Below are 72,089 nucleotides of genomic sequence, written 5' to 3'. Positions count from 1 at the left end.
AGAGATCGGGACTAATTGGTAAATCTACGATGTTAAGGCCTAACAATTTGCAAGTTTAACTGAAATAATAGCTATAGCTACGAGTTTTTTGTTTATTTTACAATTATTAATTAAAATCAACCTTTATCGAAGGAAATAATGGTCAGCATTTGACAGAGAGACTATTTGAAATCGCGAGGCGGTGACATGGTTGCCAGGGAATAAAATTACAAATTTTCATCTTGAGCGCGGACCGGAATACCACAAATTCACTATTTGGCGCGTAATGTGCTATCCTTATTGGTTAGAAATATCACGTGATCACTAGCTCTTTTAAAAGGGTGTCAAGCATGGTGGAATGTAAAATTTTAAGGCAGTGATAGACTTTCTCCCCCTATTTACTTTTGATATTATTGACAATAACACAATGCTAATATTATTTACAATAACACAATGCTAATAATATTAAAATCACACAATGCTAATATCACTGGCAATAGTGCAAATTCTAATATTATTGACATCCTAATATAACTGACAATAACTTAATGCTAATATTACTGACAATAATGTAATGCTAATATCAATAACAATAGCGCAATGATAATTCCAGGGTTATTTTGTCGCCAATTGTGGAAAGTTAACTTTGTTAAGGTAATTTAAACTCCAATATTCTATTAATAATTAAATCAGATTAATAAAAATATCGAAAACCCGTTTAAAAGTCGAAAATCATCACGAATCTGCAATAACGAAATGAGATAAGTTCTTCTACCTTAGCTATAGGTGGAAGTGAAATAAACGTAAGCCCCTCTACAGTATAAGTAAAAGAAAGGCAGACTTTGGTGGCCGGGCTAAAACCCCTGGAGATTTCACGGGCCACCGAAACTTCTTAAACAATCGCAGGTACGTCCGAGTCAGTTTGGCAGGAATCGGATAGAATTATCGCCAGCTCACGAAGACACGGCTTGAATACGACAAGAAAACTCGATCCTCACCATCCCCTCAAATCCTTGGGGAACCGATTACTTCCAGGGTTGCTGGAAAATCGAAAATGGCAGTTTCAATACTATAGCCTAGTCCTGTTCGCACCAAACCACATTTTAACCCAACTTACTTGGTAAAATTATAAGTTTATAATTATGGTAAAACACATCACGTTTTTATTTCATACGCTTCTGACGCTACTATTTTTTCCTCATCACAATTCGTAAATTTGAAATTATAAAAAATGATACGTTCTTATGACTGTTTAATATGTCTGTAGCCTAGGAGCAACAAACACAAGGAGAACGCAGCTAGCCTTTAAACAGGCTAACGATGGGTTGTGTACGAATTTCATTGAACGAGCGTCACGAGCCTTCACGCTGAACGTTTTACGGAAAGGGGGAAGACAATTTCCAAATTTTCTCGTTCCGAGGGCAGCAGGCGCTAAAGTGTCTAACCAATGAAAACTGTACACAAGAAAATTCAGGACTTTTGACGGGTTGCGCTCTCCTTGTGTTTGTTGCTCCTAGCTGTATCATAGGCTCTACCTCGGAGAAGCTAGCGATTCCCTTTGGCGTTCAATTTTAACGCATTTATTTCTAATAGATGGCGCCAATTTATTAGTTTTAGCGGGAAAGCAATAAATAATGATTTATTTCCACAAAAAAAATCTAAAACCATTTTAATAGATTTTTTATGTTAAATCATGAATGTATTTATTTCTATGGTCTTGAAAATGACCAGGTTGGAATAGAGTAGTATCGTTCAGTACCATTAAGCTGTGGTCGCCATTTTGAGGGCATTTTTTTATCTATAGAAAGAAGAGTGGGTGACGTCGACAAACGTCACGCCGATATTACTTTATAGTCCGCGGTCATCATTGTTGAATTTTCCCCCAGCACGAGGGGGGTAAGCATCACTGCCGTGTACTTCAATCGCGTCGATAGTAGGGGTGTGCAAACTATTTGGTATTCGAAATACTATTTGGTATTTGATCAGTTAACTGGCTTAAAATTTTGCTCTAAAAATATTCGACCAAATTATTTGACGTTATAAATATTCGATTTGGTATTTGACGTGCCTTGAAAAAATATTTGATATTCGATTTGATCCCCAAAAAATGGTATTTGCACACCTCTAGTCGACAGACGTCAGTTTAAGGGAACCATTGTATATCGAGCTGATTTTATTTGTTTTAGTGGAAAGGAGCTTACTGTTACATTTTTTGGTAAAACTCAAAATAAACAGAAATTAAAATTTCAAAGGGAATTTAGTCGTGGGATGCCAAATCGAGAACAGTGACGCATCTGAAATCTTCTCGCAATCGGTCTGACGCCTTACAATGAATTCAGATTATTTTCGGGTGTAAAATATCTGGTTTGCATACTATACCGTCTATACAAACGTAAATGCGTTAAGCCATGAATGTATTCATTTCAACCGTGAATATCGAACTGCATTAGGTAGTCTAACATCGGTCGCTAGGATGAGAGGGGCTTAGTTATTATGACGCTGGTCTCGCGCTGCCGCTCCAAAATTGCATTGAAACACAAATTGATTAGTTTTCGTTGCAAAGGCTTAGCGCGAAATTTAATTTCTAAAATTTTAATACAAATTTTTTGATTGAAAATATGTAAGAATTTTAATAATAAATTCCTTTATTTATGATTATCACGTAAGTTTGTTGAAGTACAGGTATTTTTCTCAGGTTAAATCGGGCAATCCCGGAAACGTTTTGTGGATCGGGTCAATGACAAAAAACAGGTCTCCTAAAATAAAAATATAATATTTCCGTTTACGGAGATGAAATCTGAAAAATGTACAAAAAATACCTTGTTTTAAGTCCTCTTGAAATATTGTAAACAAACGATAACGTAATCAACGAGCCCCAACGACTTTACCGAATTTTTTGCGATTATAAACTAAGCTTACTCTTCCAAACATCCTGTTGGATCCTACTAAAAACTGGAATGAAGAACTGCGGAAAACGCTGTTATAACGAACTAGAAGATTCCCTTCTAAATTTTGGTCTCTTCTCCACGCGAACCGGCTCGACTTCCCAACCAAATACGACGTAGAATATGAGTGAGCTAGCGGGGAAGAAAACATTTCACAAATAATTTAAAGTAAATTTTCATAAATAAATACTAATTTAAAGTGATATAACATATATATTTTCGGATTCACGGCATTAAACTCTATCTAATGAAGATCATTAAGTCAAGAAATTTAACTGTGCTCCAAGCTGTCACTATCTCTTTAAGTGATTGCGTAAATGCAGAAAGGAACCCGCCGTCTTAGCCCCAGATGGTACAAAGGGTCATAGTTTGAAATTAATGGTTGAAATGAATGCATTCTAGGCTAAACTGAATCTGGGGGACGAATTATAGCGGTGCAGTTCAGGTCGGTTATTTGGAAGACTAAATCAGATCCAATTTGAGATCAGATTGCTATGTGGTGGGGAATATAAAAGATAAGCCTGATCTAACTGTTTATTTTCAGATATAAAATAATTACGATTTGAAAAACCGTTGGCGCACTAGGATATGTATAATTGGTATACATTCCATCTCCATTCGTCACAAAATTAATAATTGAAGTCTTCTACACTAGTTTTTTAATAACAAATTAGATCTTTCCGGATTATTTTTAATTACGTGCGGAGTCCAGAACCCATGGGCACTCGTTCAAACTTCACAAACCTACATGTAAATCTTCTGTTCGTGTTAATTTCTTTTCGATAAGTTTAATCTAATCAACCAGTAAATACTATCTATTATCTTTTGTCTTTTTTTTTCTATTTTGTTTTTAAATCTCAAAAAATAGTAAAAGGGTCAAATGGGGGTATTTTATAAATTTTGTTAAATATATTATTATTATTGATAAGTTACTATTGCGCCGCTGCATGACGACAAGTACTGCTAAAGGTAGCATTAGGTTAATTTCTAGTGTTGAATGAATTTCCCGTTGAATGAACTTCAATAATAATAATAATAATCAACTAGGCTAATACCCAAGGCACCACCTGAATTAATGGCTTTAAAAGTCGCTTGATGACTTAGGCCTAAGGTGGTGCCTTGGGTATTAGCCTAGCTGATTATTATTATTACATCGTAAGTGATTATAATAATTTACTTTTAATCTTTAGAGAAAGTATACTTAAGACAAAATAATTCACAGTTTAATAAGAGGAGGGGGGATAAACAGTCAATTTTTTATAATATTAAATCCCAAACTACAAAATTCAAAGCAATTTACCTTAGTAATTCTTTGGACATGAATTGGAGCCTCCCCAATTGAAGAACCTTATCTAAATTTAGGACCAATTTTCACAATTTTATACTTCAATCAGTGTAATTAATGATTGTAATTCGCTCCCAATGATATTGTAACCGAAACAAATTATCTCAAAATAGTCCCTCTTTTACTAATAATAATAATAATAATAATGATAAGCTAGGCTAATACGCAAGGCCCCACCTTAAGGCCCATTTTCATGTTCGCTGGTAGCGGATAAAAATCGTGAAAATTCGCATCCGCCACTCACAAGCGTGAAAATTAATCTAAAATATCTGTTTGAAACAGATCGACGCGGAAAGTGAAAAAGTGTGTAGCGGAAGCGGATTTTGTCGATTTTTACCCGCTACCAGTGAGCATTAAAATGGGGATTTAGACCTAAGTGATCCAGCGACTTTTAAAGCCTTTAATTCAGATGGTCGGGTTACGATGCGTAGGAGGGTGGGGGCAAGCCCTTAACGCCACGCGAGCCAACAGCTCCCTACACTCACTATTACCGTTAACCTCAACAAGTTTTTATGGAAGGGGAAACCGAAGAGCTCGGGGAAAACCCCTTTAACCAGTGGGGAGAGAACTTGAAAACTCAAAACGGAAGGATTTGTTCCAAGTTTTCACCGAGTGCCACAAGCTGCGAGGCGAAAGTGCTAAAATATGTTTTTTATTGCATTTTTTTATCTATATTATTTTGCTACATTCATTATTTGTCTTTCGGCAAATAAGCCAGCCTTTGACTTCGCAGATGTTGTTTTTTGAATAAATAAATCTAATGGTATAAGTAACCGCTTTGATTCTTCGGAGAAATGTTAAAGCATCCTTGTAACATGCTTAAAAATGTAAAAAAAATGGAGCAAGATTAGCCCGTATCCAGGGTCCGGTTCGGTCTATCGCTCCGGAAAACGTCAGCAACGTTAAAGAGTGAAAACCGTTCGTCGATCGACAAGCGTAATAACCCGCAGATGGGCTTCGATCGGCCGTTCGCGCACTCATCAGTCTTTGTACGGGTCAAACTTTTCGGGCTTCTCTTCCACCGCGCTCCTGACAGCCCGTCAAACGCTTTTCTATTTCGGGCACATAAAAGAAGTGAAGGTGGAGCTGATCCTTTTCCGACGTTGCTTTAGAGGCCACTTTTGGTCGCCGTTTTCTTCTTCGCAAAAGTAGAAGAATGAATAGAGGCCTTTTAACGTTTCAGATTCGTACTAAAAGTTAGAGTTTGATGATTTTTGGCTGGCTGGAAGTATTTTTCTAATCCCTTAATTTTCTATTTTGTAAATGTAACAACACGATTGATATTAACCATAGCCACGTTCGCACGTACCCTCGGAAACGTTTTGCCTCGTTTCGATCTCGCTGCGGTTCTTAGCGTTTGGAAATCTTGTTGTTCAAACGTTTGATTTCCAGTGAGTTTTGAAGAAAATTGGGCATGCGTAGTAAAAAAATATAATTAGAAATTCGTCTGCTCACGCATTTGAGTGACGTTTCAAAACATTCTAATTAAAAATGAATGCACCCAAAAGAAATTTGGTCTATTTATTAAACAAATAGACATTTTCTTCTAAAAAAGGAATACAAATTTCATTAGGTGCAAAAAATTCACGATTGCCGATTTTTGTAAAAAAAAAGGTTCATGGTTCACAAAAACCAAATCGATGACGTCACGAATCTCTGCCAAAATGGTCAACGAAGCGGTTCAGCCGAAGCGATCTGAAACGCTGGGACGCGCAACGGTCACTGTTCACACGACGGGATACAAACGTTGCGGAAGCACTCGCAACGTTTCAGAGGGTATGTGTGAACGCGGCTCATATCATGAATATATAAACGGTTCAATAAGCCTTGTTTTAATAATCAGCTAGGCTAATACCCAAGGCACCACCTTAGGCCTAAGTCATCGAGCGACTTTTAAAGCCTTTTAATTTACGTGGCCGGGTTACAATCATATTTTTAATAATAATAATAAAATAAAATGGTTGGCATTTCGTGAACTATCGTATTCGCTAGTTTCAAATGTTTAGCTTTATGTCTAGCCAGCATTGACGAAAACCCATTGAAAATGGTTTTCAAGCAGTTGGGTTCCTAAGAAAGTTGAATCAAAGAATCTAGCGCTATCTACAGCTTGCCAGTTAATCATTTTTTGAATTACATAATTTTATAAAAGCATATTTCAAAAATTACTTCTCCGGCATTCACGGATTTGAACATGGCACATTCCCTACTAAAAATACGCTAGTTTAGCAAACTACAGATGGCACTACTTGTGGAATTCCAAAATTTGCAAATTATGGCAGTAGGAGAAAATGATGCAGTTAAACGTTCTTAAATACCTTTATACGGTTTTGGTTAGATATCATTATTTGTAAACAAATGTAATAAAATAAAAGTAATTATTTATTCTCAGGGAAAGTGACTATGTTGAAACGATTTTTAGTGTTGTTCTCAATCACTTTCATGCTCGAAAATAGACGCTAGCCTAAACTCTATGTCTTATTCAACTTGTTAAAAAGTTGCACGCGCGTCTTGATATTTTAGCGTAATTGGCTCGAGCGATTTCGCGGGTGCTCCCTGAAATACAAAAAATGCGCGAGCCTTTTACGCTAAAATATTAAAGAGCGCGTGGAACATTTTAACAAGTTGAACAAGACATGAAGAATTTATGCTAGCGCCTATTGAAGAGCACCCGGATGCAGTTTTTCCTATAAAATTCCACCACGATGCCAGTGTCAACATAGCCATGATTCTCCCTAAGTAGAATTAAATGCCTTCTTGGAAATAAACTGTTGCAAGCAAATGTATTTTGACTGGCCCGACTTGTTGCATTTCTAAGAGCTATTTACCCGACGCCCTTAAAATATCTTTTTAAGCTTTTCTTCCGATTTTCCTATCGCAAAACTTTCCGTTTCAACCAAATGGGCTCTACTCTTTCTAAGGATATAGATAAAATAATATCTTTATTGGATCAGAACGACGTTTCATATTGCGATAAATCTGCTCTGAAAAGCGCTCTTTTCTACAAAGAGCTCATTCAATTCGGAGGGACTAGGCACTCAAAATAAACGGAGAGCTACTATGGGAGTCCAACGTACCGAATACGAGATCAATATTACTTGGATCAGTGATTTAAAAAAAAATATATAGTAACGTCTTATTAAGTAAAGTGATTTTAAAGATTTTTCGATAGAGAAAAGGCCATTGAAAGCATCAGAAATCGTCCAAACTTTTAAAACATTCAGTTGCCATTCTTTTGTTAATATATTTTTTATATCTAGCTTTAACATTGTGTACGATGTTTTATAGGAAAAGCGTTACCAGTGGCATCTTAATCAATGATGAGAACTACTGAACAGTGTTATCGATAATTCACCGAGTAACCGCAGTTCTAGTTTTTTAAATTTACGTTTCAAAAATAAATAATCCAGTTGCTTTACGCGGGAGCTCCCTATAAATAATTCTTCCGGAGCATTCTTTTAAAGTGAGGGTCCTTCGGCGGTGGTACGACTGACTTTTAGATTTGAGATTAGAGAGTAGAAACTGGGTTTATGCAGACCCTAACGCCATATAGTCGGAATCTCTGACGTGGAAACTTCAATATTGGGTCGATAATCCAAAAGGTGTAAACAAAGAATAATTACACTTTAAGATAAATAAACTATTTAAGTTAAAAGCTTTTCTTTTAAAGATAAATAATCTTTTAAATAGAGTTTAAGGCATGAAGGAAAGCCGATGACTGTTGACGCAGCATACTGGTGATAGCCGGAGAATGGAGGCTGAGATTTAGATTGTTTCACGTGACTCGCTTCTGGTCATCACGCGCGAAAAAAGGACCGGTGTGAACCCTATTCATGGTCTATTAAATTCCTGAAAATCTCTAGCAATTATGCAATATCTATTTTGATTTAAGATCGACAATAAAATTCAGTTTTGCCCTAAGAAACCTGATCAAGTTCTGCCCCTTCTGAAATCCCGTGAAATGACGCCCCTGTTCTAAAGCATAGCCCTTATTTGTTCTCCATACTTATTTGCGATTTTAAAGCAACTGTTGGCTTTATCATTGCCACCTGTATTATGAAAAGGCCCCCGTTATTAGAGATGACCATGAATCTATCCGAATCTTCGAAAAAAATGACTTTCGTGGAGCCATCTATTTATGGGAACGGAAGCTAAAATTCAAAATAGCGAAACAATAACGTCGTCAGAGAGCCATTATAGATTATTATATTTAGACCACTTTTACTCTACTTAGTGAACTTTAACCTAAATTATATATCCCATATAAAATATATTGTAAACAATTACTATAATTGAAGTTATTGCCAAATTTACAAACGAGCCAATCAACGCGAAACGTACTTTTATGTCCCGCCTTTTGGGTCAAAATGTAGCTTCAGCATCTTGTTTTGATTTCGACGCTAGCGACATCTGATGAAAAAAGAGCTACTTCACCTAGAGCCGACACTTGCTTTAAAGTGTAGAATTTAGGGCCAATATTGTGCTAAAATTAAAAAAGGCATACTAAAGTTTCGTAATATGGCCCTGAATTTTTTATTTTTCGTTTGTTCTCCCAATATTTAAAATTTTCACTAACAAGATAAAATATCGTAAAAATACCGTTTCATATTTAAAAATCGACGTGGCTCCCTTTAACTTTTCTTTACGCTATTGCCAGCTGAGGTTTCTTCTACTTTTAGGAGGAAGAGATTATTCAGTGGCGGCGCTAGGGGGTAGGCCAGGTAGGCCACTGCCTACCTTAAAATTTTGAGGGGCCCCAAAATCACCGTATAAGGGGCCCCAAATTGATCTAGAAAAGGTGTCAAAATTGTCCCAAGAGATAAAAGTATTTATAAATAACAATGAAACAAATGTCGATAATGTATTTAGAAATACATAGAGGTATATCCTAGTAAATAAAAATAGTTCTGTTATATTTGGACTCGTTTTACTGTTGTTAGAACTTTTTTGTTCGTCATGTACATCACCAGGCCCGTACACAGCCGCCAAAACTCGGGGGCACTCAAATTCTTTTTGGGGGTGCCAATACCTTGAGTAATTTTTATCTCCCCACCTATGAAATTAGTAAATATACTAATCCGGTTGTAGCCCTAAAATATCCGTCAAAACATTTTTGATAAGCTGGTTCAATATTTCTACAATTGAAAAGTTTTTCTGGTTCAGTGAGACGCGCGAAAGCAATTTTCAAAAACTTTAGTAAAATGGTTTCAAATATTTACTGATACTAGCTCTCTAGTAAAAGTAATTTTCCTTTTTGATTAATATACAAATATTTTAGATCATATCTTTCGGTAATTGAGCAATCGATTTTTTTTGGGTTAGTCGGATTGGGGATGCTCAAGTACTCATTTGGGGGTGCTGAGCATCCCCTGGCGCCCCCCCGTGTACGGGCCTGTACATCACTACTTTATTTTATTGAAGCATTTCGTTGAGAAAAGGGGGATCCCGGGTCGGTGGCCCATTTATATGGTTTGCCTACCCTCGCTAAAATTCCTGGCGCCGCCACTGAGATTATTCCCCCCTACCCGGGTGAAAGAGTGGGATTTTATGATGTTTTGCCCTCTATTGCAGATAAATAAAACTGTAGTAAGAATCAGAAAAGCATCATGGTAGGGGTCGGTTATTTGTGAAAATAAATTTTTAAATGAATTTTTTTTTTCAAGAATTGATCTATTTATATGTAGAGAGAAAGTTTAGAGATACAAATCCTATATATTCAGATTTTTTCTGGGATTTAACCACTTGGTATTGCGATGACGTAACTATTTGAATTTTTAGCCAATTTAAATATACTGTTCTCGTATACATCGTATTTACTTATGCAAAAATTTGGACAAATGGTTATAACTTGAGTGGTAAAGGTGATAAAGTTATGATTTTTTTTGGATATTACTTACGAGGAGACGACCCGAGGTGGTTCTCACCGATTTGGTTCAAAGTTGGAGGATTGTTAGACCTAGATGTAACATGAAACTCGTTAAAGGGAAAAGTTACGCTGGGCTTCCGTTTTGCCATGGCAACCAAAAATGTTTTTGACAAAATAAAATGAGAAAAAGTCTATGTAAAATAACATGCGAAAATTACAAATTCTAAGGGCCCTTTGCAAAACTCCAATAATTCAAAAAAAAAAATATTTTTAAAAAAATTGTAAATTTTACATTTTTGGATTACTTTGGACAAATAGGGGGGAATAAAAACCATTTAGGGTGAGCTCGAGCTAATTTGAATAAATAGGTCGAAATTTTAGATATAATACAAAATAATTGTAAAACTTATGTCGTGATAACTGCCATATATTTTCGCCGATAAATCTTAAAATTTCTAAATTACATTATCTGAACGATGTAAACAGATTTTTAGATTTCGATAGAAAAACGACGCCATTTTATAAAATGGCGGATACAAATATAAATCATGGTGCAATAAGTTAGGTAATTTATATCCGATTAACTTAAGATTTTACGTTACATTATCTGCCCGAATGAATTTGTACTATAGATTTTTATAGTAATCCGACACCATTTTGGAAAATGGCGGATATCAATAAAACTCATCGTGCGATAAATTCCGTAAATATTCGTCGATTAATCAGAAATTTTCTACGTTTCATTATCTGCCCGAGTTAATTAGACCTTTGGGTTTTCCAATAATAATCCGACGCCATTTTGAAAAATGGTGGATATAAATATACCTTATGATGCGATAACTGCCGAAATTATTTGTCGATTTACGTGAAATTTTCTACATGTTTTGAAAAATATTTTTTTTTGAATTATTGGAGTTTAGAATTTGTAATTTTCGCATGTTATTTTACATAGACTTTTTCTCATTTTATGTTGTCAAAAACATTTTTGGTTGCCATGGCAAAACGGAAGCCCAGCGTAACTTTTCCCTTTAACGGGTTTCATGTTACATCTAGGTCTAACAATCCTCCAACTTTGAACCAAATCGGTGAGAACCACCTCGGGTCGTCTCCTCGTTAGTATTGTAATACATAAAAGTAAATATAGAGCCACTTTCAATTTGATACTCAATTTTTTAAATAAATTATTAAAGTAAATAGATATGTTTACTGTTTATTCTTACCCTCGACTCCTGCCTTCTACAAGCCCCTCGCTTGACTGTTTATTCTTACCCTAGAGTCCGACCTTCTACAAGCCCCTCGCTTGACTGTTTATTCTTACCCTCCACGCCTGCCTTCAACAAGCCCCTCGCTTGACTGTTTATTCTTACCCTCGACTCCGGCCTTCTACAAGCCCCTCGCTTGACTGTTTATTCTTACCCTCGACTCCGGCCTTCTACAAGCCCCTCGCTTGACTGTTTATTCTTACCCTCGACTCCGGCCTTCAACAAGCCCCTCGCTTGACTGTTTATACTTACCCTCCACGCCTGCCTTCTACAAGCCCCTCGCTTGACTGTTTATTCTTACCCTCGACTCCGGCCTTCTACAAGCCCCTCGCTTGACTGTTTATTCTTACCCTCGACTCCTGCCTTCCATAAGCCCCTCGATTGACTGTTTATTCTTACCCTCGACTCCTGCCTTCCAGAAGCCCCTCGCTTGACTGTTTATTCTTACCCTCGACTCCTGCCTTCCAGAAGCCCCTCAATTGAATGTTTATTCTTACCCTCGACTCCGGCCTTCTACAAGCCCCTCGCTTGACTGTTTATTCTTACCCTCGACTTCGGCCTTCAACAAGCCCCTCGCTTGACTGTTTATACTTACCCTCCACGCCTGCCTTCTACAAGCCCCTCGCTTGACTGTTTATTCTTACCCTCGACTCCTGCCTTCCAGAAGCCCCTCGATTGACTGTTTATTCTTACCCTCGACTCTGGCCTTCTACAAGCCCCTCGCTTGACTGTTTATTCTTACCCTCGACTCCTGCCTTCCAGAAGCCCCTCGATTGACTGTTTATTCTTACCCTCGACTCCGGCCTTCTACAAGCCCCTCGCTTGACTGTTTATTCTTACCCTCGACTCCTGCATTCCAGAAGCCCCTCGATTGACTGTTTATTCTTACCCTAGAGTCCGACCTTCTACAAGCCCCTCGCTTGACTGTTTATTCTTACCCTCCACGCCTGCCTTCTACAAGCCCCTCGCTTGACTGTTTATTCTTACCGTCGACTCCGGCCTTCTACAAGCCCTTCGCTTGACTGTTTATTCTTACCCTCGACTCCTGCCTTCCAGAAGCCCCTCGATTGACTGTTTATTCTTACCCTAGAGTCCGACCTTCTACATACTATTTCTCATAAATCCAAGAAGAACTTATACGGAATAAAAGTATTTCTCATAAATCCGAGAACAACTTATACGGAATAATACTATTTCTCATAAATCCAAGAACAACTTATACGGAATAATACTATTTCTCATAAATCCAAGAACAACTTATACGGAATAATACTATTTCTCATAAATCCAAAAACAACTTATACGGAATAATACTATTTCTCATAAATCTAAAAACAACTTATACGGAATAATACTATTTATCATAAATCTAAAAACAACTTATACGGAATAATACTAAATCTCATAAATCCAAAAACAACTTATACGGAATAATACTATTTCTCATAAATCTAAAAACAACTTATACGGAATAATACTATTTCTCATAAATCCAAGAACAACTTATACGGAATAATACTATTTCTCATAAATCCAAGAACAACTTATACGGAATAATACTAAATCTCATATATCCTATTCCGTCTGCTCGTCACCAACTATGGCTCGCGTTTTAAATACTTCTAATCAAAAGGGTGTAAAACTTAAAAAAATCGATTCACTGGGACCATAAATATTTTAGGTGCATTTCTGAAGCCTACCAAGTAAATTCGAATCTCCCACAAGCAGCTACCCATCGTTTACACTTTGACCAATTTTTCTTGGGTCTTGGTAATATAATGAAAAAATGCCTTCTTCATTATTTTCACCACTATTCTGGCATAATGAATATGCGCAACGTTTTCTTTTACTCATCGTTTAAAACTTAAGCCTAATTAATATTTTTTTTTACTTTTTAATAAAGTCTACTTTAATTAACACTTAATTAGCCTCCTTTCCAAAATAGTAGCACGTCATGTTCAATACGGGGTAATTCCACGACAGATTTTATCATTTTAGCACCTTGGGTATCCTATATTGTTAGATAACCCTGAAATCTTGTCTCTGGGGTTAGTTTGCTAGTTACGCTAAGGTCATTTTTGGTGTAATTACCTTGACCCCCAAATATTGAGGGGGCGATTTCTTAGGCAAATTGTATTTTCAGAACCGTCCTTGGGTAGGGCGGGAAGAAAAGGGGCCCAGGGCACCAAAATCGATGATTTTCATTTAAATTAGATATTGAAAATTTAAAAATTTCTACTTAAAGACCGAGAGTAGAGTGGATTTCCACCCCTCTTACAATGATCTAATTTTTTTGACGAGTGACAACTTGCTTGACAGGTCTGACAACTTACTTGACAGATCTGACAGATTGAATGATACTCATTATTGATATTCTATTCAAAAAATGTCTGAGCCTTCGGTCAAGCTGTCCACGCTGTCACTCCTCAAGAAATACACAAGTTCAGTTTTGTGGGGGTTAAAATTCGCGCACGAGAAAATAGAATCTCTCCTCTCGGCCTTTAAGGTTCTGGGGGCGCCATTTTGGTTTTTGGCCCAGGGCGTCATTTGGACTGTGTATTTTAAAAAAAACGTAAGGGATATCATTTTAAAAGTAAACAAGTTGTCAAGCCAAAATATACCTCTCCTCGGAATAGAACGCTCACATGTCGTGCAGGAGGATTCGGGTTCGAATCCCGTCCGCTACTAAATTGAAAAAAAATTATATAACACCCATTGACAAAAAGAGAGGGCTCTTTTGGAAAAAGCTTTTCCCTAATTCCAAGAAACTGCGAACGTAGTGATTACACTTTGCCCCGAAAATGTGTACGCGTTCGCAGCCCAGACAGACAGACCCACAGTCAGACAGACACGGAAGTGATGGCGATCCCGTGGGGGCTCTGGGAAAAAATAATGGGGGCAGAGCCCCCACAGGAATTAAATTGAGGAAAAATTGTGATCAGGGAAAAATTTATAATCTCCCTGCCTTTATTTGGGTCCGAATTCAATCTTTTTACAGAAGTTATTTTGGGAATGCAGATGTGAGTAGCATTAAGAAGATATAACCGTAATATTGATTTCAATAGATTCGTCCAAACAAAATCGCCCCGTCGTGTACCCTTTTTTACCTAAATGAGGGCAAGAAAGGCTTAATTATCTAGCCATGTACACAGATATTTTTCTAAAGATATCGACTTAACTTTTACTATCGACGTATTCATTGACGGTGAGATATTGGAAATAAAACTTTTAAAAAACTATAAAATTTTGAGCTGCACATTTTCTTGCTTAAGTTTTAAGTATAGGAATTTTTGAATAAAAAATATTGCCCCGTGCCCCCACAGAAATGTTTGACGATCGCCGCCGCTGAGACACGGTGATTGTAAACACCCTCCTAGGGGACCACCTTAAGGCCGTATAAATGTCGAAAAATGATTTAATTTCTAACCAGCGCATACATATTTATCTTGCTAAATACTTAATTGCTTACATTGATTTCGTGTGAAATAAAGTGACGCCCAACGACTAGAATAATATTTTATTGATAAGGTGCGGAAAGTGGACATTAATTGGTCCGTTATAATGTGATATGGTAAATACACTCTAGAAGATTTAAAGGAAAATAGGCGCTACACTGAAGAATGATTTCAAAATCTAATGTTACGTAAATTTCATTATATTATATATTCAAAGGCAGATTTGTTTTTGTTTGTTTCATTTAAGAACTCTTTTATTCTTCTTAGAAGTAAACTTTGAGCAGTCTTCGTCTTTTGCGCAGCTACACATGCAACTACGCTGATAAAAACCCATAACACAAGTTCCATTTTGTTTATCTGCACATTTCAAGTCCTTGCAAATTTCTGCTTGGCCCTTACATTCTGAAATATGCCATCTGTTTATTCTTTTAAAACTTATATAATTCACCTACGCCGTAAGAGATATAATGCTCTGTGTTTTCCATTTGACTGCTCAAAATTCGCCCCGAATCGACCTCTGACGTCATTGATCTCGCGCTGAAAAGGAAGGTGGGTTGTGGGCCATCTCGGAGCGCCCGAGAAGTGATCGGAGCAGGTTTGAGGACATGATATGTTGATCAGGATAATAATAATCAGCTAGGCTAATACCCAAGGCACCACCTTAGGCCTAAGTCATCATGCGACTTTTGAGCCCTTAATTCAGGTGGCCGGGTTACAATGCGTAGGAGGGTGGTGGAAAGCCCTGCATGCCACGCGATCGAGCCAACAGCTCCCTATACTAACTATTACCGTTAACCTAGACAAGTTTTTATGGAAGGGGAAACCGAAGAACTTGGGGGAAAACCCCTTAAACCAGTGGGGAGAGAACTTGCAAACTCAACGCAGAAGGAGTTGTTCCGAGTTTTCACCCAGTGCCACAAGCTGGGATCGAACCCGGCTCCTCTTGTTGCGAGGCGAAATAATCTTGGAGTGATTGAGAAGAGTCAATTGCAAAACTTTAATAGTCGTTTGAATACTAATAACACTACCCACTATTCAAGAGTGAAGTTTATTTGACGAGGTGGCCCTAGGCACCCGTAAGTCAAATCGCTAAGGAAAATTAAAGTTGGAAAATGGTAGAGCCACGTGAGTTATATTACTATTAATCAAATATTAATAAAAGAAATTCCGCGGTCCGAAAGCTCCTATATTTGTAAATTGAGTATAAAGTATCAGTCTATAATAAAACTTTGAAAAATTTCAAAATAACCATGGAACAAAATTTTTATATTTATAATTATATTACTATTATTTATAAGTTTCGATGCGTCTTTTAACAACAGACAGCTAACTACTCAAATTATCACTTTACAACCCCTTCAAACCCGGCGCAGTGGACAAATGCCCGTGTCACTCGCGCGCAGTAACTGCCCCGCCTTAACGACAGTTCTCAAAAGGCGAATTAATCATAGTTCCAGAAATTACGATAAATAGTTCCAGAGGATGGCACCAAATGGGGCCCAGCCATATCTGTTTTTACAAAGGATATTTTTCTTATGAAAATTAAAGAAATCCCGGTAAAAACGTGTTCTTTGTCATTCTTACTTGCAAACATTTCGACTGCGCCAATTTCGAGGACAGCGCAGAGCGTCCAAGCCAAGAAAACACCCCAAACTTTCGAGTTCATGTTAATTTTACCTTTTTAAAAAAATTAATCCAAGATTAATGTCAATTGGTATTTTTAAGTGACTTCATTTGACTTAAGTAAATATAATTTCATTAAGCAATAAATTGCTTTCTTATAAACATTTAAATTCTTTAGCCAGGAAATTTAATTATTAGCCAACTTTCGGGAGTTGAAGTATGAGATCAATTTTGATAAAAAGATCTTCGAGAATTAAATAAAAAAGTGGCTCCTCTGATATCTGATTATAATGACCGCGGATCAGAAAATGTAACTGTTATGATAGAATCAGCTGCAAGCGCTAGGTGGTTTTCAATTAGACGGATGACCCCCGAAAACGTGCTACTTGCTCAGCCCTAAATATTCCCCGCCATTGGTCACAAACGTGCGAATAAATGAAAGATTTAATACGAATAAAAAGCCCAATAACATTCCACCTAATGGTAAAATACAACATTTAATTTAAGGGAAAGGCTGTAAAGGTTATTGATCTCGGTATCTGGTATTCCATTCCGTGGATTGTTTAAAATTTCAAAGAGATCTCTTTAATCAAGGAACACCACGGTGCGTGTAACGAAAGAGTCGGAGGAAAATCAGAATGGTTACATCAAGTGCTATTCTTTGATTAAGGAAATCTAGTATTGTATTGAATAACTTAATTAATCTTAGTTATTAATTAATATTATTTAAAATATTTCCAAGGAATTCAATTATTTATAAATAAATCTATAACGGAACCCTTAAAGATTGTTTGGTTATCTTTTCCAAAACGTTAAATAAAATAATTAGTCATATTCTTACGAGAACGAAACAAATATAATTTTTCCAAGAAGCAAACTCCGGCAATTTCCAAACAAGTAATGCTCTCTTCCGTGTCCTACGCGCCTTTTTATGGCGAAGCCGCGAATCGTGTAGTTGACATGCAGAGATTCATTTACCTCGCAGAGATGCTTCACGTTCGAGTTTTGTTATCTTTACTGAGGTTCACTTCACGTAGAATGAAATTGAGACCGGGCGTTCGCGTCGATGTTCGCGCGAACCGCTTAATTCAGTCAAACGTCTGGACTACTATTACTCCGAAAGTTCCTCATTTCACTATAACCTGACAACCTTCACACAGGTGCGGTTCATACTGGATACAGACGCAATAACTTCCAAGTAACGTACTATTTGATACCGATGGCTAACGCGCCTACATATAGTGAGTTGCAGGCTAAGAAAGACAAAATATGTAGTACTATCGGCGCAAGGATCCCTCGGATCGTTTCCGGTCATTCCAATGCGCGAAATTTGAATTTGACCACTTTACGGTCAATTTCAAATTTCGTGATTTTCATCGTATTTTCGCGCCATCTAGGAACCGAAATTGGAATCTATTTTTCAATTTCTAGTTGTCACGAGTTCAATTACTGAAGACAGCCGAATTATTTTGCTAAAGAAGGTTCGATAATGGAAGCTCCAAATATTTTAAATAGCCCAAGAGGTTACTATAAAAAGCACGATAAAGGTTTATTGTTAGCAAGTAAAGAGAAAAACCTAATTTTAAACGTCTATAGCTCATTAAGACAACGTTACCCCCAAGAAAGCGAGGTAGCTATTTTAAAAGAAACTGCCAATTTAACTGGTAAGACGTAGAAATAAATTTACAAAATTTAATTATTATACATACTATTTTAAATTTAAGAATGATAGGAATCCTTGGATAGGAATGCCTTATCATTTAAATTTGCTCGCCACCACAATTATGAAATTAAAAAATAGAGATTCCAATTTTGGTCTCTAGATGGCGCTGAAAGACGAGGAAAAGAGCAAAATTCGAATTTGACCGTAAAATGGCCAAATTCAAATTTCGCGCGGTGGAATGACCGGAAACGATCTGAGGGATCCTTGCGCCGATTGTACTATATATTTTGTCTTTCTTAGCCTGCAACTCACTATAGTTAAATTTTCGCCCGCTTAATGACTGTAATCCAATTAAAAGAACATGCGCTGTCATTAATCAAAATACAAAACGTATTTCTTACATGAATTAAATATTCGTAGACATTTTCGGTCTAAAAATCATAGTTAAAAACATCCAAAATTTAACGACAGATAATCAATCCTTGAAATATATTGTAAAATTCGTTGTAATTAAAATATAAATATAATATATACACTATGTATAATAGTAATATTAAATACAGTGTTGTCATTTGAATTTCCATCGTAATCCTTTAATCATAACTCTGGAAAGTAAGAAATCTGTAGAAAAAACATTGAAAGGCAGGCTAACTTTGCGAAAATCTACCCTTACAAAGACTAGTAAGAGGTAATTGTGAATGTGTTATAGTTTTTTGTGGTAAGCAATAACTCTAAAGTACGGAAAAATTGAAAAGATTAAATTTAAATTCAATTATTGGGTTGGGAATTAATAAGAACTAACAAGTGATCAGCCCCTGTAGTGTGCCTGTGCGTTAAAACGGAGTGTAAGAATTATTAAGGGGTTAATGGTGGCCTTTGGTAGTTCGTGGTCCGGAGGCATAGATGATTCTTCACCCTCATCACTTTCAGGGACGTCCCTGTGAGGAGGGTTAAGGGAAGCCTCCCCCAATCATTTTGGGCAGTTGGATAAATTCAATTTTGTTGACCGGATTTTTAAGAACCATTTAAAAAAAAAACGCGCTGACATATTTCGCCAATTGACTCATAAAAATTGAAAGAAAAGTTGGCAAGGCTTCGCCTATGAGCTTTTACCTCGTTAATACGTCCCTGGTCATCTAATGTGAGGTAATGATTGGGTATTTCTAGAAAACTGTTAAGATGTAATTCATTTAGGAGAGTCCGTCTTCACCGGAGAGAGAGAGAGAGGCGTCCATCTTGGACCCTTTGACGAGGATGATAACTGGCCAGACCCTCGAATGCCGTTGCCACGCTCATGACCTTCCTTCGCTCGCTGAATTATTCCGAAAACACGGCTACTCTTCTCCTGAAAGTGACCGGAAATCCCCTCACTCCAGGTGCTAAGTCTAGCCAAGACCGTGAAGAGGTAACCGCCAAACCATCGTTCATCGATGGTTCTAATCTACCCAATAGAAATTGTATGGGACTCGGAATCCGAGAAAACTGGCTCCCGTCGTCGAAACTAAAGAAAAACACCGAGATAAGTTGTTATTACTCCGTTTCCGTTTGACCCCATTACATCCTCCCTTAAACATGGTGCGCTTTAGTTCCGCGGCGCTGGAACGGAATTGGAGCTAATTTATAAGAAAGTAGAGGATCGGAATGGAATCTGAGCAAAATTCCGAATAAATCGTTGTAACGGAACGGGATCGGAGCAAATTTCCGAAAAATCGTTGTAAGGGAACGGGATCGGACTAAAATTTTTCAAAACCTTTGTAATGGAACGGGATCGGAGCAAATTTCCGAAAAAAACGTCGTATATTGAAGCATGGACACTGTTTTCATTTCTCCCTTGGCTGCTGATTGGGTCTCCCACTTTTCCAGACAGTGAGATTATAATCCCCCTTTTGTCCATCCCCCTTCTTCACCGGCTCGTGGGAAACAAAACTGCAACTGAAGCCTTTTTCTCTACGACTACGTTGCGTACATCAATGCGCAGTATCGCCAAAGGTACAAAGGCCGTTTAGCGAAAAGTGGGAATATATTGGCGGGGTGACCCGGCTTGCGGTAAAGTTTTAGTTTTACATTCAATTCAATAGACCGATTCCACCGCCTTATTTGCAACACTGCTCTCTACTCTAGGGCTAAGCCCCATAGCCCCCGAGTCCCGGTTCCGTTACCGCGTAGCCTACAGGTTGCTATATTTTATACTAGATGGCGCTATAAGCTAATATTTCGGAGAATGGAAATTATGGGATAGACTGGGTAGGTATGCTTGGCAACGTTAAACCATTGAACTTAATACAATATAGACATCTAGCAGAAATAGTTTGAACATAAGAAAATATTTTCGTCTGCTAGTTGTTTTCACAACACGTGTTTTTATAGTTTTTATAATGAAAAAAGGAAAAGCGTTCAATTCGGTTTTTGGCGTTTTTGAAGGCAGCAGCTACCTGGCACTCCCCTCATCCTTGACCATGTAAAAAGTTTTAGTAACATACATGTATAACTTTTGCAAGTTGAACCATTTCCATAAATAAAAATGGGAAATGTTTTACTTTTATTGCATATTTATTTCTTTTATGGCCATCGCGTATCCTACTTCATTTACGACAATTAAGCGGGCCAAATATAAAGTTAAAAAACGTTAATTTCACAAAATTAATACCTGCACGTATTTTAATTTCTACAAAATATTTTTGACACAGAAAATAATGTTCAGTATCATCTAAAGTATCCAAAAATAAATAAAAATCGGACGTGCGTTGGTATTTTACACGAGCCGATAATTCCTCGACGACACCGGACTCGTTTCGTCCTATGGGAAAGCGCGTTTCAAACGGAGGCGTGTTTTTATATTCTCTTTCATCCTATGTTTCAGCATGCGCAAGCCTACGCTCTCGTTACGTCTAAGTATACAAGTCATGCTGATATTGGTAGCTTAGCTTCGTATGTGTTGAAAATTAGGGTGGAATAGATGCAGTACGTGTTTTGGCGGGGAAACATTGCGGTTTGAATTAAGAAAAATATTAAAATGGTAATCTCTTCGCTTTATCGCGGTGTTATATGCGCCATATATTAAAAGTTCTAAATTTCGATAAAAATATAATCCTGGTCTTTCGAATTATATAATTTTGATAGTATATTTATTTTAATTATTTGATTGTATATTTATTTTAATTATTTGATTGTATATTTATTTAATTATTTGATAGTATATTTATTTTAATGGTTTGATAGTATACTTATTTTAATTATTTGATAGTATATTAATTTTAATTATTTGATAGTATATTAATTTTAATTATTTGATAGTATATTTATTTTAATTATTGGATAGTACATGCAAATAAATATACTATCAAATAATTAAAATAGATGTACTATCAAATAATTAAAATGGATGTACTATCAAATAATTAAAATAAATATACTATCAAATAATTAAAATAAATCTACTATCAAATAATTAAAATAAATATACTATCAAATAATGCAAATAAATATACTATCAAATAATTAAAATAGATGTACTATCAAATAATTAAAATAAATTTACTATCAAATAATTAAAATAAATCTACTATCAAATAATTAAAAAAAAATACTATCAAATAATGCAAATAAATATACTATCAAATAATTAAAATAGATGTACTATCAAATAATTAAAATAAATTTACTTTCAATTAATTAAAATAGATATACTTTCAAATAATTAAAATAAATATACTTTCAAATATTTAAAATAAATATACTATCAAATAATTAAAATAAATCTAGTATCAAATAATTCAAATAAATATACCATCAAATAATTCAAATAAATATACTATCAAATAATTAAAATAAATATACAATCAAATAGTTAAAATAAATATACTATCAAATATTCAAATAAATATACTATAAAATAATTAAAATAAATATACTATCAAATAATTAAAATAAATATACTATCAAATAATTAAAATAAATATACTATCAAATAATTAAAATAAATATACTATAACATAATTAAATTAAATATACTATCAAGTAATTAAAATAAATATACTATAAAATAATTAAAATAAATATACTATAACATAATTAAATTAAATATACTATCAAATAATTAAAATAAATATACTATTACATAATTAAAATAAATGTACTATCAAATAATTAAAATTAATGTTCTATCAAATAATTAAAATAAATATACTATCAAATAATTAAAATAAATATACAATCAAATAATTAATATAAATATACTATCAAATTTATATAATTCGAAAGACCAGGACTATATATTTTTATCAAAATTTAGAACTTTTAATACGTGGCGCATATAACACCGCGAAAAAGCGAAGAGATGTACTATTTTAATATTTTCTTAATTCAAACAGCAATGTTTCCCCGCCAAAACACGTACAGCATCTATTCCACCCTGGTTTTCAACACATACGAAGCTAAGCTTCCAATATCAGTATGATTTGTATACTTAGACGTAAGGAGAGCGTAGGCTTCACCATGCTGAAACAATGGGTGAAGGATAATATAAAAACACGCCTCCCTTTGAAACGCGCTTTCCCATAGGACGAAAAGAGTCCGGTGTCGTCGAGGAATTATCGGTTCGTTATTTTACCACCTCCAATTCCCCGAGATTATTTTCAACGAAAACGATTTATGGGGTAATGTAGGACTCAGAAAGACGACAAAAAGGCTAGACTACACTAAAATACAAAAAATGACGAAGGTCAAGAAGGGCGGTATAAATAGTAGAAGACAGTGTGCCTTGTATAGCACAATACGTTGTAACAGGACAAAGATCTTTTCAAATATGCTACTCTCTCTGTGAAAGCCATACTGAATCTAATGCAGCAGTTTAATCTCTAATACGTTCTTTCAAAAGGATTTCAAAACCACTGCGATTGACCTATTATAGTGAGAGCGCATGGTTACAAAATATACCCGAATTGTTCGAAATTGGTATACAGCTCTGAATTTTGATATACACGTGCCTTGTACTATACTCTCGACTACCTAAATTTTATTTTCCAAAAAAACCGACTGGAAAAACATTTATAAGCAAAAAACGCCCTTATTGCCGAGGACGCGCGAATGTTAGTTTAAATGTGTTTTTAAAATATTTTGTTCTAAGTTGCACCGCAGCTCCGCAACTTTGGGAATAAAAAATGGTAAATCGCGTGTAGCTCACGTGGTAAAGGTGGTAAAGTTATGAATTTTGTTATGGTAATACGTGTCACAGTGCTACTTAAAACCTGATATGGAACCACATCGAGGTATTTTTTTTACTTGACGTTTTTTACCATTTTTCATTTTTCTCCATAGGGAAAAATGGTAAATCGCGTGTATCTCGGGTAGTAAAGGTGGAAAAGTTATGAAAATTTTTATGGTGATACGTGTCATAGTACTACTTAAAACCTGATATGCCATTTTTCCCCATGGAGAAAAACGAAATATCGTTAAAAACGTCAAGTAAAAAAAATATATCGATGTGGTTCCATATCAGGTTTTAAGTAGTACTGTGACACGTATCACCAAAAATCGTAGCGGTCAAGCGGTTAGTCGTACTTACACATATGGATACATCATTTTAAGCGTAATTCAATCCTTTATCTGACAATAAACAGTACACTCTTGTGGGGTGTACGGTTTAGGAGATATAACGATAAATGCAGGAAAAATGTGATTTTTGCGGCCATTTTCCAAGATGGCGGCGAACGCTCACTTCGGACACTAGGGCACACCACCGTAAGTTCATCGGGAATGTCAAATCTACATACCCTGCAATTTTCAAATCTTCCCTATTTTTTTCCGAGGATTTTCCTATAATGACTGGACTATAGTGCACGTTGCCTCCTTTGTCAGAGAGCTCGAGAGTCGAGCGATTCGACAGAGTTCGATGACGATTTAATCGACGGCAATGAAAATTCGGGAGTGCTTTCTCCTACTAAAAGAAGATAAGCTTTTTACTGAGCAATGGAATTTAGAAAAGCCCTCAAAGACGCTCCTTCGCTCCAAGCACCCTGGCCTCCAACAGCCGAGCATTTAACTAACGAAGCTGCTCAGAGTATGGTGCCTGAAGAGGTGTTCAATTTTTTGGCTTTGGTTACTGGATGTACTGACGAACCTTGTTCTTCGAGGTACACTCAAGTATCCGAATAGAAATGGACCAAGATACTATCCATTTCCCCTAAACATCTGACACTATCTTTAGCAGGTTAATTAATTTTTAGAATCACACTAAAAATCTCACTGCCTTTGTTAATAGTTTATTTATGATTTTAATAGTTCGCCAATTTAACAGGGTCTGCACATTTGTTGAAGCTCCTAAATAAGTTTGGTCACTGTATAGGACATACTCAGTGTTTAGAATACGATACGAGCTTGGCTCATCTGCGACTCCAACATGATATGACCATACCCTTTGGATTCCAAACAGGAAAGTTCGCTACACTTGTTTGGGACAATAAAGATTTCAACGAAGAAACGCTAACTGGAAAAGGTACTACCCATAATACAAATGGAATTCTTATTCAAACAATATTTTATTCCGAAGGTAAATAATTTTTTAATTATATCATATGTAACATAATTACTCATAAGTATGCCTCTGTATAACATTTCCATTGAAAAAAATTCAATGAGACCTTGTTTCACGCGGAACATACATTAAGCGGACCCAAAAATGCAAAAATGTTTATAATCCTTGCGCTATTGAAAAGGTTACCATGGAAATTAAATCATGTGATCGCGAGGCACGAGCTAAACTTGACATGGGCAAAGCCAGAAAAGCGCGAGGAATTCTCACTAACTTTCGTTTCCAATCAGTAAAGTTGATGACGCGTATTTCGTCACGGAATTGTAAGTGACGTAATTTGCGTCATATTCCGTGAACAAGGTTTCATTAACGAAAATACTTTTATGGCATACTTATGAGTTATTATGTTACATATGATTATATTTATCAATCACTTATATTGTAAGTGCAAATACAAATTTCAATAGAGTCTCCAAGCGAAGATCACGAGTCTCTACCAAGGCAGCGACATAGAACGGTAATGGTTTCTCAAGAAGAATTAGAAACTTCCGGTACTCCACCGAAAATTGGTCCCAAGCCATTGGCCGTTCCCGTAGAAATCGACTGGCCCTTCAACTTGACATGGCGTACATTTTATTCAAGATTGGAGTTAATGATATATCGTGTAATTGGACAGCTTTCCACACAAAGATTTTCCTCGAATCAATTCCTCCACTAAGTCGTATTGGTTACTTACCAATAATAGACTCGTCGCCAACTCAGTGGCCAACGATCTCAACTGTAGTTAATAAAAGTCTCGTCGTGGCCGATACCCTAAACCTAAAGCACATTGTTGTCGTATTTGATCAGGCTATATACTGCAAAGTTCAACAATTGCAATGGAATAACCAGAACCTAGAAACCATTCGGCAATCTTTTCCTTTGGGAACACTTGATCTTGTTCAGGACGTTTTCTCATCCACTTCGAAACGTTCTAAACGAGTTTCAAAAGTTTGTTAAAACAAGAAAACAGGAGAGTAAGCTGTTCGCTTTCTGGTTTTCTTATTTGGATATGGTGGAAACCATGTTACAATTCATAAGGACGACGAGACTAGGTGACTGGAACCTACATTTATCATCGCTAAGGTTGATGATGCCTTGGTATTTCGCGTACGATCGACCCAACTATTCTCGTTACTCATCCATTTACTGGGTAGAAATGAGCACTTTAGAATTAACCCCCCTTGAGGTGCGTGAAAAAATTTTGGACGGAGGATTTGTTGTGCAAAGGTCAAAAAATTCATTATCGCAAGTCGCGTGCGATCAAACCATTGAACAAACGTTTAACCGAGATACGAAGACTAAAGCTGGACTAACTGGCATTACCGAAAATAAAAATGCAATTCAACGTTGGATTTTATCGCAGCACCTAAGAGCGGATGTATCTAGAGCCTGCGACGAAATGGCCAATAGTCAAAAAACTAAGAGAAAGAAAAAAGATATGGATTGTTCCAGGTCGTTGAAAGATTTTGCAATTGTAGAAGCGGTTAAAGGCACAGTTTTAGGAATGAAAAATCCATTTATTGGCTCTCAAGTCGACTTGTTTCACATAGCGAGTGGGAGGGTGGCTTCGAAAGAAACCACTTCGGATCTCTTAGAAGCTAGGCAAAGGGGTGAAACTCAACTTCAAAATTTTCTTAAGTCTTCTATATATTCCAACGACAAGGACTTCTACTCTAGTATCGGAAAATTGAATCTAGCAACTTTCACTACAAAAAAGGGAAAACTAACTCTAAGCACACAGTTGAGAAACAAAGCGCTAATATGCTCTCGAGACTTCTGGTGCTTGGAAACGACCGAAACCTCACTTTGAAAGAAACAATGAAATACAACCTATGCGATATTCCTCCGTCTCTCGTGAATCCAGATGGATCTCTTTATCATAGTGCGAAGTCAGCTTTGCTTAACTATTTAATTGAGAGTCGTGACGTTCAAACTACACACCCCGTTCCAAAAAATTGTGCTTGGATTTTTGACGGTTTAGCCGTTTTACAACAGCTTGAAACAGTGCCCCCGCCAGCAGTAGGCACAAGTAGGCACGTGCCTATGTTCAAAAAATTTAGGCCTATTTTAGGGGCCTCTAAAAGTTTAAAACAAATTGCCTCTGGGGCGTCCAAATGTTATTTTTAAATTTTATTTATTTTTAAAAATTGGTCATCAAGCCCCCTAAAAAAAGAACTCCCATTCAATTCCAATTTCCAAGAGTCCTAAATGGCCCTAACAAAACGTTCTCTTTTGAACCACCTATACTCGAAATCAATATTACTTGAGTACCCAACCAAAGGCAGCGAACTCTGTGGTTTCTGCTTTTGGTAGTGTACTTTGTTAACATTGATATAGAGTATATGACAAAAGACTGGCCCGGGATGGGGAAGTCCGTCGTGCAAGGAAAGCAGCAAAAAAAACACCTGTTCGCCTCAGTGATAACTTAGCTCCAACCAACACAATAAGCATAAGCTTAGTTTCTAGGAATTCTACAATGGGGGCATAAAGTGAGAAACTGGATTTCTTTAATACGACTTAAACCGTTGCAACCCTTAAGCCCCATTTTCATGCTCGCTGGTAGCGGATAAAAATCGTCAAAATTCGCTTCCGCCACTCGTAAGCGTGAAAATAAAGCTAAAATATCTGTTTGAAACAGATCGAAGCGGAAAGTGAAAAAGCGTTTAGCTGAAGCGGATTTTGACGATTTTTACCCGCTACCAGCGAGCATGAAAATGGGGCTTTAAACGAAGGGAAATCCCCGCGGAGCTGAAGTCGAAGCGTAAAGCATCGTACCAGTCACTAATTTGAATAGAGAGCGTCCTGGGGATTAGGGTTTTTTCTTTTTTACACTTTGTCCCTTTTGCGAAATCACGCGATATCAGTGACCACTGATCGTAGATAAAGGACCTTTACCCTTCAGTGGTCGGACTTGTCCCAGATAACGCGCGTTTCTTCATTTCGTTCTCTTCCGAGACTAACTTTGCCAAACAGCCTTTTTAAAGGCTATTTAGCTGTTTTAAGCTAATTTTTAAAAAGCCTTTTTCAAGGCTAATTAGCTATTCTAGCTAAATTATTCAAAAAGCCTTTTTCAAGGCTAATTAGCTATTCTAGCTAAATTATTCAAACAGCTTTTTTCAGGGCTTTGATATAGCTGGTATTATTAAAAGTCTGTTTGAAGACTACATAGCTTTAACTAAGTTTTATTTTCTTAAACCTTTTTAAGGTTATTTCGCTATTAGTATATAGCAGTAGCATTTTGAAATATGAGTACCAGAAAATTTTTATCTGGGTCCCAAAAACGAGAAAAACGGAAAAGAGAAGATAGTTTCGTTAGTAGTCAGAAAGGTGCAATGGCATATTTTTTGAAATCGTCGGCGCAAAGCCATAACTATACTTTCTGAGAAAAACCTAGTCAAAGAATTGGGAAAGGGCTTAGAATCCTTGGGGACTGATAACAGTCACTGTTAGTTTGCCAGGTTAACGACCACCATAGACTACACACGTGGAAGTGATTATTTTATGTGCCCAACAAGATTTCGCACTTCAGGGGAACACTTACACATCCGCCGACAATATTGGGAATAGGGGAAACTTTATTGCAATATTAGATCTTTTAAAAAGAAAATGTCCTGATTTAAAAGCCAAGTGCGATAATATGCCGAATAATGCCAAATATTTGCACAGCACCATACAAAACGAAATAATTGGCATTTGTGCAAGTTTAGTGAGAAAAATTATTGTTCAAGAGGTCAACGAATCCGGTGGATTCTACCCTGTAATAGCTGACGAAACACGAGACAACGCGGGAGTAGAGCAGTTAAGTCTTTGTATTCGATATACTAAAGCAGAAATAGGTGTCGTAGAACGATTTATAGGGTTCACAGATTTACACAAGTTTGATTCTGAGAGTATCAGCTTGGCAATTATAAATCTTTTAAAAGAGGGTGGTTTCAAACTGGAGAATTGTGTTGCACAGACTTATGATGGAGCTAGTGTAATGAGTGGACACGTAAAAGGAGCAAGGGTTAAAGTAGAAGAAGCAGTAGGTGGCCATTGTCCGTACTTTCATTGTTACGCCCACCGCTTAAATTTAGTTTTAGTTGACTGTTGGTCCAAAATATCGACAGTGAAGGGAATTACTTGGTTTGGTTCAAGCCATTTACAACTTTCAAAGCAATTCGGTTATTAGAAGTGAATATTTTGAAAACTCTCAAAAAGATCTAGGGTACGACATACTGAAAATTCCACAAATAAAAAAGGGATTCACTATTTTAGAAATAGACTCGATTCCGTAGTTTTAACTTTAGAATCTGATTGAAAACGGTAAACCCGACGAGGCTGCTGAGTGTCGTGGGTATATATCCCAATTATAAAACTTTAATAACTTAGTATTAGTCGTTGTATTAGACGAAGTATTAGGCGTAACAAATTCCCTGTCGGAATATATACAAAGTTCCAAAGTTATTTTTACGGAAGCCAAGCTACTGTCAAGACCTTAGAAGATTGTAGAAACTCTGAACGCTTTGATTCTATTTGGGAAGAAGCTACTAAAATCGCGGAATCGGCTTTTATTGCAGTACCTGACCGTCACAGCGAACCATTAGCTTTACGTAAACGTAAAATTATCCCTAACAGGAGATTAAAACATAGTGTGGTAACAATTACAACGGGGACCAGGGAAACTGAAGCAAAAACCCTAATAGACCAGATGAGGTCCACCTATTTCGAATTAATAGACAAATTTATTTCTGAAATGAAAATCCGGATATTAGAAAACTCTGGTCTATATAATGGTATCATGGCGTCTGACCCTAACTCTGAGAACTTCCTAAACGAAATCGATAACCTAACACATTGTAACACATACGATAGGTTTCATTTCGAACTTGATTCCTTAAAAAGTCAAATTAAAATTGCGAGAAATATAATTATCCCCAAAAAATTTAACAGCGTAAGCGACTGCTTCCACTATTTAATGCCCATGGAAGATGGCTTCTCTTACCTTGTTAAGTACTACAAAGTTGTTTAATGCATTCCTGTCGCAAACACCATCTCAGAAAGAAGTTTCAGTTCCCTGAAAAGAATAGAAACTCGTCTTCGAACAACTATGGGATAATTTAGACTTTCAAATCTGGCTACGTTGTCCATTAATCGCGAGTTGTCGAATTGTATAAAAGAAAACCCTAATTTAGTGGTTGACGAATTTGGTAAAATCTCTAATCGAAGAGTATCATTCTTTGATTATATTGCGAGGGCAGAAAATTTTATCTTTCCTAAGCAAACGTTTAAATTAACAAATTAGTGTCATAATTTTAAAATTTTAATTATAGTCAAGAAAATTCTTTAAAATCAGACATTTCAAAATTAAAATATATAGATATGGGGGGGTCTTTAAATCAGACCGGTCCTGTGTGTTAAAAATTCCTGGCGGGGGTACTGGCTTGAAAATCTTCCCAATACATTCTCGGAGCTGACAACGCAAATATTGAACTTTATCCTGGTAAGAGCGAGACAATCAGGGGGCCTATTCTGTAAATTTTCGAAATCCAATTTTCGATCGAAAACTACATTTCGAACTTCGAGATCTCGACGAATGGTATTCGGTAAAGATTTCTAATAAGCATAAATCAATGCAAATTGTCGAAGTAACCTTTGACGTTTTAAGTATTAAAACAGAAGTATACAAACGTCGAATCTTTAGCATTTGGCGATCTCGACCTTCAAACGTTATATCTCGAAAATATAAGCCTCTTTCACACTAGATACTTTGGAAACGGTTTTAAACGGTTTCGAAAAGTCAAATTTTGAAGTCAATTGTATTTATCGTTTTCCTATTAATCCAGTTGATACGGAAATTTTATAAATTGACTCTTCAAAACCATTTCAAAACGTTTCCTAACTTCCTAAGGGTCTAGTGTGAACGCGGCTATACTAAAATCTTATACATGTAGATAAGAAATAGTTGAAAAAATTTGGTGATTCAGACCTTCCGAATGGTGATTTTTAAAATTAAAATGTTGGGTACCCCTGTTTTAAAAAATAATTAAAGCTAGCGTTAATAAAATTTTCCACGGCATCATACTTTCTTCGATAACTTCAACACTCTCTCTCCCACGTAGTACCGAAACCCTAAAACCGGAACCGCTACTTTAATCAATTATAGAGATAAGTGGGTCTGTCTACCGATAAGGGGGCACCTGCGGGCGGGGGAAACGGGGGTGAAACGGGCCCCTGTAGGGGCCCCCATTTTGCGTACATTTCCGGCGGGTCAAAAGGTTAGGTCAAAAGGTTAGCTGATTTACGATGTTACCCTCATAAAACCTAACCCTGGGTCAATAGGTTACCTGCCCCTATGGACACGATGCAAACAGCCGTTAAATAAGGGTGAAACGGACCCCTGTAGGGGCCCCCATTTTGCGTACATTTTCGGCAGGTCAATAGGGCAATAGCTGGAGGCACCCCATTTTAGGGTCAATAGATGATTTACGATGTTACCCTAGGTGGTAACCCAATTTAGGTCAAAAGGTTAGATGATTTACGATGTTATAACCCATAAAACCCGGGTTATAACCCATAAAACCCAGGTGCTAACCCATTATAGGTCAATAGGTTATCTGCCCCTATTCCGCAGGTGGTGTGGACTGACACGATGTTATGCAAACAGCCTACCCGTCATAGTGAATGTCGGGCACAATTCGAGTTGGTTTTCACCGACAAACACTTTCGGGCCCCTAAGGGTAGCGTAAAATAGCGGGCGGTCATCGGTAAAAGTGTTTTGGAAAAAAAGAGAAGAGTGTATACAAATTATAAGGTTTTATTGATACATTCAAAGTTACAGTACATTAAGCGGATGAAAACGCTTAAAGATAAAACAATTTATTTTTAATATATTTATGGTTGGTAGATACCATAGTAAACAAATTGTAAAAGTTAAATACGCAAAACATATTTTGGTTGGCCACTGTTTCTTTAAAATCGTCAATAATTTTAAATGCTGTTACGTAATTGGACGCGTAGCGGACAACGGTATCATACCTTTCATGTTCATCCGATAGAAATAAATTGTTGGGTGCACATGGTTCTTTATACAATATTTCGTAAATTTTACGATAATTATCGGTTATAACGTAACCCATTAATTCAAAGAGTTTTTGGTTCACTTTAAGGAGTTGAATGTGCGAATTAATGAAATATTTGAGTCTGTCCAATTCTCGAGTTTCCGGCGCTTTGATTACGACCGACGCTTCGGATATCGTACTTTGCAAGGTTAATTCTTTTTGGTCAGACATGGCGGCGGTCACTAGCGCATCAGATAGCGGGAACGGTGATCGAAAGGGCAACCTTTGTGGATCATTTATTTGTTCCCAGTGGCCGTATAAATCGTCCCAGGCACGCGAAGACATTTCAAAGACCTGATGTGTGATTTTATTGCATAGAGCTACAGATATATCGAGTTCAGACGTAAACCCCGTAGTAACGAAAAGCTCGGATGAAAGTGAATACCGAGGGTTAACTTTCCGCTGAGTCGGATCAAATTTAGACATTTTAGTGGACCCTGGAACGTTATCTACACAGCTTCGTTTAGACATGATGCTCGAGAAACGGTTTGTAGTGTACTGCCGATGGATGACGGGGATGAATCCCTTATATAGCGATAATAATTTGATGACGTAATCAGGATGACGTAATGGGTTGACTCAATGACTCACGCGATTAGTCAAATTTTGCGGTGTTATGTGTATAGCGACGGCCATATTGGTAAACCAAAGAGATAGAAATTCTACAAGTTCCATTAAAAGTAAAATCAACGCGATTAGTAATGCGTTTTTAGGATTGTTCGCGATAAGGCGAGTAACGGGAAAGGCGGGATCGTCCCTATTCGGTAGGGCTGGTGGAATCATCTGACATGATGTTATGCAAACAGCCAGTAGCTATAAACCCGAGTAATGGGCCCCCTACGGCATCTGTCAAACATTTTTTTCCACGTGCGAGTGGTGTTATGAAATAAATCCAAATAGTTCAATGGGTCGAGCCCTTTGTGTATCTATTCATAACTATTTTCACCGACAAACACTTTCCCCGTGTAACATTATTTTCAAACACTTTTACGATGCGCAAAGCTATCCGTCTTACGGAATATCGGCCCTAAGGGGTAAAGGGTAGATAGAGGATGGCCCTTGCCCCCAGCGCGTAAAATAGACACAGCGGGTGTCCCCTCTCGCTAGCTAAAAGTGTCGTTTTTACATCAGGTGTGGATTCTTCGCGCTAAAATGGTTATAACAAACGATTGTTCCCACCAAAAATGTAAAATCCATCTCCGCTGTTCTCGGATGAGGACGTAGCCATTTAAGTTTTTATCAATTTTTATATTTTTAGCTTGGCGATGTATTCCAAAATTAAATGGTAACCAGTATGCGTTACAATTTCAAGATGCAAGATACTCGAGAATGGTAAAATAGTCTATATTTAAAGTTAAAATGCGAAAACTATATTTGTATAGTCGAAATTTATTTTAACGTATTAAAATAAAAATTCATCTTTCTGACAAGAGTCTTACCCATCATACATACACCATCTAATCTGGAATCTATGTTTTACAATTGGAGGAATTCGTGTTTACGATAGGCTCTTTTTTAACGTAACTTAGTACATTAATTGAGTATTTTGAAATATTTTAATATCGGAATTTTTTTTGATGTATTAAAAGTAGAGTTAAGATGCTTTTATAGTATTTTCTATGTATTAGCATATCTGAACTTGCGGTTCAATTTTGGGTACATGGACCACTTACACGCTAATGATATTCAAATGAAGTTTAAAAATATTTCCATTTGAACGAGTCCCTCTTTTTATATCAGCAAAGTACTGAACGATTCTATCTTATGGATTTAAATAGTTCTAACAATAGTACAACTACAACATTTGAGAAAGACACTTTTCCCATTGTGAAAGTGGAATACAAAATAAGAATCACTTCAATTTAAAACGCACTTTAAATTTAAGTATAGACTATTTTACCATTCTCGAGTAACTCTTTTTTTCTTTAAAAGCTGAAGAAATATTAGAAACGACATCAGTGATCAATTAATTGTTTCCGAGTATGACAGACGATTTTTGATATTAAAGAGTCATTTTTCAAAAGTAAGATTGTTTTCGGTTATTTTTTTTTAAAGCTAGCTTAGAAATCACATTTTTTTTATATATAATTATTTAGTTGTAATGTTAATTCTTAATTACTGGTAGCCTTCACTAGAAACTATTATAAGAATTATATATGAATTTATAACCAAGCGTGTATTTACCACTAGTGAATGCAATATCAGTCGAAGAATTGAAGAAAGACGGAATCACGTCATTATTAAGAACTGGTGACTACTTCTGTATATATTGTGACGGTTCAGTTTTTCATGTTCCAACTGTCGGACGGCTAGCATGGTACTGTGACGGATACTCAATCTGTTTGAAGTACCGTAAAGCTGTTTATTTCCAATCAAAAAGAATTCTAAGTATAAGAATTCCTCCAGGTGTATTAAAAGCGTTACCACGCATATATTTGTGTTTAAATTGTGATATGTTGGGCACTAAGAGAGCAGCCAATTTGTCATATTGCGAAGTAACTGGTGGATGTTGTGTATTTCCAAAAATTAAAAAATAATAATAGTATGTGTGTGTTTTTCTATTATTTTTCCACCTATATTTGGCGTATTGAAAGCTATTTTAACGTATTGAACGTAGAGTCAGGGGTTTTTATAGTATTTTACTACCTATATTTACATTTTGGAAAGCTATTTAAACGTATTGAGCGTACAGAGTATTTTGCATTATTTATGGTAATAAAAGGTAATTATTGTAGAAAATAAAAGATATTTTAATTAAAACATTTCGGTGATCTATTCCAAAATTAAATGGTAACCCCGTATGCGTAACAATTTCAATATGCAAGATACTCGAGAATGGTAAAATAGTCTATATTTAAAGTTAAAATGCGAAAACTATATTTGTAGTGTTCAATTTAAAAGAAAATTACTTCAGCTTTTAAATAAGATTTTTTTTCTGTATCTACCCTATATCATTTACATATTATTTTTTTATTCTAATTTAACCATAACTTTAAAAACGTTGCACGTCTGAATAGCTGTGTAGAGTACGATTAACAGAGATAAATATTTCTGGGTTCAGTTAATGTGATGATTCGAGTGAAAAATTTGAATATGTTAAAGTTATTGGATTGAAGGAAACTTCAGTGTTTTCAGAGTGATAATTAAGGGAAGTTGCCGTACAATATAGTTGAAAATTATCTTTTTAAGTCTGTGTCCACCCATTGATTATGTTAGGAAGTGAAAAAATTTCATTTAGCAAGCTTTTCTTCAATTTCGGTATCCACCCTGTATCATTTAAAAGCTCAAGCATTGTTTTTATCAAGTTAATTTCAAAAATATCTTAAAACAAGCTTCCCTAAGTCTGACTAGCTCTGTAGGGTAATAATAAAATAGCTAAATATTTTTTGGGGTTAATACTTGTGATGCTTAGTGAAAATTTTCCATATATTACAGTATTAGGTTGGCTAATTATTTTTTTCACCTGCTACCATTCTCAACGGGTGAACATAGAATAACAAAGATAATTGTCCAATATATTTAAAGCAAACTTCCCTTACATTTCTCTATGAAAACACTGAATGCGATAACTTTATTACATGCATTTTTTTTCCAGAATTACAATTATTGAATCGAAAAAAATATGGAACCACCCTAGAATTAACCAACACAGGTATTCAGAAGAGATGGTGTTCAATTTAAAAAAATTACTTTTTTTGGATCCACCCTATATCAGTTATATAAAACCTGAAATTATTTATTTTTTTGAATTCTAATTTAACCATCACTTTAAAAACGGTAACTTCCCTTAAATTTCAAACTGAAAACACTAAAGTTTCATGCAATCCATTAACTTTGACTTTTGAAATTTTTTCACTCAGAATCATCACATTAAATGGGAGCCACTCTGTATCGTAAAATTAAAAGCTCAAGCAATTTTTTTTCCAAATTCATTTTTAACTTATCTTAAAACACGCTTCCCTAAGTCTGACTAGCTCTGTAGGTTAATAATAAAATAGCTAAATATTTTTTGGATTCAATAATTTTGATTCTGAGTGAAATATTTGCATATATTACAGTATTAGTTTGGCTAATTAATTTTTTTTTCATCTGCTACCATACTCAATGGGTGAACATAGAATAATAAAGGTAATTTTCCACTATATTTAAAGCCAACTTCCCTTACATTTCACTATGGAAACACTGAAGCTTCTTTCAATGCGATAACTTAATGACATGCAATTTTTTTGCCCAGAATTACAATAATTGAATCGAAAAATTATCCAACTCGGCTTATTACGCGGATAATACAGAAATATAAATTACTTGATCAAAACGTTTTACGAATAATTTTGAGAGCTTTATCTATTGAATAAAAGTTAACCATCCCCAACCTCAAAGGTGGTATCGCGCTTAGATAGAAGACCCGATATGTTCGCGAATTCCGACAACGACCATAATTTCAAACTATGTTTTTTATATTTTTTATTTATTTCTTTCTTTTATTTTGTTTAATTATATATATTTAAAATTGAAGCTGAAACAAATTTTAAAATGACTTTGGTTTCCCATAAGACATGCTACCCTCCCCACCTCACCGTCTTGCACGCGTGCGCTGATTTCCCCTGGGGGGGGGGGCGCGGTCTGGGGCGCGGATTTCTCGGGGGGCGCGGTCGCGGTTAATTTAAAAATAAAATGAAAACATAGATTTAAGTGTTTTGCGCTGTTAATTTGAATTTGAAACATGGATTTGAGTGTTTTGACGTCATAGAATATTTGTTGTTAAAGTAACGTAGAATGGAAATATTTTTAAACTTTATTTTAATATCATTGTAGTACTTAAATATGCTGGGCACTTGACCCTATATCACGAGTATTTCTTAAAACGACTATACATCTAAACTCTACTTTTAACGCCGCAAAATACAATTCCGATATTCAAATATTTAAAAATACTTAATTAAAAGAGACTTTAACCGTTTTTAAAATTCACAATATATTTATGCCATCCCGATTCTCTTTGAGCTACGGAATAATATTTCTGGGTTTAAACCCCCCAAAATGACGTAATCTATAAAATTGACGTAATCTATAAAAATGACGTAATCTATAAAAATGACGTAATTTAAAAATGACTCACTAAAGATGACGTAATCTACACCATGAAACGTAAAGATTACGTAGATGCGTTGTGGTTTTCATAAGCCAGCCGCTATGGGAAAGAGGAAGATGTCTCCGCTTAGGGTACCCAAGAAATGCGGGATATGCTCGGAAATATACCGGTCCGTGAGAGGTTTCAAACAACATTTAATGACACATTTATCTTGTAATACAATGAAAGAAGATTCGGATCTGGCGTGTGATTGTGATGAGAGTGAATCGCTCCATTACACGGAGGCCGAGGAAATGTCAGATGATAAAATTATCGATTATCTTAACGAACTTATTGTGGCATGTAAAAAGCGCGGTGCCACAATGGAATCAACCGAACCTACTACATCTAACCTGCCAGCCGAATTAAAAATGCCGACTGAAAAGGAAATGGCTGCTCTGATTTATTTTCAAGAATATTGTAAAACTAATCAAATTCATAATATTAAAACCGCTGTAAAGAAAATGTGAATAAACGTTTTTATATTGAATACATTGTTATTTTTAAAGGTGACCGTATAAAGTAAATTTTACATTGATAAATTGACACTTAATATTTTTAAAATACGTTTATAATATTTTTCCAACGTGGGCGAATGAATGGACGCAATGAACTATTAATTACATAATCTAAAAAATGACGCGAGCAATGAGAAATAACGAGTCGGATTTATAAGATAATAAAAAATATTTATTTTTACAAAAATTTTTATAAGATGATATATTACAAAAATTATTTTTCTTTTACGAGTCAAATAAAAATATTATAGTGCGATACAAAAAAAAATTAAAATGGACATCGTATTTGGTTGTCTATTTCAGCGCGGTTCTGGGTAATCCAGTCGGCGAAAAGTAGACTTCGTTCCAAAGAACACGGTTGTCGGGTGTTTAGAGTTTGATGTCTGAATAGACATTTCACTGGCGGGGGCGTATCAAAAGTCACAGCTCGGGGACAGTCAAAAGTTTCCAAATCGTATATGGCGGTCTCAATATAATCGGCTAAAAATTTACACTTTACGTCTCCTTTTGTAAAAATCATATCAGCACTCGAAACAGCTGATATAAGGCAGGCGGGTAGTTTATAATAGGGGAGATACCCCGCGGTCCAGCAAATACCGTGAAGGTTCCTAGACACCCAGCCGTTTTGTCTTTTAATGGCGTTCGGAAGTTGTTGTACTGGATAGGGTTGTTCGAAAGTCCAAGCTTGAACGGCGGGGGGGGGTCGATACTGTTGATATAGCTAGTTCCTTCACGACAATGTCGGGGGGCTCTCCGCCGGAGCGCGAGGCGGATTTTCCTAGTAGAAAGTCAAATTCGACAACGGCCATTCTCGCCATGCCACCGACACGATACTGAGGGTTTAGTTATGAATAAAACGGGGTGTAGTCGCGCGACGGGAATTTATACTCCGTTTATGACGACGTAACACTAGCCTTTGAGAAAAAACGCGCGCGGCTAAAGAACAGTAGCCTCCACTATATGTATGCATAAATATTTTTTCGTCCCAAAGTTCCCCCCGACCGCGCCCCCCCCCCCGAGAAATCCGCGCCCCAGACCGCGCCCCCCCCCCAGGGGAAATCAGCGCACGCGTGCAAGACGGTGAGGTGGGGAGGGTAGCATGTCTTATGGGAAACCAAAGTCATTTTAAAATTTGTTTCAGCTTCAATTTTAAATATATATAATTAAACAAAATAAAAGAAAGAAATAAATAAAAAATATAAAAAACATAGTTTGAAATTATGGTCGTTGTCGGAATTCGCGAACATATCGGGTCTTCTATCTAAGCGCGATACCACCTTTGAGGTTGGGGATGGTTAACTTTTATTCAATAGATAAAGCTCTCAAAATTATTCGTAAAACGTTTTGATCAAGTAATTTATATTTCTGTATTATCCGCGTAATAAGCCGAGTTGGATAATTTTTCGATTCAATTATTGTAATTCTGGGCAAAAAAATTGCATGTCATTAAGTTATCGCATTGAAAGAAGCTTCAGTGTTTCCATAGTGAAATGTAAGGGAAGTAGGTTTTAAATATAATGGAAAATTACCCTTGTTATTCTATGTTCACCCATTGAGTATGGTAGCAGATGAAAAAAAATTAATTAGCCAAACTAATACTGTAATATATGCAAATATTTCACTCAGAATCAAAATTATTGACTGCCAAAAAATATTTAGCTATTTTATTATTAACCTACAGAGCTAGTCAGACTTAGGGAAGCGTGTTTTAAGATATGTTTAAAATTAACTTGATAAAAACAATGCTTGAGTTTTTAATTTTACGATACAGAGTGGCTCCCATTTAATGTGATGATTCTGAGTGAAAAATTTTCAAAAGTCAAAGTTATTGGATTGCATGAAACTTTAGTGTTTTCAGTTTGAAATTTAAGGGAAGTTACCGTTATTAAAGTGATGGTTAAATTAGAATTGAAAAAAATAAATAATTTCAGGTTTTTTATAACTGATATAGGGTGGATCCAAAAAAAGTAATTTTTTTAAATTGAACACCATCTCTTCTGAATACCTGTGTTGGGTAATTCTAAGGTGGTCACATATTTTTTTTCGATTCCATAATCGTAATTCTGGGAAAAAAATGCATGTAATAAAGTTATCGCATTGAAAGAAGCTTCAGTGTTTTCATAGTGAAATGTAAGGGAAGTTGGCTTTAAATATAGTGGAAAATTACCTTTATTATTCTATGTTCACCCATTGAGTATGGTAGCAGATGAAAAAAAAATTAATTAGCCAAACTAATACTGTAATATATGCAAATATTTCACTCAGAATCAAAATTATTGAATCCAAAAAATATTTAGCTATTTTATTATTAACCTACAGAGCTAGTCAGACTTAGGGAAGCGTGTTTTAAGATAAGTTAAAAATGAATTTGGAAAAAAAATTGCTTGAGCTTTTAATTTTACGATACAGAGTGGCTCCCATTTAATGTGATGATTCTGAGTGAAAAAATTTCAAAAGTCAAAGTTAATGGATTGCATGAAACTTTAGTGTTTTCAGTTTGAAATTTAAGGGAAGTTACCGTTTTTAAAGTGATGGTTAAATTAGAATTCAAAAAAATAAATAATTTCAGGTTTTATATAACTGATATAGGGTGGATCCAAAAAAAGTAATTTTTTTAAATTGAACACCATCTCTTCTGAATACCTGTGTTGGTTAATTCTAGGGTGGTTCCATATTTTTTTCGATTCAATAATTGTAATTCTGGAAAAAAAATGCATGTAATAAAGTTATCGCATTCAGTGTTTTCATAGAGAAATGTAAGGAAAGTTTGCTTTAAATATATTGGACAATTATCTTTGTTATTCTATGTTCACCCGTTGAGAATGGTAGCAGGTGAAAAAAAAAATTAGCCAACCTAATACTGTAATATATGGAAAATTTTCACTAAGCATCACAAGTATTAACCCCAAAAAATATTTAGCTATTTTATTATTACCCTACAGAGCTAGTCAGACTTAGGGAAGCTTGTTTTAAGATATTTTTGAAATTAACTTGATAAAAACAATGCTTGAGCTTTTAAATGATACAGGGTGGATACCGAAATTGAAGAAAAGCTTGCTAAATGAAATTTTTTCACTTCCTAACATAATCAATGGGTGGACACAGACTTAAAAAGATAATTTTCAACTATATTGTACGGCAACTTCCCTTAATTATCACTCTGAAAACACTGAAGTTTCCTTCAATCCAATAACTTTAACATATTCAAATTTTTCACTCGAATCATCACATTAACTGAACCCAGAAATATTTATCTCTGTTAATCGTACTCTACACAGCTATTCAGACGTGCAACGTTTTTAAAGTTATGGTTAAATTAGAATAAAAAAATAATATGTAAATGATATAGGGTAGATACAGAAAAAAAATCTTATTTAAAAGCTGAAGTAATTTTCTTTTAAATTGAACACTACAAATATAGTTTTCGCATTTTAACTTTAAATATAGACTATTTTACCATTCTCGAGTATCTTGCATATTGAAATTGTTACGCATACGGGGTTACCATTTAATTTTGGAATAGATCACCGAAATGTTTTAATTAAAATATCTTTTATTTTCTACAATAATTACCTTTTATTACCATAAATAATGCAAAATACTCTGTACGCTCAATACGTTTAAATAGCTTTCCAAAATGTAAATATAGGTAGTAAAATACTATAAAAACCCCTGACTCTACGTTCAATACGTTAAAATAGCTTTCAATACGCCAAATATAGGTGGAAAAATAATAGAAAAACACACACATACTATTATTATTTTTTAATTTTTGGAAATACACAACATCCACCAGTTACTTCGCAATATGACAAATTGGCTGCTCTCTTAGTGCCCAACATATCACAATTTAAACACAAATATATGCGTGGTAACGCTTTTAATACACCTGGAGGAATTCTTATACTTAGAATTCTTTTTGATTGGAAATAAACAGCTTTACGGTACTTCAAACAGATTGAGTATCCGTCACAGTACCATGCTAGCCGTCCGACAGTTGGAACATGAAAAACTGAACCGTCACAATATATACAGAAGTAGTCACCAGTTCTTAATAATGACGTGATTCCGTCTTTCTTCAATTCTTCGACTGATATTGCATTCACTAGTGGTAAATACACGCTTGGTTATAAATTCATATATAATTCTTATAATAGTTTCTAGTGAAGGCTACCAGTAATTAAGAATTAACATTACAACTAAATAATTATATATAAAAAAAATGTGATTTCTAAGCTAGCTTTAAAAAAAAATAACCGAAAACAATCTTACTTTTGAAAAATGACTCTTTAGTATCAAAAATCGTCTGTCATACTCGGAAACAATTAATTGATCACTGATGTCGTTTCTAATATTTCTTCAGCTTTTAAAGAAAAAAAGAGTTACTCGAGAATGGTAAAATAGTCTATACTTAAATTTAAAGTGCGTTTTAAATTGAAGTGATTCTTATTTTGTATTCCACTTTCACAATGGGAAAAGTGTCTTTCTCAAATGTTGTAGTTGTACTATTGTTAGAACTATTTAAATCCATAAGATAGAATCGTTCAGTACTTTGCTGATATAAAAAGAGGGACTCGTTCAAATGGAAATATTTTTAAACTTCATTTGAATATCATTAGCGTGTAAGTGGTCCATGTACCCAAAATTGAACCGCAAGTTCAGATATGCTAATACATAGAAAATACTATAAAAGCATCTTAACTCTACTTTTAATACATCAAAAAAAATTCCGATATTAAAATATTTCAAAATACTCAATTAATGTACTAAGTTACGTTAAAAAAGAGCCTATCGTAAACACGAATTCCTCCAATTGTAAAACATAGATTCCAGATTAGATGGTGTATGTATGATGGGTAAGACTCTTGTCAGAAAGATGAATTTTTATTTTAATACGTTAAAATAAATTTCGACTATACAAATATAGTTTTCGCATTTTAACTTTAAATATAGACTATTTTACCATTCTCGAGTATCTTGCATCTTGAAATTGTAACGCATACTGGTTACCATTTAATTTTGGAATACATCGCCAAGCTAAAAATATAAAAATTGATAAAAACTTAAATGGCTACGTCCTCATCCGAGAACAGCGGAGATGGATTTTACATTTTTGGTGGGAACAATCGTTTGTTATAACCATTTTAGCGCGAAGAATCCACACCTGATGTAAAAACGACACTTTTAGCTAGCGAGAGGGGACACCCGCTGTGTCTATTTTACGCGCTGGGGGCAAGGGCCATCCTCTATCTACCCTTTACCCCTTAGGGCCGATATTCCGTAAGACGGATAGCTTTGCGCATCGTAAAAGTGTTTGAAAATAATGTTACACGGGGAAAGTGTTTGTCGGTGAAAATAGTTATGAATAGATACACAAAGGGCTCGACCCATTGAACTATTTGGATTTATTTCATAACACCACTCGCACGTGGAAAAAAATGTTTGACAGATGCCGTAGGGGGCCCATTACTCGGGTTTATAGCTACTGGCTGTTTGCATAACATCATGTCAGATGATTCCACCAGCCCTACCGAATAGGGACGATCCCGCCTTTCCCGTTACTCGCCTTATCGCGAACAATCCTAAAAACGCATTACTAATCGCGTTGATTTTACTTTTAATGGAACTTGTAGAATTTCTATCTCTTTGGTTTACCAATATGGCCGTCGCTATACACATAACACCGCAAAATTTGACTAATCGCGTGAGTCATTGAGTCAACCCATTACGTCATCCTGATTACGTCATCAAATTATTATCGCTATATAAGGGATTCATCCCCGTCATCCATCGGCAGTACACTACAAACCGTTTCTCGAGCATCATGTCTAAACGAAGCTGTGTAGATAACGTTCCAGGGTCCACTAAAATGTCTAAATTTGATCCGACTCAGCGGAAAGTTAACCCTCGGTATTCACTTTCATCCGAGCTTTTCGTTACTACGGGGTTTACGTCTGAACTCGATATATCTGTAGCTCTATGCAATAAAATCACACATCAGGTCTTTGAAATGTCTTCGCGTGCCTGGGACGATTTATACGGCCACTGGGAACAAATAAATGATCCACAAAGGTTGCCCTTTCGATCACCGTTCCCGCTATCTGATGCGCTAGTGACCGCCGCCATGTCTGACCAAAAAGAATTAACCTTGCAAAGTACGATATCCGAAGCGTCGGTCGTAATCAAAGCGCCGGAAACTCGAGAATTGGACAGACTCAAATATTTCATTAATTCGCACATTCAACTCCTTAAAGTGAACCAAAAACTCTTTGAATTAATGGGTTACGTTATAACCGATAATTATCGTAAAATTTACGAAATATTGTATAAAGAACCATGTGCACCCAACAATTTATTTCTATCGGATGAACATGAAAGGTATGATACCGTTGTCCGCTACGCGTCCAATTACGTAACAGCATTTAAAATTATTGACGATTTTAAAGAAACAGTGGCCAACCAAAATATGTTTTGCGTATTTAACTTTTACAATTTGTTTACTATGGTATCTACCAACCATAAATATATTAAAAATAAATTGTTTTATCTTTAAGCGTTTTCATCCGCTTAATGTACTGTAACTTTGAATGTATCAATAAAACCTTATAATTTGTATACACTCTTCTCTTTTTTTCCAAAACACTTTTACCGATGACCGCCCGCTATTTTACGCTACCCTTAGGGGCCCGAAAGTGTTTGTCGGTGAAAACCAACTCGAATTGTGCCCGACATTCACTATGACGGGTAGGCTGTTTGCATAACATCGTGTCAGTCCACACCACCTGCGGAATAGGGGCAGATAACCTATTGACCTATAATGGGTTAGCACCTGGGTTTTATGGGTTATAACCCGGGTTTTATGGGTTATAACATCGTAAATCATCTAACCTTTTGACCTAAATTGGGTTACCACCTAGGGTAACATCGTAAATCAACCTCGTAAATCGTCTATTGACCCTAAAATGGGGTGCCTCCAGCTATTGCCCTATTGACCTGCCGAAAATGTACGCAAAATGGGGGCCCCTACAGGGGTCCGTTTCACCCTTATTTAACGGCTGTTTGCATCGTGTCCATAGGGGCAGGTAACCTATTGACCCAGGGTTAGGTTTTATGAGGGTAACATCGTAAATCAGCTAACCTTTTGACCTAACCTTTTGACCCGCCGGAAATGTACGCAAAATGGGGGCCCCTACAGGGGCCCGTTTCACCCCCGTTTCCCCATCCCGCAGGTGCCCCCTTATCGGTAGACAGACCCACTTATCTCTAATTATATTTTGGATTTGCAATTAATGAAAGAAATGTTTGGACTACGCCTTTGATTAAATTGGTTGGGATTGAAAATAGGTTTGGTTACGTAAATTAAAAAGCAAACTAGCTAATTCTCTATCGATCGAGCTCTAAAACAAAATTGTACGATAGTTAGATCAAAAGATATGATCCAAACCGTGTAATAGTCATATTTTACCGAAGGGGGCGGAAAGGGGGAAAATCACTCGGACCCTGGAGGGCTTTTGTAATTTTGATTAAGATCTTAGGCGCTAGGTTTGTGCCGAAATTGACCCTTTTCCTATTAAATTAAATATTTCCATGTTAATTTTGATATTGATTCTGCGTCCGGGGCCTAGTTTAAAAAATAATTACTTACGTCGTTAGACCAAGGAGAATGTAGAACAAAAATTATTAATCTTTTAATTTTATGCTATGATGCAGTTTTTTAATAATAAAAAAAAATTATTTTTGATATTTTTCTTCAAACTCGAATATTTTCATTTTGCGATGCATTATGGGTAATAAATGTATAAATGGGAGAAAGCCAAGATTGTCATCTATCGTTTGACGTAAAGTATATCGAAATCGCCCAAGTAGATCACGCGCAAATAACGGATAAACAAACCTCCGATTTACCGGCCACCTTTGCCCACCCTCGCCCACTGAACCACGATAGAAATGCGGAAAACGCGGTTTTTGACTTAAATTACTCGTACTACATGGCTAAACTGCCTTGCTCTTCTCGCTTCCTGGCAAATTTATATGGGGTCACTAAAGTTGTAAGGGCCACAAAATTCTTAAGGGCCACAAAATAATTAGCCCACCTGTGAAAAAACCTTAGTGCCGCTACTGCAACGAACCCAAGCTACGAATTTACATTTATGAGTTTCATTTACCCACAGCACTCCGTCCGTCCCAAAATTCAATAAGAAGAAGTTAGAGAGAAAACACCCATACAAAACGTAAACACAACAAACTTATCACCCACAACCGCCATAACACAAACTCAACATTACCACACTACACATAAACATAAGCTCAACATTTCCACGCTACACATAAACATTACAATAACAAACTTTCCCCAGTAGCACACGGAATCCGATTTCAGGTCGGATAAGGGTCGCTGAGTCGGGAAAGGGTCCGCGTCGTATAACACGCTTCATGCCGACTTAATGCCGACTAAACATTTTGTTTCTTTTTTTCCTAGCAGTCGGCCCGACGTTATGTTAAGGAGCTGTTAAAAACCTGCGACTCAGTTTTTTTTAAGTCAGATTGTGCTTGCTATGCCAACGCATATCCGACGGTCGGGCCAACGATATTTGAAGTACATTTTCCGGACTTTTTGGAAGTCGGGTTGTGCACTTCATGAAGACCCAATATCGACTTGTGCGTTTTTCTTCCATTTTATGTAGAGGTCGGGCCGACGATATTTTAAGCGGTTTAGACAACATAAATTCCAGAAAAATTTAAGGTCGGCTTGTGAACTTCATGCAGACCCAATGCCGACAAGTGATTGTTTGCTTCGATTTTATTTAGACGTCGGGCCAACGATATTTGAAGTATATTTTCCGGACTTTTTAGAAGTCGGGCTTTGCACGTCATGAAGACCGAATATCGACTTGTGCGTTTTCCTTCCATTTTATGTAGAGGTCGGACCAACGATATTTAAAGCGGTGTAGACAACATAAATTCTAGAACCTTTTAGGGTCGGGTTGTGCACTTCATGCAGACCCAATGCCGACTAGTGTTTGTTTTGCTTCAGTTTTATTTAGACGTCGGTCCAACGATATTTTAAGCTTACGTTTGGAAATTGTGTGAAGTCGGGCTGTGCACGTCGAGCTAACCTTTCATTTTATGAAGACGTCGGTCCAACGATATTTTAAGCTTACGATTGGAAATTGTGTGAAGTCGGGCTGTGCACGTCGAGCTGACCTTTCATTTTATGAAGACGTCGGGCCAACGATATTTTAAACGGAAGATAAAACAAATTCCGGCCTATGTTAGAGTCGGGTTGTGCACGTTATGTGGACCCAATGCTGACTAGTGATTGTTTTGCTTCCTTTATATACGTAGAATTCGGGAAAATTATATTTAATTTAAGAATTAAGCTGTATGTATTCTAGCTTTTTCTTCTGTATTCTGGTGCTCATTTAATTTTTATCTACCAAAGTAATTAAGGGGTGGAATTACATTTGATTTGTATTGTTCTTAACTAAATATTAAGTTTTTAGATAAATTTTTGTGTTATTTAATCCTTACGCGTGTTTTCTGGCATACCTGTCAATCGGCTTGCCGTATATCTGGCCACGGCCCCCTGCACGTGCTTGCTCCGCGTGCGCTCTGCTCGCGACGATAGCGGCCTGGACAAAGAATTATCATCCCATGTATTTTCGCGACAGTGAGAAATCTCCGCTAGAGGCGCTGTCGGGCCCGCCCTAAATTTAAATATTTCAGTCGATTTTTAATGCTTTTCAACGGCGGTCAATTTAACTTGTTCGAGTTATTTTGAACTGTTACAGAAGCACTACTGCGAATTTTACCGGAAATTTCCACCATTTCACCGTTAAAAGGTTAGCTTTCGAATTAAAGAGTTGGTTTTTCTAAAATATTGCAATATTTTGAATGATATCAGTTAATCGCTAAGCCTAACTATTGTTCCCTATGGTTTTGCATTATAATGATTTGTATTTTAAACTTAGTTTTATTTATTAATCATAACTTTTGGTTATTTTATCTAAATCTAGTTCGGGTACCAATTATAAATGTTTATTTTTTACTTAATAATTTATAAACAAATTGGTTGAGTATTAAAGTATATTTTCTCACAAACTCAATCTTCCATTGAATTATATATTAGCCTACTGTTTGTGTTATGCAGTATTGTATTGTATATGTGTTGAATTTTTATTTACTTTTACAGATTAACTTTGCAAGCTGCAAAATGCCGTACCATCGTTGCTGTGTTCCACTTTGTTTATCTACATCTAAAAACAAGGGCGTAGCGTTTCATCAATTTCCTGTAAATAAAGATTTTTGCCAATTATGGGTTGAGAAAATGTCAAGAAAGGATTTTGGTGTTAATGAAGCTTACAGCTCAAAAGCAAATTTGGTTTGTAGCTTGCATTTCAAGGACTCTGATTACCGCGAAAATCTCAAAAGACGCCAGCTTAAAAAGGGAGCCATTCCAACTGTATTCCCTCAGTATCCTAAGTACCTACAACCAAAACAAACAGTTTCCAGAAAGACTACTTCCATAGAGTGTCAAACATCAAAGATCTTAAAGGGAGCATCATCTTTAACATTGCTAGAAGCGAGAGTCCATCAAGATGCTTCTAGTATTGAAGAAAATTTAGTGCCAGATGAAGTTGATGCGCTGCAGATGCCTGTTAATTTTCCAGAGAATCCAACTCTAGAAAATATCGAGCACATCAAAAGGTCCATTAACAACTTGAGGTGCAAAGTGTGGCGGCAAAATCAGAAGTTGCAGGATCTGCAAGAAGAAAAGGATTCTCTATGGGAACAACTCAATGAAATTGATAAACCTCCAATAAAGAAGGTTAAAAAACTAATGACTGACGCTGACGAAGGAAACGAGGATGCTATTTTCTTGCTAAACCTAGTTTGCAACTACAAGAAAAAGCGCCCTACACGGAATGAAGTTTGCGTTAGGCAATGTGTTACGTGGAACGTTTCTTCTCCAAAAGGTTACAACTATCCTAGAAGTCATGGCATCCTATCTTTACCATCCAAGAAAACTCTCAAGAGGTACGTTGGAGGTATTAATGGAGAAACAGGCGTGTCACTAGTCGTTAAAGAAAGATTGAGATTAGAAGCCAGCCAACTTGAACCTAAGAATAGATTTGTCTCACTCATTATCGACGAAATGTCCATCAAACCGCAAGCCACCTACGATAAGAAGTTAGACCGAATCTTTGGATTGAAAGACACTACGAAGCATATCAACAGTTCCTCAGCTACTGCCAGTACATCAGCGCAGATCCAGCCTAGTGTCAGTACATTAGATCAAGTTGAGCTACGAAGACCGCAGGATCCAGTAGTCGCCAATCAACTTCTATGCTTTTTGATCAGCGGAATTTCTATCTCATTTAACATCCCTGGTGCATACATTTTCTCAAAACAACTCACGGGTTTAGAGCTGCACAAATTGACGCTGTCAGTTATTCAACAAATAGAAGCTTGCGGATTTTACATCATCCGGATTTCAGCCGATAACCACAAAACAAATTGTGCAATGTTCCGCTTGTTGGGAAATGGTCCACGTAGCGCCCTTATTCCAACGGTTCCTCATCCAATGGATAAAGAGACGAGACAATTACATCTTAGTTTCGATCCAAGCCACATTATCAAGAACATCAGAAATAAATTTCTGGAAACTCTCAGTGAAGAAGGTTCGGAAGAAGTTACAGAAGCGATTCAGAAGACGTGTCAGGCAAGTACGTCATCTGGCTCTATGAGCTACAGAAGAATGAAAACATCAAAGCCACTCGTTGCCTTACAAGAAAAGCGGTTTATCCAAGCAATTTTGAAAAGATGAATGTGAAACGAGCGATAGATATCTTTTCTCCTCCAGTTATAGCCACTCTTGAGTATCTAAAGACTTACACAGGAAGCCATCCATCGGCTCACAAATTCGAAACAGCTGGGCCTACTATCACTTACATGAAGACTATCCAAAAGTGGTATGACATGCACAATGTAGGCACCAATAGTATTGGATACGAGACGAGAAATCCCAACAAGTTTCCATTCTTTTCAATCAACGATGAGAGACTAGCCTGGCTCGAAAATGATTTCCCTTCATATCTCTATGATCTTCTATCGAAATGTCAGAAGCCAGTTCTAACAAACGAAACATACGAAGCTCTTAGAATTACTAGTTTGTCCACAATATCCTGCGTACAACACCTCCTTGAATCTGGATATCATTTCGTATTAACGAGGAAATTAACCAGCGACGCTGTCGAAATGTTTTTCAGCATTCTCAGACAAATGGCCGGAGGCAACGATATGCTGGACGCAAGAGCGACTATTTTCAGTTTAGAAACCATTCTCAAGAAAGGGACACTCACAATATCTAAACCAAAGTCATCTAATGTTCCTGAAGATAGTTTCGTAGATCTAAAAGCCAGGCTTGATGCTGAACTAGAGGAATTTGAAAGAATGTCCAATTTATTTAACGAAGACAAATCATTGCCATCCGAAGTCACCGATTTACTCAATGATCTGGATGAGCACCCAGAAACTCAAAGATCAACGTTAAGACTGGCGAGTATAGCATACTTGGCTGGTTATGTTATTCGCATCATGGAAGAAAAGAATTTTTGTCAGTTATGCATGGAAAACGTTTCACAAGCTAATTCCAATTCACCATTAGTTGGACTGATAAAATTAACGGACCGAGGGGATCTCAGATATCCACAACAATCTTTCATCATGCTAATTGCGACTGTGACTAGATTTGTCGAGAGAGCGGTACCCTATTTGCGAGAATCTCCCGGAATATGTAAAAATTTGGAATCTCATTTAATGCCAAGAATTTCTGCGTGCCCTTACATCCAATGTGATTTGAATGACGACCATTCAAATCAAATCGCAGAAATTATTTGCAAGAAAGTTGTACCACCAATTGTCACTAACATCACGAAAACAATATCTGCCCGATTCGAGAGAGTGAAGGAACTAGTCACCAAACCTCTTTCTCGGAAAGTCCACAAGGTGTAATTATGCACCACCGACTATGACCATTACCACTGACTATGACCAATACCACCTAAAAAGATATGAGAGAGTGAAAGAACATGATGCTACTACCTCTTCCTCGCAAGGCCCATACTGCAAATTATTTCTAAGTGCCTTAACATGCAGTCTATGGTAAGAATTCTACTTAATTCTTTCTCTTAACCTTCATTCTATGTTGGTTATAATTTTAAATTTCTTCTAAGGTAATAATAAAGGCAGTACCACCATCTAAATTCCTAATCAACATCCACTGGATTTGCGAGTGAAAGAACATGTCACCAACCCTCTTTCTTGCAAGGTTTATTTGGTCTGATATACAATTTTTTGTAAGTATTAAACATATTTTCAAGTCCACGGTAAGTTTTCAAAAGTTATTTCTCTTCATCTTCCAAAATAGTAACAAATATATTTTTTAGGTGATCATCGGCCATTTTAAAGGAATGGTGAAAGTAACGCTTTCACGATATCTTTAAAGGCCCCTGTCAAAAGTACTAACACGATAGCTTCCATCGGAACCTTCCTGTATTTCGCTTTAGAAGTTTAATTGCTTTGTACTTTTGACTTGAGATGCTAGAAGTTGGCTTTGTTAAATCGTTGCTAACATGTGCGGCGTACCTTGCCTCCACGTGGCTTAGCGTTGGGAACTTAGGTTTTGAAACTAATTGTGATAAATTGAAAATTAAAACAAAATTGTTCAATAATGAATTTTAGTAAAATCTTTATCTTACACTTCATTATAAGTCTTATCAGAAGAAAATAGGGGAAGTACGTATCTGTAGGTTTGAGCCATAGAAGTCGTCGTGTGACCCACGAAAATGCCTTTTTACGCGTAATAAACCAAACTGAAAAAGTAGTTCCACTTTTGTTTTGATTCAACTCGGCTATAAACGACGAAAGCAAATACGCCTTAGCTCAATTAGCAGAGAATGAGAAGGACAATATGTCACAATTGTTCAATTTAAGAAAAATTGATTTTTTAAACGATGTATTCATCCGCGATTTCCCGCCAAACCGTTTTGGCGCGAAAATTCGTGAAAAGTGACGCCTTTCCAAAGCTGACTAGAAGCGTACTTCCCCCTATTTTCTTCTGGTCTTATTAACTTTCGATTCCATTTGACTGGTATTAACATAATTAGAAATGCAATTAGTTTTCACGGCCTATGCTAAATGGTACACGCTTTCTGCTTAAAAGATAATTAAATTATTACAATTACATACGTATGGCTTATTTTAAAACCTATGCACAGTGAAGTAAATTCTTTTATGGTTAAGCCCATTGGACTTCTCATTTAGTACCTTGGGTGTTTAATTTTCATGTATTTCTTCAATGACACTGTTCATATTATACTCAATAAACTGAATATTTTGAACATCATTTGGCATTTTGACTCTTAGTTCATCGTAGATTGCATCTTAGAAATCAAGTAACAGGTCCGTGGCTGTTAATGAATAATGACAGACCACCGTTAGAATTCATGTTTGGAATATGACCATAATCAGAATTATAATTAATAAAATTTGGTGAATAAGCAACAACTACTTATAAATTCAAATATGCCAGATGTAATATGTCGCAAACATTTTATCTGGGTATATTTAGTTGTAAAAACATATAAATTGAACCACAACCTACCTTTTTAATATCAGTAGAAAGAAAAAGCTCATAGTTTGTTTGTACACAACTTCATTAGATTAGATCCTTTACTCTAGTTTGTTTAAATCTAAAAAATATAATTACTTAGTTTGTAAAGCTTCTAATGATTTATATTAGAAATGGAATTGTAAATATTACACCTACTTACTGACCAAAAACCTCCTAGGAAAATGACTTCTTCTGAAAACCACATGTTCGTTTGTTTACTTTTTTTTTCGAGTAAGGGTGATTGCGCCGTCTTTTGCTAGAAGGCCGATTTTTAATAAATTATTCCGCGAAATATTTAGCTTCAAAAAATCTCTAAATGCGTTTAAACTGTTCATTAATAATTAACTTAAAAATGGTATAAGTAATTTATCACAAAATTTTATATTTTCTAAATAAGTAACGAAATACCAAAATTTCGTTATCTTTCCCCTAACATTTCAGTGTAAAGTTTAGTTTACATTTTTCCCGCGACTCTGTTTTGGCGTTGGCGACCCCGCCCTATTACTTTCGCGGTTTTAGAGCGATTGTCCTGGCCGCTACTGGCAGGGATGCCAGATTGGGCTGGAAAGCAGCCAATTGGGCTTCTTTTCAAGAATATTGGCTGGAAATAAAAGGGTTGGCTGTTGGCGGGAAATTGGGAAATTGGGCTTCTCGGGTTTTTTCTTGGGCTTTCGCTACTTGAAATACCGCCAAGAGCCAAGACTAATAGCATTTAGCGAATTTACGGCGCACTACTGAAAGAATGTCTGAATGTGAAATAGCGGGCCAAATCGGTCTTGAAAAAACTTTACCCCCAGCGCTCCCTTTTCATCGCGTTCTGAGAACGGGATTAAAGCGAGCTACGTAACGTATGGCGAACTGGTACAGTAAAACCTTTACAGCAGCTTATGATATGAAACCTGTCAGTAAACCGCTTATCAGTTATGGTCATAGGACAAGGTATCTGCCCTATTGTAATGTTTGAACCTACAAAACACAGTGGGGGGTTGACGTTGCGGTTTGGGGAAAAGGGAGCGCGGACATGCAGGGTTCAAATAAGAGGGCGAAAACGCTTATAAAGGTTGAGGAAAGGGGATGTGTTTTGATGGACATCTGGCGAACTTAAGGGGGGGAGGTGCAAATAAGACGGTTGAGGGAAAGCGTCACCTGCGATAAAGAGTATAATGGGTTATTAATTTCCAAGAATCTTGGGATTTTACCGAAGAGATAAAGTCAACGACTCAATTATCTCAAGAGTCAATACTCGGACATAAATACCCGTGCTATCTAGTCGGATTCTATTGGTAAAAATCTTTCGTTAATATTTTTCGGTGATCGTGATAATTATAGAACCAATAGTTAATTTTTGCAATGGCAAAGTCATTAAAGTGGGCTAAATACTCCAAAAAATACAACCCCGCTTGGGCGGACGACCCAAAATTACGAGATTTTGCAAAAGGAAAAGAAGGCGACGAACTGCTTCGATGTAAACAATGCTGCTGCTGTATCAGGGCACATTATAACGATTTAATTAATCATACAAAAACGGAAAAACATAAGAAAAATCTTAAGCCTGGAGATGTCTCTACGTTGTCTCAAGCGTTTGGAGTTCCTGTAACAAAAGTTCCTGCCGTAAACAAAGAGAATAAAATTCAAAATGTCAGAAAAAGGAGAGAACTAAAAATAGCTTTATTCGCTGCTTGCAACACTTCTATAACATCAGTTAACGAACTCGGAGAGATCCTTAATGCTGAATTTGAAGACACTGGTTTTCGGATGCACCGAACAAAATGTAGTGCCATTATAAGAAATGTTTTGGCACCATATTTCAAGAAGTTACTATTCGAAGACCTGAAAGACCGTCCGTTTTCCATCTTAGTCGACGAGTCAACCGACATAAGTACGAAGAAGTTGTTGTGCATTTCCGTCAAGTATTTTAGCTTATCGTCGTCGAAGTTCGTGACGACTTTCCTTGGAATGATTCAAATTGAGGATGCCACAGCGAAAGGTATAGTTGATGAAATTAAGAAGTTCTTCGAAAACCACGGTTTAAAATTCAATGACTTAATTGGAATTGGAACGGATGGCGCTAGCACTATGTGCGGAATCCATCATTCCGTTTTCACTCTTCTGGAAAAAGAAAAACCGGGACTTATTTTAGTCAAGTGCGTTTGCCACTCGTTGGACTTGGTGGCAAGTAAGGTGATGGAAAGTCTACCAAGTCACATCGAATTCCTCATAAGAGAAACGTACAATTGGTTTGCCCACAGTTCCAAAAGGCAGGAAGCGTACCAAAAACTGTACAAAGTATTAAATGATGACGAAGAACCACTAAAGCTGATGTCAATTTCAAACACCCGTTGGCTTATGGTCGCGGACTGCATCGAGAGAATTCACACGCAGTACGATGCATTGAAATTACATTTTTCTCTGGCAGCTGACCATCCAGATACTAAGAAGTGCTATACCACAAGAATCCTCAGATATATGTACAAAGACGAATCCAATAGGTTATATTTAATTTTAAACCGGATTAAGCAACTAAACAAGCTTTTCCAATTGGACGACGGAGATTTATTGAAGCTATTCTTGGACTTTTTTTTGAAGGAACGTTGAAAAGGATTTTGAAACCGATGGTCTTCAATGCGAATAAAGAAACGAACACCCTCCTAAAATTGGATTTGTCTGAAATGAAAACCGTGTATCTTAGTCCAAAAGACTGTGATCTAGGGGTGGAATTTTCATCGAAGCTACATAGCTCAAAACTCTCGGCTGAGACTAAACACCAAATTGAAGACAGATGTTTTGAATTTATCAAATCAGTAGCAATCCAATGCCAATTTAGATTACCAAGCAGTCAAAATGTGTTAAGGAAACTTAATACAATTGCCCCTACGAAGATTTTGGCGGAAGGCGCCAAAGCAGTAGCGGCGCTAAGGGTGGGCTGAAGTGGGCTTTAGCCCCCCTGCATTTCTGAGAGGGGCCACATATTTATATTAAAAGGGTCACATATTCATAATTAAGAGGCCACATATTTTAATTTATGAATTTTCATTATCTCTAGAAATTTGTTTTATTACCAAAAAACGTTTTTCTGGAAAAAATCTTTCAAAATCAATTTGTTTACTCAAAAAGGTAGTAGACCATAAACATATAGATTCGGGAGGAAGGTAGCGGAAATTGAGAGAAAGTTGAATAGAAAGGGGCTTATGGGAATTTAGGGAAATTTCCCAGGCATGCACGTGTCCCCTCCAGGTCAGATACGAAGGCCAATAGGGGGTCCAGAAAACGCGACGAGAGCCGCAACAATAAAACGAACTTGCTCTTCTCGCTTCCTGGAAAATTTTGGGTTTTTTCGATTTTACCACTTTTGCAAAATATGGTCAATCCAAGGTTCCCGCTAGGGGCCACAAAATAATTAGCCCACCTGTGAAAAAACCTTAGCGCCGCTACTGCGCCAAAGCAGTTGAAAGTTTACCAGACTCTATTTTTAAAAATAAGGGAAAACTGGAAACGCAAATGAGACATGTTTCAAACCTCGTCTGGGAAGAAAAAACAAGCGCTACCGCCTTCTGGAAGGAAGTGTTTATGTTTAGGGACGCATCCAATGAAAACCCATTGAGGGAATTAGCTGAAGGTGCTCTTACACTTCTTTGTCTCAAACTCTCCAATGCCCACGTCGAAAGGGTATTTTCTCAAGTGAACATAACTAAAAACGACTTAAGAAACCGAATGGGTCTTGAGTTGTTAGAAAGTATTTTGTACTTAAAATTTGGACTACAAATGAAATATATAAAAAGCTCTAAGTTCCTTCCACCTTTAGAATTGATTGAAAGTTTTAACTCGTCAATTTATGATTAATTAAACTGGTTTTATTTCCCTTTTGGGTTTTATGAATGGTGTTGGTGTGTAATTTGCTTTGAAATTTCTAAAATAAAAATTAATTCAAATTTTTCACGATTAATTGTTGGCTTGTTTTTGGACTGAGTAGCCTAGGACTTAGTCAGTTTTTGGGCTGGTTTCGAAATATCGATTGGCGGTTTTTTGGGCTTCTTTCCGATTTCATTTTGGCGGGTTGAAGGTTTTAAATCTGGCATCCCTGGCTACTGGCGCGAGAGGGAGCGCACGCGGAACGAGCGCATGGAGGCGGCCATGATCTGGCAGCAGTGTTTCCACTTTGCGGCGAAAAAGGGCGTTTTCGGCCAAAACTGTCTCGGTGGGCACCATAAATTTTAAAACCGGCGAAAAGGCGAAAAAGCGGCGAAAACCATTGAAAACGGCGCAAATTGCGGCGAAAATATTTTTCGATATTTTCAGTCAGAAAAACTAAAAATCGTCGTCTCTGTAGTCCCCCTATGTCCGCCAATTAAATTTTTATATATACGAATAAAAAATTTATAACATTTGAAGAAATAAAATGTATTTTTTTATATAAAAAAATATTACCCAAATCTAAGATTGGAAATAAAGATAAGTAAAATATGCAGTGACACTCACTAAACAAAATTAAGGTAAATCTATGGGGGGAAATTGCGGCGAAAACGGCGGCGAAAATCGACTATAGAACCGGCGAAAACTGGTAAAATTGCCCCTAAAATAGACAAAAATCTCTACCGCAGAGTGGAAACACTGTCTGGCAGCCTTGATTAGAAACGGCAACTCATTCGAAAGACAAAGAGAACGAACGAGGTTCAGCTAGTCGAGACTCGATAGAGTGCATGTTAGTTTCATGTTTTTAAAGGAAAATATCTTATTTTTCAAAGGATTTTTATATTTCTGAAGGTATGTAAATTCATTAATAATAATTGTATTTTAAATGCCATTTTTTTTAATTGAAAAGTATTTATAATACAAATGTTATACCCACGTTAGGCCTAGGCTTAAAATTTTCCGAGGCGCAAAGCTTGGATTAATAATATTAATTAAAGCATGGACTAAAAACGAAAAATACCGCCTTATGAAGACAGGAACGAGCTTTCTAAGAGGCAAAGGCTTAGGCACAAGATAAATTACCCTAGACAACACTGACTTGAATTCTAGAGGAGATAATATAAAGTTATTGGGATAGAAGAACAGTGTGTCAGAATTTATAGCCCGGTGTACCTAGTAACAGAGACCATACCACCGGAGGCCTATCATCATAGTGCCCTACGCCATCGTCCACCTAGCCCGGACATAAGGTTATGTATTTGTACCCCGCCGTTCCGCTGGGCACTACGGCGGCACACAAGACAAAGAGTCATGCCGGACAAAAATGCACTTTGCGAAACAAACGTTCGGCCAGTGAGACAGCCATAAAGACAGGCTCACATATGGCAAACAAACGCCCTCATCATGGCCCAACAAAAGGCGACCCCATGGGCTGCCCTAATTCCCACCCTCGCACAGCTGAGGACTAGAGTGACTTCCTCTTCCACCACACAAATCCTCCCCAGTAGGATATTGAATGCCAAGTATGGAACACCCCCGAGGTTCCAGTGACCCAGCGCCCCGATCACGAGACACCTCCTCGAGGACTCCAGTGACCCAGCAAACCGGGTGTGGACCGCCCCCAAGAGCCCCGCGACACCGAACGCCGGGTGTGGAGCCCCTCAAGAGCTCCAGTGACCCCATCAAACCACTGGATAGGAACAGATAGGGACCTAGCCCGGACAGGTAACAAATCCAGCATGGGTAGCAGAACCCTACTACTGATGGTCGCGCTTTTGACGCAAGCCACTCAACCCAGCAGAAGGTGCAGCAATGGGTGGACCAATCCCCACTTCGCACACAGCAGTGGGATTTAGAAAGGATGCTCTAGCAACTCCAGCCGACACCCTACCTACGTAGGTAAGGAGCCAAACCCTTTGGAGAGAGCTCCTAAAGGGGAACGACGAGCACCCAGCAGTCCAAGTAACCCGGCACAGCTGGCACCGGAGATTCCGGTGGGCCCCAAAAGGCCGAGAAACAGTTCTTGTGGTACCGTAATTGAAAATTTTAGTGCCCAAGACTCGTCCTCAATGGTTTTTAGTTCACTTCTATTTTGTGTGAGAATTTTGTACTTCAGGAATTGAGCATTTGAGTTGCTAGTGTGTGGTCTCTATGTTATTAACACTGCAGTACAAATAGTGAAATTTAATTAATATTTAATTAACTTTTCACATCTAAATAATTTTTAGATGTGAAAAGTTTTATAGTCAAAGATTATCAGCCTCAATAGTTAAGTGGCTTAGAAGTTATATATGTGTTATTTTTATATTTAAACATTTTTGGTACAGAAATTGAAAGTTATTACCTGTAATATTCGGCCTCTATTTTCATATTTTTATACGGTGAACATTTTGTGATAGAGGAACTAAAAGTTTTAATTCTGAAGCGGCCACTTTAATATATGTGCCATGATTGTACAAATATTGAACATTTTGTATTAAAACATCATAACGTTAAATATAATATTATGTACCGATATACCCATAAAAATAGTTAGCCTCTAACCGGTTTAAGAAATATTTTTACAAGTAACTATCAGTATGACGCATATTGGTAGGGCCGACTACTGTTTTATGGGTGGGCTTTAATGAAAGAAATTGATCCAATTAATGTGCTGCCATGAAATATTTGTTGATAGACTGGATATTTTGGAGGTGGGCCACCTGTTCAGCAATAAGTCGGGCCGACCTCGACGTTATGACTCAATGCCGACGGTGAAGTTAGGACCCTTTGGCGGAATAAAAGCCGACAAAGTCGGCCCGCAAGGTTAATTGACGAGGGGGCGTATGTTTTGAAACCCGTCGGGCCGACTGATATACAGTCTTCTGGTCGTAAAATAATGGTTACCAAGCTACTTTTTTATGGGCGGGCCATCCATCTGTCCAATAATATGTCGGGCCGACACCGACGAAAACCATACAGTCGGCCGACGGTGACATTTTGACCCTTTGGCGGAATAAATGCCGACAAAGTCGTCCCGAAAGGTTAAATGCGGAGGAGGCGTATGTTTAGAAACCCGTCGGGCCGACTGATATACAGTCTTCTAGTCGTAAAATAAGGGTTCACAAGGCTGGGTTTTTTATAGGTAGGCCATCTGTCCAGTAGTAAGTCAGGCCGACATCGACGTAGCGACTCTCAGCCGACCAAAACCATACAGTCGGCCGACGGTGACATTTTGACCCTTTGGCGGAATAAAAGCCGACCGAGTCGGGGAAGGCACTTTCAGCGACGTCGGCCCGACGAATTCGTGCTACTGGGGTTCCAATAAAACTGAGTTGAAACCGTCACGACGGTGAGAGTTAACGAAAAAAACCACTAAACCAAACCACACCAACCGCAAATTTATCCGTTAACGCTCACCGTCAGACGGTGGTTTTTCCAACCTTAAAACTGAAAAAAACGGTTTTTCGACTTTGCTCCGGTAACGCGTTCGCATCCCACAGACACACACCCTCACACCCGCACACAGACATACACGATGATTGTATAACCCCTCCTAGGGGACTTAAAATATTAGCCAGATGGAAATGTATATATTTTAAAACCCTTTTTGGTTAAATTTAGCCTTGATAACGTAATATTAAATTGATTGGTTCCCTAAAAATGTCATTTTTCGACGCGATGGAAATACACGCCGGTGACGTTTTTTCTTCCCCTTTTTGGTGCCAGGGGGGGATTCGACCATTTCGTCCGTGGATGTTCTGAACAAAGCCATTTGGCTGAATAGATCAAGCAAGCACGCTCTCAACCTGGATAAAATGACTACGCTTACGCAATAAAATTTATAAACATATATTTAAATTTCGCGTCTTAATCACACAAAACTAACACTTATCATCAATTGAAACTGACCACTTGAGCTCGCCCTGTGTTAATTATTCACACTCTTTCTACTGATCGAATCTAAATTTAACATTGATTTCGCGGAAATAAAGTAACGCCCAACGATTCAACGACTAGAATAATATTTTATTGATAAAATGTGCTTTCATTGTTACGTTATAATGTTATACAAGTAGTGCCATCATTGGTAAATACACTAGAATTTTTAAAGGAAAATAGGTGCTACACTGAAGAATGCCTTCAAATTCTAATGTTATGTATATTTCATTATACATGTATTATACATTCAAACGCAGATTTGTTTTTTATTCAGCTCACGGCATTTAAGAACTCTTGTAGTTTTCTTAAAAGTAAAATTTGAGCAGTCTTCGTCTTTTGCGCAGCTACACAAGCACCTACGGCCAGAAAAAGTTGAACCACAAAATCCATTTTGTTTCTCTGCACATTTCAATTCCTTGCACATTTCTTCTTTACCTCCACATTCTAAAAATATTCCATCTGTTTATTCTTTTAAAACTATTATAATTCACCTACGCCGTAAGCGAGATAATGCTCAGTGTTTTCCATTTGACTGCTCAAAATTCGCCCCGAATCGGCCTCTGACGTCATTTATCTCGCGCCCGAGAAAAGTTGCTTTATACCACACTGAAAAGGAAAGGTGGGTTGTGGGCCATCTCGGAGCGCACGAGAAGTGATCGGAGCAGGTTCGAACACGCAAAGAGGACATGATATGTTGATCAGGATAATAATCTTGGAGCGATCGAGAAGAGTCAATTGCAAAACTTGTAATAGTCGTTTGAATACTAATAACACAACCCACTATTCAAGAGTGAAGTTTATTTGACGAGGTGGCCCGAGGCACCTGTAAGTCAAATCGCTGAGGAAAATTAAAGTTGGGAAATGGTAGAGCCACGTGAGTTATATTACTATTAATCAAATATTGATAAAAGAAATTCCGCGGTCCGAAAGCTCCTATATTTGTAAATTGAGTATTTTAACTCTATAAACTATCAGTCTATGATAAAACTTTGAAAAATTTCAAAATAACCATGGAACCAAATTTTTATATTTATAATTATATTACTAATTTTTATATTTTTCGATGCGTCTTTTAACAACAGACCGCTAACTATTCAAATTATCACATTAAAACCCCTTCAAACTCTGCGCAGTGGACAAATGCCCGTTTCGCTGGCGTGAAGTGACTGCCTTGCCTTAACGACAGTTCTCAAAAGTGTCTTACTTCCAGAAATAACGAAATTACGATAATTAGTTCAAGGGGATGATCTCAGATGGCACCCAGCCATAACTGTTTTTACAACGGATATTTTTCTAATAAAAATTAAAGAAATCCCGGTAAAAACGTGTTCTTTGTCATTCTTACTTGCAAACATTTCGACTGCGCCAATTTCGAGGACAGCGCAGAGCGTCCAAGCCAAGAAAACAGCCCAAACTTTCGAGTTCATGTTAATTTTACCTTTTTAAAAATAAGTTTTGTGAAAAATATTAATCCAAGATTAATGTCAATTGGTATTTTTAATTGACTTCATTTGACTTAAGTAAATATAATTTCATTAAGCAATAAATTGCTTTCTTATAAACATTTAAATTCTTTAGCCAGGAAATTTAATTATTAGACAACTTTCGGGAGTTGAAGTATGAGATCTATTTTGAGAAAAAGATCTTCGAGAATTAAATAAAAAAGTGGCTCCTCTGATATCTGATTATAATGACCGCGGATCAGAAAATGTAACTGTTATGATAGAATCAGCTGCAAGCGCTAGGTGGTTTTCAATTGGCCTTTCTATAAATTCATCTACGCTTGCCGAACTTGTTTTTATGTTGCTCCTACGTCACGATGTCCTGGCTTTATTAGAAAAGTTTTGATACGCGCGGTTTGCACGCGCACGTGAAAATCCGAGGTTTTTCGCGCCTTAAGCACGCGCTCTTAATATTACCGAAGTTAAAGCAGTGACGTAGTAGCTAAGTTAAAACAAGAAGGCCACGTTAATTTATAGAAACATCTATTAGACGGATGACCCTCGAAAAGGTGCTACTTGCTCAGCCCTAAATATTCCACGCCATTGGTCACAAACGTGCGAATAAATGAAAAATTTAATACGAATAAAAAGCCCATTAACAATTATAACATTCCACCTAATGGAATTAATACAACATTTAATTTAAGCGAAAGGCTGTTAAGGTTATTGATCTCGGTATTTGGTATTCCATTCCGTGGATTGTTTAAAATTTCAAAGAGATCTCTTTAATCAAGGAACACCACGGTGCGTGTAACGAAAGAGTCGGACGAAAATCAGAATGGTTACATCAAGTGTGCTATTCTTTGATTAGGGAAATATAGTATTTTATTGAATAACCTAATTAATCTTAGTTTTTAATTAATATTATTTAAAATATTTCCCATGAATTAAATTAGTTATAAATAAATCTAAAACGGAACCCTTAAAGGATTGTTTGGTTATCTAATAAAAAACGTTAAATAAAATAATAAGGTAAATTCTTACGATAATGAATTTTCCAAGAAGCGCACCCCGGCAATTTCCAAACAAGTAATGTTCTCTACCGAGTGCTACGCGCCTTTTTATGGCGAAGGCGCGAATCGTGTAGTTCACATGCAGAGTTTCCTTTACCTCGCAGAGATGCTTCACGTTCGAGTTTAGTTATCTTTACTGAGGTTCACTTCACGTAGAATGTAATTGAGACTGGGAGTTCCCGTCGATGTTCACCCAAACAGCTTAATTCAGGCCAACGTCTGGACTACTCTTACAACGAATGTACCTCTTTCCACTATAACCTGACAACCTTGACAAAGGTGCGGTTCGTACAGGCTACAGACGCAATTACTTCCAGGTAACGTATATTTGATACCGATGGCTTACGCGCCTACCTTATTAAATTAACGCCTACTTAATGACTTTAATCCAATTACAAAACATGCACTGTCATTAATCAAAATACAAAACATATGTCTTACATGAATTAAATATTCGTAGACATTTTCGGGCTAGAACTCATAGTTAAAAACATTCAAAATTTAACGACAGATAATCAATCATTGAAATATATTGTAAAATTCCCTGTAATTAAAATATAAATATAATTAAATAATAATAATATTAAAATCTACCCTTACAAAGACTAATAAGAAGTTAGTGTGAATGAGTTATATTTTTTTGTGGTAAGTAATAACTCTAAAGTACGGAAAAATTGAAAATATTAAATTTAAATTCAACTATTGGGTTGGGAATTAATAAGAACTAACAAGTGATCAGCCCCTGTAGTGTGCCTGTGCATTAAAACGGAGTGTAAGAATTATTAAGGGGTTAATGGTGGCCTTTGGTAGTTCGTGGTCTGGAGGCATAGATGATTCGTCACCCTCATCACATTCAGGGACGTCCCTTTGAAGAGGGATAAGGGAAGCCTCCCCTAATAATTTTGGGCAGTTGGATAAATTCAATTTTGTCAACATGATCTTTAAGAACGATTTTAAAAAACAACAACGCGCCGACATATTTCGCCAATTGACTCAGAAAATTGAAAGTAAAGTTGGCAAGGCTTCGCCTACGAGCTTTTACCTCGTTGGTACGTCCCTGGTCATCTTATGTGAGGTAATGATTGGTTATTTCTAGAAAAAGGTAAGGATGTGATTCAGTTAGGAGAGTCCGTCCATCTTGGACCCTTTGACGAGGATGATAACTGTCTGGACCCTTGAATGCCGTTTCCACGCTGATGACCTTCCTTCGCTCGCTGAAGAAATCCAAACACACGGCTACTGTTCTACCGAAAGTGACCGGACATACCCTCACTTCATCCAGGAGCTAAGCCCAGCCAAGACCGTGAGTGGAAGAAGTAACCGCTAAACCATCGTTCATCGATGGCTCTACCCAATAGAAATTGAAGTGGACTCGGAATCCGAGAAAACTGGCTCCCGTCGTCGAAACTAGAGAAAAACACCGAGAGAAGAAAACATTCAAATGGGTAATAGGTCTTAGAGATTTTTTAATTTGGCGCCTCGACATAAGGCCCTAGGTAAAAAGCTCAATGATTGTTTATCGCAGAAACACGTGGCGATGCTGCCTTGGTTCACGAGATAATTTTCGGATGACCTTGAGGACATGAGTCAAGGCATCAGTCTATAATATTGTTAAATAAGTTTGTCACTTCGGGGAATATTTTACTGAGAGCTAGTCCCGGAGTTACGTCATCACGAGAAAAAAATCTCCTCCTAACGAGGCTCTGTTAAAGGCTACGTGTGACGCGGGAGCAAGCGAACGCAAAACGGTGATGAAGCCCGTAATGCAGTCTGTCTTGCGAATAGCTCTCAGTGAGGAATAGGAAGTGTCACACTTATGTTACAATATTCTTATGGTCAAGGTCATTGAAATGTTCATAGTCGGCTGTCCCTGCACGCTCAATGACACCCCAAAATTTCAATTTCGTAACTAAAACACATTTTGAGATTATCGCCCTGGTTCGGTTCTTAATTTACAACCTGTATATACAATATGTTCAATATATACGATTAGCCCATAGAGAAGTTCATAAACGTACCTTACCTAGAAAATGGGCAATTTCTTTAGTGTTCAGAGTTACCCAATGCTGTTCGAAGTTGGAAAGGGGGAGTTCGGAGTGTCCCGGATTTGTTCGGAGTTAGCCTTGGGGAAATTGATTTGATTTAAATTTAATTATAGTTAGAGGTCTAAAATTGAGGGATAATGTGTCTAAGGAATGGTTCATAATATCTCCCCTTTAATTTTTTCCTTTCGTTAAAAATCATTTATGTTATTTAACGATTTGTAAAAAGTGTTCGGAGTTATAGCATCCCACCCTAGTATGAATAGTACTAGCAACGATATATTTAGTCTATGGTCGGGCTCGATTTTCTCGAAAATGTATCGGTTATCATAGAATCAGCCGCAAGCGCTTGGTGGTTTTCAATTTGACGGATGACCCCCGAAATGGTGCCGCTTGCTCAGCCCTAAAACGACTCACTCGGCGGCGCTGAAGTGGAGAAAATTTCGAATTTTGATGACGTATTTTTAACCCCCTCTGCCGCTCCCTCTTTTCATTTCGCGACATTATACCGTACTGACACCGAGGATTAGATTTTCTAATCGAGATTAGAAAATCTAATCACGATTAGAAAATCTAATCACGATTAGAAAATCTAATCACGATTAGAAAATCTAATCACGATTTAAACGAGATTTAATTTAATAATTTTAATCAGATTTAATCATATTAATTATATTTAATCATTTAATCATTTAATTATGAATAAATAAGATTTAAACATTCTAATCATGATTAAACCTGATTTAATCAACATAATCGTGATTAAATTGAATTTAATTAAATAATCGGATTTAATCTTTCGAGGGGTGCGTTGTTAATCAAGGAAGTGACCTGCCCCTCGGTGTCAGTACGGTATAATGTCGCGAAATGAAAAGAGGGAGCGGCAGAGGGGGTTAAAAATACGTCATCAAAATTTGAAATTTTCTCCACTTCAGCGCCGCCGAGTGAGTCGTTTTAGGGCTGAGCAAGCGGCACCATTTCGGGGGTCATCCGTCAAATTGAGAACCACCTAGCGCTTGCAGCTGATTCTATGATAACCGATACATTTTCGAGAAAATCGAGCCCGACCATAGACTAAATATATCGTTGCTAGTACTATTCATACTAGGGTGGGATGCTATAACTCCGAACTCTTTTTTCAAATCGTTAAATAACATAAATGATTTTTAACGAAAGGAAAAAATTAAAGGGGAGATATTATGAACCATTCCTTAGACACATTATCCCTCAATTTTAGACCTCTAACTTTAATTAAATTTAAATCAAATCAATTTCCCCAAGGCTAACTCCGAACAAATCCGGGACACTCCGAACTCCCCCTTTCCAACTTCGAACAGCATTGGGTAACTCTGAACACTAAAGAAATTGCCCATTTTCTAGGTAAGGTACGTTTATGAACTTCTCTATGGGCTAATCGTATATATTGAACATATTGTATATACAGGTTGTAAATTAAGAACCGAACCAGGGCGATAATCTCTAAATGTGTTTTGGGGTGTCATAGAGCGTGCAGGGACAGCCGACTATGAACATTTCAATGACCTTGACCATAAGAATATTGTAACATAAGTGTGACACTTCCTATTCTTCACTGAGAGCTATTCGCAAGACAGACTGCATTACGGGCTTCATCACCGTTTTGCGTTCGCTTGCTCCCGCGTCACACGTAGCCTTTAACAGAGCCTCGTTAGGAGGAGATTTTTTTCTCGTGATGACGTAACTCCGGGACTAGCTCTCAGTAAAATATTCCCCGAAGTGACAAACTTATTTAACAATATTATAGACTGATGCCTTGACTCATGTCCTCAAGGTCATCCGAAAATTATCTCGTGAACCAAGGCAGCATCGCCACGTGTTTCTGCGATAAACAATCATTGAGCTTTTTACCTAGGGCCTTATGTCGAGGCGCCAAATTAAAAAATCTCTAAGACCTATTACCCATTTGAATGTTTTCTTCTCTCGGTGTTTTTCTCTAGTTTCGACGACGGGAGCCAGTTTTCTCGGATTCCGAGTCCACTTCAATTTCTATTGGGTAGAGCCATCGATGAACGATGGTTTAGCGGTTACTTCCCAGGTAGCACGAGCACGTGTATATAAGGGTGATATTTAGTATTCATCGTTTATATTCCGTGTTGAGTAAAATATATACGTCGTTTCAACGTGTTAAGTTAGTATATAAGACACTTATTCAGTCATGCGTTTCACTACACGTGTTTCCTACGTATAGATATGGTGAATATAACACTAGATTGGCAGTCGGGTAGTTTTTTCGTATATAAATAGCAGATAATTAACTAGGTTGGAAAAGTGTGAAGCTTTACGTTGTGGTTACGTAGATATATGCCTAATTTACATGTGCTCCTGCTATACCGGATATATTTGCAAAATATATCAGTAGGTTGGTAATTGAGGTTTCAAAAAGTGGACAAATAACAAGTGGCGTAGACAAGTGAAGGGTTCCTTTTGAAAACCCTCCCTTGGGCGTATCTTTGACTACGCAAAATTTGCATCACCTTCCTTACCCCCTCTTTACTTTCACCAGGTATTTTTAAGTGTTCAATTATGCGTACTTACCGATTATACAATGCGCTTATTAAGTTTAAATTACATTAAATCATACGGTATTAAGCTGGTATATGGAGTGTAGTAAGGAGTTATTTTTCGTGTATTTAGCGGTTAAATTTCATGCATTAAGAGATTATTTCGAGTACATTAATTTGTTATTCTTCGTGCGTCAAACGCTTGTTTTTCGTGCCCTAATTGGTAATTTTGTGTGAATTAATTGGTTATTTTGCGTCCATTAATTGGTTATTTTGCGTCCATTAATTGGTTATTTTGCGTCCATTAATTGGTTATTTTGTTTGCATTAATTGGTTATTTTTCATGTAGTTAGGGATATTTGCCGTGCATTAATAAGTTACTATCGTGCATTAATTCGTTATTTTGTGGGAACTATTTCGTTATTTTCCGTGAACTTATTGGTTATTTTCCTTGTATTAAACGATATTTTCGGTGTATTTATAGGTTATTTGGCGTAAATTATGTTGTTAGTTTTCGTGTATTAAGCGGATATTTGGCATACAATAAGAGGTTATTTTTCGAGTAATAAGCACTTATTTTGCGTGCACGAAGAGATTATTTCGAATACATTAATCTATTATTTTGCATGTATTAAGCTTTTTTTCGTGAATAAAGCGGTGTTTTATTTAGGGCGTACTCTTTTCCGAAGGATTGTTTGACTTTCAAACGCTGTAAAGGTCTCCATTTCTAGATTTTAAAAGCCATTTATAAATATATTTTTGAAAACTTCTTTTCTTGGGTCTATTCTTTAATTTTATGAAATTAACTATAAGTGTATCTTAAATATTAATATAGAATTTCGTCCTTCACATACATTTTGTAAGATAATTGGGCAGAATTATAGAGAATAGAGAGCTATGGAAGAAATACTGCATTGAAGAGGTACAAATTGTTTCTTAGTCATATGTATTTGATATTCTCTAAACTGTTTTTTCCCGTCTTATGCATTCTAGTCCTAAAGACAATGAAAGTTAAGATATGCACTATTGAAAAAAATATTTATCAATATAACACATAATCAATAAATGTATTGTATCCCCAAAACTTGATACTATCTAGTATTAGAAAAAAACTCATCGTGCAATGTGTACCTTTTCATCACATAATTAAATATAAACAATTAATGCACGAAAATAGCCAATTAAAGCACCCAAAATAGCTCATTTTTGCACCCAAAACCATCTAAATAATGCATGCAAAATAACTTATGTATGCACGTAAAATAACCAATGACTGCACACAAAATAACCAATTAATGTACTCAAATCAAACAATTAATGTACACAAAATAACCCATTAATGCAACCAAAATAGGCAACTAATGCACAGAAACTAACTTATTATTGCACACAAAATAACCAATTAATGTACATAAAATAAACAATTAATGCACAAAAATAACCGATTGACCAACGAAAAAAACCGATTGATACTCAAAAATTTGCAATTAATGTACACGAAATAATACCTGGATTCACGGAAACTAACCGCTTAATACACAAAAAATAACTCCTTAATACACGCAAAATTGCTGATTAATACGGTATAATTTAAATAAAAAACACGGTTATTGTTTTCAAACTGAATGCTATTTGAACTTAATAGGCGCTTTTTTAATCTAAATATACGCGTAATTTAATACTTAAAAACTACGTAGTGAAACACGTGCTAACTGGTGACATGATCATCGTTTACCAAACGTGTTTCTTATACGTTTTAGAAACCTCGATAAAACACGTAATATGTACGTGATGGTGCTACCTGGGTTCTCCCACTCACTTCACGGTCTTGGCTGGGCTTAGCTCCTGGATGAAGTGAGGGGATGTCCGGTCACTTTCGGAAGAACAGTAGCCGTGTGTTTGGATTTCTTCAGCGAGCGAAGGAAGGTCATCAGCGTGCAAACGGCATTCAAGGGTCCAGACAGTCATCATCCTCGTCAAAGAGTCCAAGATGGACGCCTAAGTCTCTCGGGTGAAGACGGACTCTCCTAACTGAATCACATCTTGACAGCTTTCTAGAAATAACCAATCATTACCTCACCTTGCCAACTTTACTTTCAATTTTCTGAGTCAATTGGCGAAATATGTCGGCGCGTTGTTGTTTTTTAAAATGGTTCTTAAAAATCATGTCGACAAAATTGAACTTATCCAACTGCCCAAAATTATTAGGGGAGGCTTCCCTTATCCCTCTTCAAAGGGACGTCCCTGAATGTGATGAGGGTGACGAATCATCTATGCCTCCAGACCACGAACTACCAAAGGCCACCATTAACCCCTTAATAATTCTTACACTCCGTTTTAATGCACAGGCACACTACAGGGGCTGATCACTTGTTAGTTCTTATTAATTCCCAACCCAATAGTTGAATTTAAATTTAATATTTTCAATTTTTCCGTACTTTAGAGTTATTACTTACCACAAAAAAATATAACTCATTCACACTAACTTCTTATTAGTCTTTGTAAGGGTAGATTTTAATATTATTATTATTTAATTATATTTATATTTTAATTACAGGGAATTTTACAATATATTTCAATGATTGATTATCTGTCGTTAAATTTTGAATGTTTTTACCTATGAGTTCTAGCCCGAAAATGTCTACGAATATTTAATTCATGTAAGACATATGTTTTGTAATTGGATTAAAGTCATTAAGTAGGCGTTAATTTAATAAGGTAGGCGCGTAAGCCATCGATATCAAATATACGTTACCTGGAAGTAATTGCGTCTGTAGTCTATACGAACCGCACCTTTGTCAAGGTTGTCAGGTTATAGTGGAAAGAGGTAATTTCTTAGTAAGAGTAGTCCAGACGTTTGCTTGAATTAGGCTGTTTGCGCGAACATCGACGCGAACGCCCAGTCTCTATTACATTCTACGTGAAGTGAACCTCAGTAAAGATAACAAAACTCGAACGTGAAGCATCTCTGCGAGGTAAAGGAAACTCTGCATGTCAACTACACGATTCATGGCTTCGCCATAAAAAGGCGCGTAGGACACGGAAGAGAACATTAATTGTTTGGAAATTGCCGGAGCTTGCTTCCTTCAAAAATCGTTCTCGTAAGAATTTGCCTAATTATTGTACTTAACGTTTTTGACAAGATAACGAAACAATCCTTTAAGGGTTCCGTTTTAGATTTATTTATAACTAATTTAATTCATGGGAAATATTTTAAATAATATTAATTAATAACTAGGATTAATTAAGTTATTCAATACAATACTAGATTTCCTTAATCAAAGAATTGCACTTGATGTAACCATTCTGATTTTCCTCCGACTCTTTCGTTACACGCACCGTGGTGTTCCTTGATTAAAGAGATCTCTTTGAAATTTTAAACAATCCACGGAATGGAATACCAGATACCGAGATCAATAACCTTTATCGCCTTTCGGTTAAATTAAATGTTGTATTTTTCCATTAGGTGGAATGTTATTGGGCTTTTTATTCGTATTAAATCTTTCATTTATTCGCAAGGGCACGTTTGTGTCCAATGGCGTGGAATATTTAGGGCTGAGCAAGTAGCACCTTTTCGGTGGTCATCCGTTAAATTAAAAACCACTTAGCGCTTGCAGCTGATTCCATCATAACAGTTACATTTTCTGATCCGCGGTCATTATAATCAGATATCAGAGGAGCCACTTTTTTATTTAATTCTCGAAGATCTTTTTATCAAAATTGATCTCATACTTCAACTCCCGAAAGTTGGCTAATAATTAAATTTCCTGGCTAAAGAATTTAAATGTTTATAAGAAAGCAATTTATTGCTTATTGAAATTATATTTACTTAAGTCAAATGAAGTCACTTAAAAATACCAATTGACATTAATCTTGGATTAATGTTTCTTTTCACCAAACTTATTTTTAAAAAGGTAAAATTATCATGAACTCGAAAGTTTGGACTGTTTTCTTGGCTTGGACGCTCTGCGCTGTCCTTGAAATTGGCGCAGTCGAAATGTTTGCAAGTAAGAATGACAAAGAACACGTTTGTACCGGGCTTTCTTTAATTTTCATAAGAAAAATATCCTTTGTAAAAACAGATATGGCTGGGCCCCATTTGGTACCATCCTATGGAACTAATTATCGTAATTTCTGGAACTATGATTAATTCGCCTTTTGAGAACTGTCGTTAAGGCAGGGCAGTTACTACGCGCGAGCGAAACGGGCATTTGTCCACTGCGCCGAGTTTGAAGGAGTTGAAAAGTGATAATTAGAAAAGTTAGCGGTCTGTTGTTAAAAGACGCATTGTAAAATATATATATTAGTAATATAATTATAAAATTTAAAATTTTGTTCCATGATTATTTTGAAATTTTTAAAAGTTTTATTATAGACTGATACTTCAGGGAGTTAAAATACTCAATTTACAAATATAGGAGCTTTCGGACCGCGGAATTTCCTCCGCTAGACAATATTACAGATTGTAATAAAGTATCAGTCTTTTATCAATATTTTATTAATAGTAATATAACTCACGTGGCTCTACCATTTCTCAACTTTAATTTTCCTTAGCGATTTGACTTACAGGTGCCTAGGGCCACCTCGTCAAATAAACTTCACTGTTGAATAGTGGGTAGTGTTATTAGTATTCAAACGACTATTAAAGTTTTGCAATTGACTATTCTCGATCGCTCCAAGATAATTATCCTGATCAACATATCATGTCCTCGAACCTGCTCCGATCAATTCTCGGGCGCTCCGAGATGGCCCACAACCCACCTTCCTTTTCAGCGCGAGATCAATGACGTCAGAGGCAGATTCGGGGCGAATTTCGAACATTCAAATGGAAAACACTGAGCATAATCTTGCTTACGGCGTAGGTGAATTATAGTAGTTTTAAACGAATAAATAGATGGAATATTTCAGAATGTAACCGCAAAGAAGAAATGTGCAAGGACTTGAAATGTGCAGATAAACAAAATGGGCGTTGCATTATTGGTCATTTTCAATATAGTTGCATGTGTAGCTGCGCAGAAAACGAAGACTGCTCA

The 72,089-nt window shown here is 36.6% G+C and overlaps 1 protein-coding gene across 1 annotated transcript; it reads left to right on the top strand.

The window, feature by feature from the left end:
* The first annotated feature begins 53,479 nt into the window (after nucleotides 1–53,479).
* LOC149921273 (zinc finger protein 862-like) lies at nucleotides 53,480–54,724 on the top strand. Its single transcript, XM_090162140.1, has one exon. The coding sequence runs from the start codon at nucleotides 53,480–53,482 to the stop codon at nucleotides 54,722–54,724; it is 1,245 nt and encodes a 414-aa protein (XP_090018266.1).
* The last annotated feature ends 17,365 nt before the right edge of the window (nucleotides 54,725–72,089 follow it).

The sequence above is a fragment of the Leiobunum rupestre genome, chromosome 11, assembly GCF_980474605.1.
Source record: "Leiobunum rupestre chromosome 11, qqLeiRupe1.1.hap1, whole genome shotgun sequence".
NCBI lineage: Eukaryota > Metazoa > Arthropoda > Arachnida > Opiliones > Sclerosomatidae > Leiobunum > Leiobunum rupestre.
This window is presented reverse-complemented; position numbering and strand designations above follow the sequence as displayed.

What these genes read in the sequence shown, in the direction of transcription:
- LOC149921273 (XM_090162140.1), top strand. Translation starts at nt 53,480, where the DNA reads ATGGCAAAGTCATTAAAGTGGGCTAAATACTCCAAAAAATACAACCCC.